The 72,089-nt window shown below is 39.9% G+C and overlaps 1 protein-coding gene across 1 annotated transcript; it reads left to right on the top strand.

Annotated features, from left to right (window-relative positions):
• The first annotated feature begins 23,141 nt into the window (after positions 1-23,141).
• On the top strand, positions 23,142-35,629 carry LOC119897952 (basic helix-loop-helix transcription factor scleraxis-like). The gene is made up of 3 exons (XM_038712010.1): positions 23,142-24,409; positions 24,668-24,884; positions 34,810-35,629. Exons 1-3 carry the CDS (start codon positions 24,009-24,011, stop codon positions 34,846-34,848), a joined length of 657 nt encoding a protein of 218 aa, XP_038567938.1. The 5' UTR covers positions 23,142-24,008; the 3' UTR covers positions 34,849-35,629.
• Positions 35,630-72,089: the final 36,460 nt, after the last annotated feature.

Raw genomic sequence — 72,089 nt, 5'->3', positions numbered from 1 at the left:
TTGCTGGTTAATTATCTGATCAAGAAGTCAGTTACTTAGTCTATTCAGCTTTATGCAAAATGTGCCTTATTTTGTGTCTGTTAAATTTAGAGATGACAGAAGATGTTTAAAGTTTTGATACTGTTTTGATACTTTGATGTTTAATAAAGGGAATTTGAATTGTAATAATGGAGTTGTATTTGTATTTTTGAGGACTACTATCTGAAAATTGGCATTTTGTAAATTTTAAGTTGACTAGTAATCATTTTGTTGAGTGAGTTTTCATTAGTATTTGAGTCTAAAACAATTCATTTTTCTGAGTAGATTTCACTGGTATAACTGCATAACTGCAGCAAGTCTCTTTGCCTTGTGATCTAACTGCAAGTGTTTCTGTAAATCTGTATTCCTTTAAAGCAATGTTCAAAAACAAAAAAGCTGTAATCTCAACAGTAACATATATATTGCGTGTATGTGAATAACGCGTAAAGTATTATTACAAATCATGCTAGTTGCTAGTTGTAGTTTGATTCTGGGCAGTATACAGTTGGTTAATCAGAGCTTTTTTTCGGAAAACAGCTGCCTGCTGTGACTGGAAAAGACACTGATGAGAGCGGTGAGAGTAACTCAAAACAGTAAAGTTGGAGGGCCGTAAAACCAAAACAACGAGCTGAAAGACAGGTGAAAAGTCTTGACTGTACTCTTGACATGGTCACAATATTGGTGCAAACTTTGACCATCATGATTGACTGTTTGTTAAAAAGGCAGACATGTATGGTTCATTTGTAAAATGAATTCAAGCCTGTTGGCGTCCATTAATATACATAAGTCAAGCAGACATAGACTCGGCAGCCCAGATGTCCTCTCATCCACTGCTTTAATTGAGAATTGTTGGCACAGAAAACTACCCACAACCAGACGTGGGGAGGTTCAAGACCTCTCAGTCAACTGTGTCCACTTAGCCTGATGAGTCTAAATGACTTTAACATCCTACCCTGCCACAACTTGGCCAATAGATGTCAGTTTAGCATCACGACTTGGCCAATTGGCTACTTACCCTAGCTTTGACCCAAGAGTAATGATGATGTACAGTTTAACATTTCAGTCAATCTCTATTCAAAGTCCTCCAAGTCAGGAAAAGAAGGGGGAGTTAACTGTAAGGTTTCAGAGATGATATCCTGATCTACATCTGGAAATGAACACTGATGTTTTACTTATTAGCCAGCTGATCTACAATGATGGAGGGGGCAATATAAGAGATCAATGCTGATGTTAAGGAAACATGGATTTACATCCGATTTATATCCTGCCAGATTTTAGGATCCGTAGGCATCTTTTCTGCTGGTCTTCACATAAAAAAAACAGAAATAGTAGTGTTTTAGGTAAGACACAACATTTTTCTAATGCAGTTCCTAAAGAAATCATGATATTCGCCTTCATTAGATAGGACAATATAGGGGTAGACAGGAAGCAAGGCACGAAAGAGGTGTAATACATGCAACCTGGTTGAAACTGTGGACTTTGCAGTAATGCGTTATGTGCCTTAACCATCAGGACATCCTGTAAAAACGCATAATTGTTCAAGGGGTCTGCACTCTTTAGTTTGGAATCTGAACTTGACTTTTAACAGCAACCCTAATAAGGAACAGAAATTCTTTGGGTGGGAAAGTTACCTTGAAAATATAATCAAAAATCCTCAGGATATGAGGTTAAATGAACAATATATTCCAGTTCACAGATTGCTAGGTTGGATTATGGGTTGGGACCAAAATGGGTCGCAGGCCCTTCTCCAGTGGGTCTCCACATGACAAGAACGCTCGTATGATTTAATGATCCTGAAGGGGGAAAAAGTGATTTTGGTCCCAGGCTGAAAGGTTTTAAGAACCTTCCCCCTCCAAATACTGTCTGTATTATGTTGAGTTAGAAGAGTGGTGGGCTTTGAGCTTAACCTGTAACCACAGAATGACTTCAAAAGGATCACGGCACACTAATAGGTCAAAGCCTGATGTAATCTTAATCCAAAACAGACCGGACTAAACGAATGAAGAGAAACAGATGGATGGAGCTAGATTAAGTGTGACTGACCACAAACAGAGAGAGAGAAAGAGGGTGAGAGGGAGGAAGTTTGAAGGGGAAGGTAGGAGAAGGAGGGGGGTGAAGGAGACAAAAGCACGATGAGGTAAGGTTGCTATGGAAGAAAGAAAGAAAAGACAGACATGAGATGAATCAAGAGAAGCATAGAAAGTTGAGAGGGAAAGACAGAATAAAAAGGGGAGAAAGGTTTAAACGAAGGTAAGTGTTAGGTTGGTCAGAGGAGAAAGAAAGAGCAAGAGAAACGGAAAAAAAGTGTGAGAGGGGCAACAGACAAATGGATGACAGCTTATCCAACCCGTACGGCAGGGAAGGTATCCATCCACTGACCGCAGCCTCCAGGCCAGATGAAGTGTGACCGTCTGGTGGTCAGACTGGACCTGAAGATTTTCCGCTGTTGCAAAACACTTCCTGCCTGCTGTTTTCATGTAATGTGACCGCTCACAGTTTGCTCCCCTGCCATACTTTAAATTGTACAATATGTTATTTCTATGTTATGCCCACAGATTACACTCATGGCTCTCCAGGCCCTCCAGCCTTGGACGGACTCCACTTATAAGCAAATAATGATCCAACTGTCCAACATGTGTTAGTCTTCAAATTGAGTGGTGCTCTCCACGGGGGAAGTCTGGGCAAGAATGACGATGATCAGAGCTACAATCATATCTGACAAGGTGAAATGTTGTTCCTGTGTTGTCCTTTAGGAGCTCTACATGAAGATTTGATGAGCGAGAGTTTTGCCAAGAGAATCATTGAACCAACGGGGAATTAAAGAACAGAAAAAAAAAGAAACTGTGAAGGAGAAAGGAGTTTCTTCTTTGTTAAACTGATACATCTGATCAATAAAACACAGTATTTAGCCACTTGACTTTCGTAAATGAGCCAAACCAAACACTTGATGAATTTTTATAACTCTTAAATCTTTGAAACCTATTGGAGCTCTATTAAATCTACCCTGGTTTAGCTCATTTCAGTCTCATTCACAAACTCTGCTACAGGGTCCGATTTCTACTCCTTGTCTGCCAGAGACCTGTCTGTGGCTGCTGTGGTATTCCACGCTGAATGAGTCATGTCTGGTGGTTATTATGGGCAGGCAAATGGACCCCCCTCCCCCCGCCTCTCACCCCGTCTAGTGGCAGTAGACAAAATTACATCTTTTTTTTGAGCCTTGTCCAACCAACCAAGCTGACTAAGATCAGGTTCTCAGTTAACCAGGCTGATGAGTTAAGGACACATTTTTGGTTAGTGGTGTAAGGAGGCTGCTACTGAGGCCAAAACAAGAAGAAAGCTGAATACCTTTAACTCTGAAAATCAAGAGAATAGCAGAAAGTTAAATCTGCTATTTAAACCTTGAAGCTTTAAACTAATAATGGCTCAGGTGTTTGGTGGTCCAAAACCAGCAGGTGTTTGTACTGTATGCCAAAGTCTAACAAAATGTGTTTTTGTTGTTTTTGCAGTTGATTGAACTTTTTATAGTTATACTTTTCAAGTTAAAACAACTTAACCACATTTAAACTACTTTCCATTTCAAGTTAAGAGGATTTAAATGCCAAATTTGTTTCAATTTACATGTATATGGTCGTTCCCCCTCCACTGGTGGCACTAGTCCTTCCTAGTTTACCAACAAAGTGTTGTATGTTTTAGCTGGAATTTAAAGACATGACTTATCAGCAGTTTATAATTAAAATCACAGTTGATTGTGTCCTTGGTTTACAGTTTATCTCAGTTGCTTTGGTACAGTTCTCAAACCATCTTTAACAATTGCAAAACAGTAAGTGCATTTCTCGAAACAGATCGTACAAACAGCTCTACATAGTGGATTACCTGTAAAAGCCCTTAACTTTCTCAAAATCCTTACTCTCTCAAAAGTAAATGTTTTTGTCATTGAACATGTCAGTGGCATCAGAATAACAAGTCCTTGTGTCATTGTTTACAAACAAGATAGTTAAAATACTTGTTGTCAATATAACAGCATACTCTGTTTTCAGATGTAAACTATGGCAAAGGTTTGAATGATAATGATTGAAAAAGCACAAGACTGCTCTTTTTCTGTGTGGCATGTATCAATTTCAACAGTACAAAGATACATTGCAAGAGACTGGACAGGATTCACAGTTACATTTTCACTGTTTGTATTGTACAGTTTTTCTCATTCAATTTGGCACATTTATTCTATATTCAGACCTTTTTATATACAGTCTATGGTTGCGACCCGCGGAGACTATACCCTATAACAGAGAGACATGAGTGATATTGATCTTCTCATCCAACTCTCTTCAAAAAAAGAGAATTTGCCCAAATGTCAAACAATTCTAGTAAAGTAGAGTAAAACACAAATTGTATCCCAGAGCAGTGAAGGATGTCAGTGTTTGTGATCACAGCCTGAACGTGTTCCTAAATATGAATCCATGTGCCGTTTACAGACCTAAACTCACGTTGTCTCTGTTCTCTGGGACAGTTGCAACTTTAAAATACAAACACCAGGACACAAGAAAAAACTGAAGTAAATGCTACTTGTTCTAACATATTCAGAAGCATTTTACACTATTCAGTTACATTTGAGTTTTTAAAACTACAGTGACATTTAACCTGAATTAATACTTATTTCCAAGCACAAACACGTATAAGGTATAAAGGACACCTTTCATGCTCCACTTGTAGCAGACATGCGTTTTATAATTTTAACGTACTACATATTTACTAGTGACATTATTTGCTAACCAAGTCAATGTACTCAACACTGAGTAACAAGCTAAATCTCTTTGTCAGTGCTGACAGATTTCCAGTGCACCGGTTTTCAGAAGTCTCTTTCAATGTCACATATTTTCCAAACATTTTACTTTGGAAAAGTGGAGTGGAGGTTTAATACAAATAAATATAAAAGTGTTATGTATATATATATATATATAAAACTGTTTTATTGTCGGGTCAAGTCCAAACATTTCATATTTCATACTGCATTTTATGACTGTACTACTGTGGTGCAGCACTGAAGCTACTTTCACAGAGCAGAATTTGAAGAGCGAAAAACAATCCTTCTTTAAAAGTATCACTTAAATTATTGGGCAGTAGGCAGGTTGAAGAGACATTTCTTGCTTAGCCTTCTCCAGCAAGTCAAAGGTCAGGGTCACATGCATGAGTAAAACCTGTTGAACTGATACAGTTGTCTTGCTTATCGGATAATATACACTGCACTATTGCACTGTATATGTACAGTATATTTTACAGAATAACAGCCTGTTAACAATTTGTGTAATATGTATTTGTTGTATTGTGTTTCAAAACAAAGGAGAGAGAGTAAAGATCAGTGGCTTGTCAAGTATAGAAGAAGAGAAGCAAAGAGTTCATTTGATTAACTTGTTCAGGGAGGCGGAGGGTTGAGCGAAAGATGTGTGAAGTAAAACCTTTGTGCTAAGTGTGTATCTGTGTGTGTGTGTGTTTGATGTTACAGTCTTGTAAAGCAGCAGCTGGAGAGGGCTGTCCCCTGAGAACCACCACAGGCGGCTAGTAAACCACACACACACACACGCACACACACACACACACGTATACACACACACACACACACACACACAGTCTTTAATAAAGCCATTTCTCGGGAAACAGACCTGGGACAATCTGAGGCTCTTTTTAAGGCGAGAGTGACACGGTCACGCTCACGTTCGTTTGGATTCACATCCTCTCAGCCAGAATATATGACAAAGAACCTCATTATTCTGACTTTTAAACCTACAAAGCAGCAGTTTCATGATCAAACAATAGAAAAAATATGATAAATAAGAGGTAATAAGTATGTTGAAATGACGGTCTATCTGGAACGTCTCCTTACTGATGTGTGCAATTATAAGTAATTTTGTCTGCATATGGTTCTACTGTAAAACTGTAAATGTACTGTAAAACTGCTGGGTCCAGATGTGGAGTTAATAATACAAGCCACAGCGGTGAGTGCTATGAAGTCAGTAACTCAGAGAAACTCATTAGAAAAGTGGAACACCTGGAAGACCCTTTGACCAGACTGAGGTACAGTTTTGTATGAATATATACTTTTTTGGCTCAGTCTATGCAACAGTGTTGATATAGCAAAAGAAACCTGTGTATAGACCTAATAAGTTTTGCATAGTAAAACAAGCCTTTTCTCTTTTTTTTGTAGCTGTTCCACTTGAGAAAACAGGTGCAAGGGCTCAGGCAACAAGTTTTTCTGTTTATGGCAAGTCTCTGTTTAGACAAACATTAGCTGCAGACAGACCTCCGAATTAGTCTGCACCGCAAGAATGTCATATTTAAGGAAACCACTGTTTGTTGCACATTTACATGTCATCAAATATCTTTTTTCTCCCCTTGATTGTATGAATTATATTGGATGACATCATGCTGCAGCTGACCAGGAGCACACACTCCTATTTTAGAGCTGTGGATTGTTTCCAGGGGGATGATATAACACAGTCCAGATGAGTCCCTCTAAGGATTGTCCCATTATCACACGCGCTGCAGCTGCGCGACCACTGTGTATATGAGTAACCGTGTAACTGTGTATTTCTGTGTGTGTGTGTGTGTGCATGCATGCGTGACGGCTGCATGTGTGTGTGTGTGACCATTTAAACTCTACTTGCAGTCAATTACCAGAAAATGACTTGTGTGGACAATTTTCCCTCCAAAAAAACTAATTATAGGGTTTGGGTTAAGGTTAGGGTTGGGACTGCAGGAAAGTCCTGGACTGAGCTTGTTCCATATGGAACTAGGGGCGTAGCCAGAGGGCTGCCAGGATGGGACTGGACACCATCCAAATATGATTGTTGCCCCTCTGTACCAGCCCAAAGTTAATGTATCTTTAGATATTTAGACTTCCACATTAAAAGATTGCATTCTTTTAAATCACTAAGATCACGTCTCTGACACAAACTGATTCCAAACGTTTATAAATATAACAGTCCAGACTTCAGTGGATTTTTCAGCACCAGCAATATACTAAAATGTTACTATAGAGTTGAGTCTACTCTTCTTTGACACAATCTCAAAATAATGGAACTTTAATAAGCTTCACAAAGGTGTGACTCTATACCCTTGTGACAAAAAGCTTGTTTCAGGCCTCACACTGTTAACACACTGTTTGTGTTACGTATTAATTTGTCCCCATAGCTACAAAAGAAACAAAGGGTTATCAAAGCTGTGGTAGTATACTGTGTGTATAAAGCTTGACATTGACAGTATGCTCCAGAAAATAAACATGGCATCAAAAAAAACTCAGGAGAATTAGTTATTGAAGAATTAAGTGAATGTTTTGGTTCAAATGAAGAATGTAAATAGTTAAAAAGCCTTTTGGTAATTCAACAAAAAGAACTGTTTTTCAACCACATTGATCATAAGATATTACTCACTGGCTACACTGATGAGGAATCTTTCTTTAACCGAAATGACAGGAAGGCCAAACAGTTTTTTGTCCTTTAACCTGTTCCAACAGTAGTTCATTCAAGACTACAAGACTGGTTTGTTGTGATCCCCTTTGAGAAATTGCAGCATTGTAACTCACTTTCTTCATCCTTTATTTATCTTTCAGCTGCATCTGTAAAACTGGATATGTCGGTAACTTCAAAAGCAAAGCATCACTTTTTTTCATATCCCAGATCCTGCAGCTGAAGGAAAGACTTTCTTAAAAAAAACAATAGATGATATGATTAATATTGTATTGAACAGACAGTGCTTTTAAAAGTGTTGGGTTTGTAAAGACAAACCGTCTGATGTTTATTTTATTAAAGTGTTCAGTGTTGTTTCTGTTCTCAACACTTTCAACGGTAATCGGTCTTCTATCCATCCATTTCACTGGGGGGGCTGGAGTCAATCCCAGCTGACATGATACGTTGTAACTTTAAAATTATATATAACATACTAACTTAACAACAATGTGTATAACCTGTATGTCTTGTACAATCTTCAGATGTAAAACGTAGGATGGAGAGGAAGAGGAAGAGGAAGAGGTAATAGAAGAGGGTTTCCGACAGTAGCCCAGACCTGACAGGTTCCCTCATATCCGACTTCATTCAGTCCAATACAGGGACTTGCACATGGTAAAACCATCACAGGCCCACACGCACACACACACAGACTCCCACATGTTGTCTCTTTCTCTCTCTCCCACATACAGAAAACACACATGTTCTCTCTTTGTCTCAACCAGGAAATGGCTTTTACTCATATTTAAAAACACAAGAATTACAGAGAGAGAAAAAGAGAAAGAGGCAGACAGAAAGAGAGTCATCTGGCTTTCAGCTGAAAGTTTGTGCCACTGAAGGCTGAGATCAAGATTCCCAGATGGGAACATGCGGACAGAAGACATGAACAAGGTGTGCCCCCCTTTTACCGTCTTTGAACCCCTCAGCAATGACTCTATAGCTCCACAGGAGCTGCTCGAATTGTTTATTAGCGTGTGTAGCAGCTGTTTTAGGTGTATTATCCTTTCCAATGTTCAAAGAACATAAAAAAATGTTCATATTTGATGATTTTGCAAAATAAATGGATTATACAATATGAATATTTACTGCCAGTGTTAAAGTATGTGGTCATAGTAAGATAGATAAAACCCTTGGTTAGCAGTAGGAATGGAAAGATGTCAACATAATAGTTGACAACAAATAATCTTATTCACTTTGGCTTATTCACTGGCTTGCTTAGTTTCGCATAAAGACTAAAATTGGGGAAACAGCTAGTCTGGCTCTGTCCAAAAGTAACAAAATCCCAGCACCTCTAAAGCTCACTTCTTAACATGTTATGTCTCCTTTGTTTAATCTTTACAAAAGACAAGCATGAAAACGACACAGTGGTTTACCATCTGGGCTGGATTGGTAATCTGGCCCACCAACGCGCCTTTGGGGCGAGTGTAATTAAATTATTTATTTATATAACTGTTTTAAAAATGGGCCAATGACCGGCCCATAAAGCATGAACAGCGGCCCATTGGGTGATTTTCTATACTGACACTGGGCCGGCCCAATCACATGTCTTACTATCCCACACCCCCTCTGCTCTCTGTTTCCTGCATGAGTAGCTCTACCTGTAGGGAGGGAGCAGGGAGGGAGGCTCATTTACACTGGGGACGCTGGGGATATGTAGGGTACCCAACTAACGGCGTCGCCAGGTAATTGTTCCGGGGTTTTAGCCGGAGTTTAATGTAACTCAACAACATAAGAAATATTTTCCACATTAGGCTAATATGCAATAATTTTTATGACGCAGCCTGTCTCGCAGCTCTTCAAAGAGCGGAGGCTACTCGCAATACTAGCTACTACATTTAGAGAGAGAGAGAGAGGATGTGTGGAGATATTTCTGTCTGATCACAAGTGTTTTCAGTTTTGGTTTTCTGCCTCTGATGAAGAGCAGTGAGCTTGTCTCATCCAGTACAGTCCCAGATGGGCTCTGTGTCTGTCAGACGGTCTAAAGGGGGTAGCAGCCTACCACCATATCAGCAGAGCAATAACGCAGGGTAATGCACAGCAGTGGGGCAGGTAGATTTTGTTAAAATATAATGATTATAATCATTATATCTCGTAATATTATATCTTAAATTATTATTCTGCAAATGGGAGAGATTTTTAATGTGCAGAAAGTTTTAAACATGAGCAGAAAAGCTTCTGAAACAAACGAGCTATTAAGGTGCACGGGTTTATAACTGAATTAAAATGAATTCATTTATCATTGTGAAAAGGTGAAAACGTGCACATTTAAAGACTTTAGGTTACTTCAGTCATGTCTGCATGTGTGTTGACTCAGCAGGGATGAAATAAAATGAGAAACAGGAGAAACATTTGACAGCAATACGGAATGCCCAGAGCCTTACAGCAAATTACACTATATTTTTATTTTTTGAATTGTCACCTGAATTCTGTGTTTCCTTTTATATAAATAAAGACATTTCCTCAATGAATTGGAGCAGAAAAATTCACCAGAATGCAGGAAATGAAGTGTTTAAAGCCTACATTTTTCAGGGGCAGGACCCCCAGACCCCCCTCTTAAATGTTTTCTTTTTAAATTATTATCAGTAGTAATTATAAAAATCATAATAAATGTATTTAATGGCCTATGATATTTAATAATTAAAATGCAGCTCAATGATTTATAGGGTTCAGTTTGACAAATGGCTTAACAAGGTAGCAGTTTTTGAGGGTTGATACAAGTATGTCTCCAGAATGCAGGAAATTAAGTGTTTAATGTTTAAAATCTTCTTCCCCAGACCCCCTATCAACTATTTGCTCAATACATTTTTTTCTCAAATACTAAGCCTATTAAAATATATTGTTGTCTTGTTGTCATGGCCCGACAGTGTCAAGTCTCACAGTTTTGTCAAACCCCTAATCTAAGCCCTTAAAAGCAAGGACGGTGTATTGGTGAGGGGTTTCCAACCGATTTTGGTGGGCCACCTGGGCCAAAAATCCCAGGGCCGATTTTTTGTCCCAGTCTAGCCCTGTTTACCAGGGACTATTTCACTAGTTGCCTAGCAACCTCACGGTGACGGCAAGAAGTTAGTGTGAGACATAACGAGATATAATGTGTTGCAGTTTTTCTCTGTCACTTTGGTACATTTCTCACATCAGAAGTGAAATTCAAAAAACTACTTGTTTAACCTCCAAATCATCTGGGGTCTCATTTATAAATGGTGTGTACTTACAAAACAAGGCTGGAAAATGTGCGTACCCTAAGTAAACTCTGAACCATGCATACGCACATAAAGAAGAGAAATGAGAAACGGCGACTCACATGGCAGAAGGATGAAACTGCTTGAAATGAATAGGCCTACTACTGTGCAAAATATATCGAAATATTACCTCTGAGTAGTATAGGCTTAAAGCCTTTCTAAATAATCATACACTCGTTTGATTGATAAGGTGAACAGGAGGACAAATTATATTTAAATTGATGCCGTTTTCAATGCCTCACTTGAGCAAATACGAGTGCATAGTTTCATGTATTGTCCGTTGCCTTATGGACGCTGTGCGCCAGCGTGTGGATGTGATGCGCTGCTTGTAAAAACACATTATGGAAAAATAACACTATTCTATTGTTTACAACAAGTCACAGGCTATTTCTTTTAACTCATTGCCAGCCTCGTTAAGTGAGTGGAGTGTTTGTGTAGCCTAAATACATGTTTAAACACAGGTGGAATGGTTTACTCTCTTTTCAAACGGGGGAATCCAAATTTGTACCTGGGTCATCCTGTCTTCAGTGTGTGTGTCCCCCTCCGATCAGTGACGTCACTACTCAAGAGGGATGCCCCTTCCTGCAGATCGGTTATAAAGGGGTGGAGCTCCGGTGGCCCCTTTCCTCCGGTGGACAAGCCTTGCGTGAAAGTGCGTTTTTTACCCACCAAACATGCTTCAGCTTCACCAAAGGGAACGTCAGTGTCACACTGAGTTAAATCTCGTTTTGTAGCTTCTCTGTCAGAATTTGCCTCCTTTTCTTCCTGCAGTCAGGACCTATTAATATTAATGAGGGGCGTTTCACTGACCATTTATAGGCAACTATGGGTGTTTGAAGGGTTAGCCATGGAGCTTCCTCACATATGCCGCATTTCAAGTTGATTGTGATTTATAAAGGGAACTTGCTTACAAGTGGTTTTATAAGTCTGAATATTTTTTGGCGTATGCCATTTTTGGCTTTTGGGCGCACAATTTTATAAACGAGACCCCTGGTCACTTCATAATCATAAAAGCAATTTCTCATTCTCTTGAAAATCAGTGCACATTTCTAATTTAGTATTTTTTCCGTTGTGCTATGCAGTGCTCTAAGACAGTCTTGTCTTTTCCTTTTACACAATGACATGCTCTGTCAACAAATTACAGTACAAACAGTAAACTTGTAACTGTGAATCCTGTCCAATATCTTGCAATGTATAGTATATCTTTGTATTGTTGAAATTGATATAAGCCATATTACAGTTTTTCTCATTCGCTTTGGCACAATTGTCGAATTAAACTTTGTCAAACTATTTAACTATAATTATGTCTATAGTCATTTATGATTGCTTTGGCACCGAGTAAGCCATTTGGATCAAAATACTTTGCTTTTGTTTGCTATTGAATCATATTTTTCTCAAATGCAATTATACACATGTTCATTGTGTAAATGCTACAGGCTGGTTGCAACCTCATGGTGACGACAAGACTGGAGGAAGTCACTGCGGTGGGCAAAGAAATAGTCCGGCACAGAATCCCCAAACTTCAATTTTGGTATGGTTTAAACAAGCAATATGTGATGTGGTAGTTAGTTAGCTTTAGAGGTACTGGTAGACTGCTTTTGTGTTTCCCCCTTTTCCCCCCTTTTTCCAGTCTTCATGCTAAGCTAAGCTAAATGTCCAACTATTCCTTCATGCTTCAGCTTACAGGACCATTGTTGGTTGAAACAAGTTGTCAGTAGGATATTCTTCTGTATTGGTGACCCACTTTGTGATTTCAGTGGGCATGTTCTTACATACAAACCTTGCCATCAGCTGTTTTCATGTTTCGCCTCCCATTTTAATGTGTGGTAATTATTCTTATTTTCTTTCATTTGTATATATATGAAACAATACATTTTTATACATCTCTCAGTATCTTTCTTTCTCAACGGGCAATTGTAAGAACAATTTGTAGATTTCAGACTTGGTGGCAAGTTTCTGCCAGTAGGCTCTTTACCACCTCCTACCCCTGCCTCTTTCTGTCATGCTCTCTGCTCCCCCCTCTTTGTTCCCCTCTCTCTCTCTCTCTCTGTGATGTGAGCTCCCTGGCATTTGAGGCAGCCAGTCATTACACCATGGAACGTAGCAGGGCCAACCAGAGCCTTAAGAGTTTGGAAAACCATAGTGTTAACCATTTTATTTTGTGTTACCCTTTAGAAGATTTTTATTTATTTTGACCAACAGTGTTGGCCAGATTGTTGGTTAAACGTTTAGATACTAAAAACGTGAACTGCATTCAAGCAACTTTTGTTTTTAGTTTTGTGCTGTAAGCTCAAACTGCTCCATTTAAGTGTGACTCTGGAAATGATTGCAGTCAAGCAGCCAGGGCACAACAGAGCAGCACAGCCTGGATAAGCTCATACAACCAGTCAGAAAAAACACATAGCCCCAGGGTTAAAAACACATGAGTGGTGGGAAGAGATGGTGGCAGATAGAGGGGAGAAGAAAAAGCGATTGGGAGAGTTTAAGAGAAAGTTAAACATACAGAGAGAGAGGTGAGTCAGGTGGTCAAATTTGTTCCTGCCACCTCATTAGTGGCGATGACATCACAGCTGATTTCTCTTTTAGTCTGCTACTACCACTCTGCCACTCCTCTTTTACAGGAGAGCTAGAGCTGCTACTGGCCTTTAACGGCAGAGTCTGGGGAGCGGCTTTTACGCCGCCAATAACTCAGAGCGAGTAAAAAGGAGGCTGGATTGGATCTGCCCTGATTTCAGGAGCCTTTCCTGAGCTGAGTGATTTTGAGCAGCTCAAATTTTTTAATATTAGTTACTCCCCATCATGAAGGGACTGTAGGCCAGCTGCAGCTGCCTGTATTGAACTGATTTAGTTGTAACAAAGCCTTTAGCAGTTTCCCTTGAGGATATGGCTCACGATAATATCTATAGAGCTTTCAAAATTGTTTATACTGCAACAAAGCCAATATCTCACAGGTGACCAGCAGTGCTTCTAAACTGGCACTCAGTCAACTCCAGCCAATCCGTATACCTTTGTTAAGTGTCTCTCCATTCATTTTCTGCATCCAAAATTCATTCAACAGGAAACAGAGACTAATAGTCATGGGAAAGGAGTTTTTAGCGCTGCTCTGGATCTGATTGGCTGCGGAAAAGCTAATGGTGTCTTGTTTTTTTTTCTTCCTTTTTATATCCACTGACATGAAGCAGACATTTCACCTACACTTGAATAAAATGCTGAGGGTAACAGAGTGCGGAGAGTGGTCTGGCTAGGTGAGGTGTTATGGTGTAGTTACGGAGCCTATGCACTGAGGAGCCATACTGTAGCTACACAATAGATTACACCACAGCTGACATGCACCTCTTCCAAAATGCTACTACATGTTGGGGCTATGTTGGCAAAGGAGATACCACGTCGAGGCTACAAGAGCTGTGATTGGTCTGTTTTGGGCTGTATATGCTGTGTATAATAACTGATTATAATCATCATTAAAGAAGTGACGATAATAAAACGTGAAAGCTTTATTTCATTGGTCATAATTTTGTACTCTTAAAAACTTTACCTAAAAACATTTGCCCTAGATCCAATCTGACTGCAGTTTTTTTGCAGTACATTTAGAAGTACTTTACAAAGTGACGAAATACTCTGGCTTATTGTTGCACCCGCACATTCCAACAACACGGGAAAACAGACTGTTGATAAACCATATTACTGTAGGTTTGTGTTAGCCAAGTGTCCTGCCAATTTGAATCCCCAGACAAAGTGTAGTGGAGGTGAGATGGCCTTAAGTAATGCTCTTCACCTTCCCAGTGGAGCAGGTCAGTGGCCGGTAGCTGTTTGTGGAAATACTAACTGTGTGTGTGAATGCGGGTAATTGTGTATTATTCTAAAGCAGGGATCGTTTGAGACAAAAACCCTTCAAGGTGAAACGGCAACTCAAGCTGCAGTGGAAAAGAAGCAAATTGCAATTGAACACCAGATAATGGATTGGAAACAGACGTCCATCCCTCAACGTTTCTTTTATTGCCCCAGTGTGTTCACAAATACTGCAAGATTCAAACAAACTAGAAGAGACACCCTCATGCAGCGCGGCTCAGATGTATGACGACAGACTCAGACAAACGAGATAAAAGTCACACAGACTTTAATTTCCCAGCATTTGTTTCATTGCTTTACAGCGTTCTGAGGGATGTCAAATCAAACAATAGCTTTTTTTACTATGTGTTTGAACCCAGTGCACTGCGAGCGTGTTTGTGAGAAACTCTATCATAAAACGGGATATGAACGGAAAAAACTGCCTGAAAAAAAGAGAGCGAGCACGGTTTCAACTGATGTCTTCCAGTTGTGTGACCTCTCTTTCCTTCGCCGTCTTTTTTTCTGTCTCTGCCTCTCGGTTTAATAAGGCCAGCTGTAGAGTCTGGCTCTCTTGGGAAACGCAGTAGAGTGTGGCTGGAGCTGTGGCTGAATGAAGCTGAAATTGGGGCTGCTGGTGGTGGTGGTGGTGCTGGTGGGGGGGGGGGGGGGGGGGGGGGGGGCAAGTCGGGGGCGAGCACTTCCGACCATGTTCCTCCTGTTGTACAGCGTGCAGTCTGGAGCTTTTGCAGGCCGCCGCCAACTCTTTCCCCTTCGTCTTCTTTCCCTCCCTCCTTCATTTCCTTCATTTCCATCCATCCTAGTTTTCTTCCTCTGTCTTACAACCACCGTTTCCATCTCTTTTTCCCTCCTACTTTCAACCCTACCACCTTTATGTCTTCCTTTTCCTATTCTTCTTCTTCCTGCTGTCCTTCTTTCTGTGCTCACTGTCGTGGCAAGCGGACACTTAGTTTTTGTAATGACCCTCTCCAGACGTCTGCTCAGTGGCACCATAACAAGTCTAGAAACTCTTCCCCTCTCCCCTCCTTCTCTCACTTTCAGCGTAGGCTCAAAACGACTACCAAGGACTACGATAAACAGCTCAGTTCCTTGGAGTCTCTCTCCCCCTCTAGACGCCTGGTCTGTGGTACCGTATCGGGTCCAGACCTGCTTCCGAGTTTTGACAGGTCCCTGACCCACGCCAGAGCGGTTCAGCTGGGTTGGGACTGTGTGTATGTAAGTGTATATGTGTCTTTGTGCTAGTGTGTCTGTGTGTGAGGGAGGTTGGGTGTTTTTCATCAGTGTAATGAATAATACGTCTGAGCTGAGAGAAGAGTATCAAGCGAGAGGAGGAGGAGAAAGCAGGGGGGAGGGGAGGAGGGGGGGGGGGGGGGGGGGGGGGGGGAGGGGTAATGATTATCAGATGGCGTTCTACTACTGTGCTGCTGCCGCCACCGCTGCTGCTGCTGCTTCTGCTGCTGCTGCTGCTGCTGCTGCTGCTGCTGCTGCTGCTGCTGCTGCGTCCTTAAAGGAGAACATTGCTCAATTTAGAAAATCACTATGTGATTGTTAGTCTCTGGAAGTGCGCAACCATCATCATGAAAAGGTACAACTCTCCCAAAGAAAAAGAAAGACTTTAAAGTCAAATGTGTAATTTCTATAGTACAATGACTGCAGACCTTCAGGACCAACAGATTTACTCTTTGATCGAACCTGTGTTAGGAAAGTTACTTTTAAAGCGACTATAAATTATTTTTTATTTATTATCAAATGAGGAGGGGTCTGGTATAGTTGAACATACAGACAATTATCAACTGAATCTGCAGCTCCCCTAGACTTTCTTGTGCTTGATTGACATTAGCCTTAATTAATTACTTAATTAGTTACTTTACTTATTTCAGTATTTTTCCTTAGTATTCCCAGCTCTGTCAAGGTGCCTTTAATTATATCCAAAGCCTCCCTCATGTCATTATCTGTAAGAGTAGACATTATGAAGCATTACGAAAGCTGTTCACTTTGGAGGTTTAATGACTATCGACAGCTAGCTTAACATTATCCCTAATCCTCACAGAGATGTCATAGGTTTGTTTTTTACTTAAGAGCATATTTTGTCAAACACGGACGTGTAGGCCTATACACACAAGAATAGCTGCAAACTGTCCTCTTCATTTTGTATGTATTTACGTATATAATATTTTTTTCTATGATTTTAAAAAGATATTTTACATTTTATTTCAATATTATGAATGTGAGACTTAAATTCAAAAGTTTCCTGCAGCTAATCAAATTATGCTTTATAACACAGACACAGCAATGCCTAAACATTAACCTATACTAAACCATCTCAAAAACTTGTAATGTAAAAAATGGAAGTGGTGGGGATGGCCCATAGTTTAATAAAAATGAATCCTACATATTACTGATGATTACAGCTTAGCTGTTACTGACACTTTGGTTCTTATTTAAAAAGCATCTGGTCACTTAATTCCCTTATGGGGGGCATTTGTGATGCCTGATAAAATGACAATGATCACAAATCAGCCAACACCTTAAACCTGAAATGTATATATAATATCAGTTGACTGGTGTTGTTTATGTTAAGCAAATATTTTTTTAATTCTGCAGTCATTTAAATGTTTAAAGTACAGCTGATACTAACTGCTCTAAACCACCATTCACACAATACTCTGTCAGTGCTGCAGCTAGCTGACAATGTGTAGTACAGAACGTTGACAGGTCATCAGGTCAGGTACCCACCACATCTCGATTTTTCACTCTACGTCAAAATTTTGCAGAAAACACACAAACCTAGCAATTCTGACACATTGTTTTTCAACTTTTTTACTGACAACGGCTGCCGGCTCTGGCTGCTAAAGCTTGGAGACTTCATTGTTGATCAGTAGCACGACAAGAAAACAAAATAGAGCAGAAAGAGATGCACATTTTCACCTCGAATTGATGTGCAAATGTCCTTTGCAAAAAAACTCACAAAAAACTCACAATAACCTATAAGAAAAGCAGAGGATTTCAGAAAATCACTTTAGTAACTTTCAGTTGAACAACAAGGGCTGAATGAAAAAGCTGACAGCATCCTCATAATCAACACATTGCCCATGGCCTCATGCGATGTCTAAATTTTATAAAAGGCTGCATAGTAATTTCTGAAATAACCTGTAGCTGACAGCCTATGCTCTCTATTTGAGGCACAGTCAGAATGATTATGTAAAATCCAGAGTCTGTGAAGTGGACTTAGGTCAACACTTTGTGTAGTTTTATGTAAATGTCACCATTACTGAGTTGTAATGTAGCTATTTCCTTTTCATACAACATTCTTCTGGCAAATGCAGCCACGTGTGATTATGAAAAGATGTCTACTATTATACCCAGTCCAATGTTTTCTGCCCTGCAGGCAACAATTGAGAGAGAAATGGATACTGTGTTAGACCAGCCACACACTCCTGGGAGATGCAAATCAGAGGAAGATCATGCTAATGCATGTAATGACGGACCACAGTGAGTGAAGCTGGTTTGGAAAGATATACTGCTCAAAAAAAATAAGGGAACACTTAAATCACACATCAGATCTCGATAAATGAAATAGTTCAAAGTTCAAACCTTTACTGTACAAAATGACGTAACAGTGGTCAACGAAAATCAAAATAACCAACCGATTGAGGGCTATATTCAAAATCATGCCAAAAATCAAAGTAAAAACAAATCGCTGACTCAATAGTGTGTTCGGCTCTCAACAACGTCTGAACATGCTCCTGATGAGATGGTGGATTGTGTCCTGGGACATCTCCTTCCTGACCTGGATCAGGGCATCAGTGAGCTCCTGGACAGTCTTTGGCGCTACTTGGCAGTGTTGGATTCAGCGATATATAACATCCCAGAGGTTCTCAATTGGGTTTCAGGTCTGGGGAATGTGAGGGCCAGTCAACGACAGCAATGCCTTTTGTCATCTACAGCCTACACACTCTGGCCATATTGGGCCAGGCAATGTCCTGCACCAGGAGAAACCCAGGACCCACTAAGGTCTGACACTGGCTCTGAGAATTTAATTCTGGTACCTAGAAGTCATGGTACCGTTGGACAGCAGGTAGAGATCTGTGCGACCCTCCAAGGAAATGCCTCCCCAGAGATACATCACTGACCCACTGCCAAACCGGTCATGCTCGATGATGTTGCAGGCAGCATACTGTTCACCACGGCGTCTCCAGACTATTTCATGTCTGTCAAGTGGGCTCAGTGTGAACCTGCTCTCATTTGTGACCAGGTGACACTGATTCACAATCGCTTATGCTTCCTAACTGGACAGATTGATATCCCTGAAGTTCAGCTGACAAGATGTTATACTGTGCTGAAGTATTCCCTTATTTTTGAGCAGTTTAGTTGAACATAGTAGGAAATCACATATATACATACTGTCAGTTTAAACACTGTCTGTCAGGCATTAATCTAGGTATTTGGGCGTGGATCTACTTGCTGTTGCTACTTTTACCATGTCAATATTTTAGGTTTACCTACCTATATATATTGCAATATACTGTATGTCTTCTCTAGACTTACCTTACATCTGAACAAAGGGTAGCAAAAAACAAATCAATCAACTCTCTACGCTCAATATCATCAGAGGATGTCTCAGATTTTTTTGCCAAACTTGAACCATTTCCAGAATCGCCCTGATTTTGTCAGTTAAAAACAACAAATTAAAAGCATGCTCACAACTTGAGTATTCTGCCTATTACACTTAGAAACAGATCCAAAAGGGAATCAGACCCAAACCCCACTGTTTGCCACATGTTGTCATGATTTTCCCACTTGCAAAAGCAATGAGCTGCTGGATTGCATTTGCAGTGTTGGCTTTCGAAAGACAAAGTTTGTTTTTGTCGTGTGATTTTAGTTTTTTTTTCTGTCCAGTTTCATATAGGCCTTTTTGTTATTTCCAAAACTAACGTAATTATAACAGCAATAACATTGGCTGTTGAATCTGGGACACCAACTGAGGTGAAGCCCAGGTGTGGGAATCTGATCTGCAGGAAAGGTCACTGCGGAGGACCTGGGGCACTGGTTGCATGAAGGCAGGGTGCCGCTTTCATGAGTTGACATGATGTAATGTAGATCCAGTCTGTGTCTCATATGTTCAAAGCTGACAGCCAGGCAACTGTTTTTAAACACATCTGATATCCAGCGACCGGATGTGACCAATGAGAAGTGGAAAAAGCACAAACTATAAAATCGAAGACTTTTTTCTTGCTTGTTTCTATTACATTCTTGGTCCATTCAAGTTATGAAATTGCTGTTGTTCAGTGCCAGTGAAGGCATTTTATTGTGAATGCGTATGTCTGGCATGAGCAAAAACTCGACAGCGATTGCAAGGCCTCAGCTCACACTCACTCGGCCATCTACCTTATAAAGTGCCAAGCCATTCATTTCTGAACCAGATCCTTGGAGGAAATTCAGATTTTGTTCGTGCTGTTTTTTTTATTACAGTGTTTAGATTGTTGTTTGATTCCCACCTATAGCCTACCTATCGGCCTGCTTCTTCCAGCCTGGCTGCTCCAACCACTTCCTGTATGTACTTAAATCCACCACTGCAACCAGCACTGGCTTCAGCTCATACAGTCAATACCACAGCATAAACACTATGACTGTGATTGAAGGGTAGAGATAGAACCAGAGGGGAGGGAAGGAGAGAGAAATATGAACAGAAGAGGGGAAAGACATAGCAATAAAGAGAGAGAGAATGATGAATGCTGACTGTAACATTGTGTAACTCACGGCAGATGACAGATTATTCATTGTGCTATTAGTTTTCAGCAGCGGCTTACGGTTGCCAATCTACACAGAAGAAGCATACCAGCAAAGGCAGTTGGGTTTAGAGTTTTTAATAATGTACTTCTGAGGATTGTAGACCTCATAGTTGAGTTTTACATAGGTTGTCAACCTTTAACCACTGCACAGTTGAAGCAGGAAACAAAATTTAAAGGTCAGTCAGTTCCTTGGAAATAAGAGTTAAGTTGCATGATTGTGGCTGATAAAATCCCAAAGACCTTAAGAAGGAAAAGCAGATTAGAGTTTGATGAAGCCTGTATAAACGTTTTAGTAAAATTGGAGGGAAAACTTGATTTTCCAAAGTGCTAGAACACCTCTAATACAGATAGCTGATTTGCATCTGTAGCTAGATAGCTTGATAGATAGATCTCTTTCCTTCTGTTCTGTCTTTCATTATTTTTCTCCCACTCTTGTCTTTATTCCCTCCTCTGTATTTGCTCCCTTTGCTGTCTCTTCTCATCTTTTGGAGGAAGACAGATTGTTGAAGGGAGTGTAAGCGAGTAAAGTAGCAGCTCCCCTACTACAAACCCCTGAGCCTCCCCTTCATCACTAAAACACTCCACCCAAAAATCTGAATCCCTTGAGGGCAAACTGCTTGCAGGCCCTCTACCGTCACAGCTTGTACAGATAAAAGGCTTCAACCACGAGCCCAGCCTGAACCATCCAGCACTGCAGCTGCCCGCCTCCCAGCCTGCTGTCCAGGGACAAACACAGCACGGACAGGGAGGCAGAGGGAAGAAAAGAAGACACGGGGAGAAAGGCAAACTTGTACTTCACCACTCAAGCTTCTTGCTGTCAAGAATGTGGTTGAATAAAACATCAGGCTTTGCAAAACTAAGTCCCAGTCCTACCTCTCGCCGGTAGCAAGCTCTTTTATGGAAGTATGTTGACGACAAAAGATTTGAGAGAGCACAAAACAAATCTGAGCGCTACTCAGTCTGCAAGTCAACCTCTTGAGAACGAAAAGGCAATGATTTGTAAGAGCAGAATTAGATTTATGTGTAAGGGAGGACAGAATCGTGAGCCTAACAGATGATGTGAGCATGCTAGAGGAATTGTGTAACTACATTTGAGCCAGCAATAAGGATTCTCACGCTCGTAATGATCAAAGCTACCCGTTCTCACTTTTGGCAGTCTGCATCCGTTTAGCTCCAACTGAGAAGGGTCAAGCTGTTTCTTCAACTTTCAAACTAAAACCTGGGACAGTAGTGTTTTTAACCACCAGATGGAGACAAAGAGGAGTCTTTTGTGTATTACCTTACACTCAAAACGCGTTAACTAGATGATTAAAATCTCATTCAAATTGTTGGCAGATTTGACCTGGCTAGGGTGTACCCCGCCTTACACCTGACGTCAGCTGGGATTGGCTCTACCCCCCCCCGCGACCGTGTAAACAGGATAAGCGGTTGACGATGGATGGATGGATGGTATAGTTTTTACACCATTATGGCAGAGTAATCTTGAGAGTCAAATTAATTTAAATGCAGTTTCTAGCTGTCATAGTTGTTGTGTTTACTTTTAGTGTGACTTTCTGAACCAGATGTAGCATTTTCTTATTTCTTGTTTTTTATGAATAATTTTACGGGATAAAATAATTAAACCATTATCAACAAAAACCTTTATGAACGTGTCTCATTGTCACTTCTTAGCTGAATGTTGTCCTCGGAAATCTAATGAGCCTGATATGAGGGTTGGGTTTACTATGATTTGAACTCCACGGGAAATTTAACCAGTGGTTCGAAGAAAGAAAAGAAAAAAACAATTATTCAAAATAATTCAAAATGTCAGCATTTTCGGAATATGCATGGTTCAAATCTGACACAGCAGTATGAATAAACTAATGAAGGAATCATTTAGATCGCCCGAATTTGGCTAAATTTCAAACAGCGCAGATCCACATGCCCACATTAACTAAAATTATATGCTAAATGATAAGGCATAAAACAAAACACATGTTGTCCAAAAATATCATATGGTCGCTTTCTTACAAAGAAGCAATATATTCAAAAGCTTGAATTCCTTGACTTTTAACTTTAAAAAAGACGTGACCCTGGTGTCCACATATGGGTGTGTACAGTTGCAGCTTGCTAATCAAAAACCCCATGTAATCTCAAGTGTTCAGAAGCTGCTAAATCAACCGGAAAAAATTAAGAAAATAGTCTCAGAAACGAGCAGATGATCGGGATGAAACACTTATGTCAGATTTGCTCTCACAAAACTGTGTGTGCGCTCTCAAATGTTTACTGTGTAGCAGAATTAGTTTTGCACTCTCTTAAATCTTTTGTCATCAACATACTTCCGTACTCCATACTTCGTGGAAAAGTCACCCATCTTGGAAAAACAGGAAAACTGGAGCAGACATTGCTTTTTTGTCTGCAGAACTGATCCATGTCAAAACCTGAAAACAAATTATTACAGAAGATTGTGAAACTGTGTTAAATAATCTGATCAAGTTCTTTGTTACGTGAAGATTTGGCCTCTGGCAAAGTTAAATAACTTTGGGTTCACAGAGTTTGGTCGTGTCTTTGAAGCAACAATGTAAAAATGTAATCTTAAACAGATTTAGAATATGTTTTGTCTCAGACATTTGATATTTGATTGCACTGTCCAAGATCTTTATTACTCCTGTTAGATGACAACAAGTTATCTCTGTTTCATTTCCACCATCCAAGAAATTAAATATGTACAGAGTATTTATATTGAAAGGAATGTGTTTCAGAGGCCTTTGTGGTCTCTAAGGTCACCAAACCCACCCAGCAAATGAGGGTGATGCAGGTTCTGTTTTAGGGTGGATTTCCCCCCTAAACGCACTAGCGTGCAGCCAAAACAAACTCTCGCTGATGGTTTGCCTCTTGCCTCCGGTCTCTCTGGCCTGCTTCTAGACAGCAGCCCAGGGACCTTCGCCGCTCAGAGGGTGGAGCAGAGGAGTCCTCCGGCCCTCCCACAGGCTATAAGACCAGAGGCAGACGGAAACATTCAGACAGCAGGCACACGTGGAGCAAAGAGGCAGAGAAAGAGGGACATAAAGAGAAGCTGAGAGAGAGACCGCTAGAGAGGAAGAGTGAGTTAAACTGCTGTCACAGACTGGGAGTAGTTTTTGCTATTGGGATTGAAACAGACAAATATAGAAACAAAGGACCAAGAAAGAGATTTAGAGTAGAAAAAGGGAGGAGGATAAATCAACAGCAATTTGACTTCAACATGTCATTTTAAATTTGGCTTTCATCCAAAGGATTAACTGCAAGAAGAACTGACCTTTGGGATGTGAAGTGTTTTTGTAAAAACCAAGAGAGAACAACTTTAGGGGCCTGGAACCTGCATCCACCTGTGACACAGCAGCTCTGACGTCAAGTTGCTCTTGACCACTAAGGATCAACTTAGCATCATAAGGGCTACATCTGACTGACCTGCTTTAACAAACTTCAAGAGAAGTTGGGCATGAAGTAACAGTTCAAGGGGCGGACGCCTTTAATCAGCAGCATCACCAGAAAATTTGCAACTTGCTATAACAAGCTTGCAAAGGTTACAAGTTGAACCACAGCAAGTGGAAATCTCACGAGGATTGACCAGTAGCTGTCAGAGCGTTGTTGCTCAGAAGATGACATTCGCCATGCTGCGCACGGGGCCTCCCGCAGGCCGCTTCTTGTACGGCGACATCGCCCTGCTCTCCGAAGACGATGATGAGAACGGAAGCGAGGGCTCGGGCTCCGACGAGCGCACCACCAACTCCACCAGCTCTGCTGCCTTCCGCCTGTCCTCCTCATCGCCATCTGCCTTTCACATCAAGGTGAACAGGAAGAGGAAGCTGTGCGGGGGAGGAGGGTGCGGAGGGGTAGATATAGGGGCCATGACGGGAAGGCTTGGCCCCCCGGAGTCTTCTCCTTCTGGGGAGGGTCGTCAGAGGACCGCAGCCAACGCACGGGAGCGAGATCGCACCAATTCTGTCAACACAGCATTCACAGCCCTGCGCACGCTCATCCCCACTGAGCCAGCAGACAGGTACAGAGCAACATGATTCAAATTGGGTCATGACATTTAGTCACAAATGAACAAATAGGTTCCTAAAAATATAATGGACTACATTTTTTAGTTATGAGTAGATATTTCCTATAACTGATGTGTCAAAGAGTTAGTGCCCAGGAAGTGGACAAGTTTTGATAGGGGTTAAATGCATGAACAATACATTCTCTAAAATTATTGTACAGTTTTTAAATGTTTTGATTGATACCATAAATCTCGCTCTGACTTGATGATTAGGAAGCTGTCGAAGATCGAGACGCTACGTTTGGCCAGCAGCTACATCAGTCACCTGGGGAACGTCTTGCTCCTGGGAGAGGGGCTTCATGACGGACAGCCGTGCCACACTCCCTCGCCACCGTTCTTCCACGTTAACTCCTCCCCCACTCGAGGATCTGACCAATCAGCTCAGCCAAAGCACATCTGTACTTTCTGCCTCAGCAACCAGAGGAAATTGGTGAGCAGACAGAAATTATAAATCGACAAGCAAGAAAGTCCAAGTCAACTGAAACAAAAATGCTTTACATAGTAAGTTCTCCAACAAAACAGTGTTATTAGCTATTTTACGCTAAAAGTACTTAAATAACTACTACTTTTCAAATATAACCAGAGCATTTAAAATTTCCAGAATTAAAAATATAATAAAAGTTGCATGTTTATATTTAGAAAAAAATGATCAAACTATAGAGTGAGGCTTCTTTGGGGAAACTGTGAAGTTTTAGGGTCAGTTTGGTGTTTAAAGCTGACCTGAGATCAGTGACTGTGCCTATAAACCTGATTGGCCCTGAGGGACATTAAAAGCTGAACCTCTTTAAAATCCTCTTTTAGGGTAAAGGACTGTGTATTATTGTTCTGTTGGGGGTTAGTTTTACTCAAGCAGGTGGCTCAGAAGTTCAAGGTGCTTTCTGAAACTCACTGGACGTTACAGTGAATAGAAGTGGTTGTTTTTGTGTCAGAGGAACTGAGAGAGGGCTGAGAAAAGTTATGGGTCAAACGGCACGTAGCCCTTTTTTTACCATAACACAGACAAGACGTGCACAACCGTTGCGTAAAAACCGTCTAACCCCAACTGTGGTGGTTTCTTCTTTCTTTTAAAAAAAATATATATTTGAAGTTTACAAGGGTATTTATGAAGCGAGTGAGATTTATGACCAGGAGCCCATGAAATCCATCCAAAACCATGTGTATAATTAAAAGAATGTATTGACGTCAGCCTGAATATGAGACGGTTTGAAGAACTGACCTGAGATACAAAGATTGGTGACTCTTATACACAACTTTTATACATTTAACTCACTCACACAAGTGTTAAAAACATTTTATTCACAGTTTATACAGAGCTTAACAACTCGGGAAAAACATACATTCAGAACAAAACAAACAAACAACAAATCTAAAATACATGACAAAAGCTAAAGTCAAATTTCTCTTTGTTTCGGTCGACACACCTTAATAGAGATACAGAAAAGGAGAACGTCATCCGGTGCGAAGTTCAACTCACATTTGATTGATTCAATACAGGAAACACAAATAATCAAGAACACTCTCAGCATGAGAAAGTCGTCAGTCCGATGAGAAATAACAGGGAATGAAGAAATCCTATCAGCTGACTGATACCAAATTTATGAGTCCAGCTCCGACTTCAACAAACACCACCAGCCTGTACAGAAGATGATAGAGGGGTGACGTCCACTCAACTTTTCTCCCTCTATCCTAGCCGTTGCCCATTTAGCAGGATTTATGGGTAAGGAGCTGACATCTGGCAGACTCCCCCGTTACCCCAGCAGTATGTGAAAGCTAATACCCTCCTCAGTGTCTAAACCCAGAGACCCTTTAGCTGGGGGATAACCGGAGTCTCAGCAGTGTGTGTCTCCCCCCTACCTCCTGCCTCCCCTCTGAACCTTTGTGAGTGAAAGCTTAGACGTCCTCTGTGTCTGAAACCCAGACACCCTCGGCTGGGAGATAACTAGCCATTCTGTCTCCTCTGTCGCCTTTGCTTTTTTGCTTGAGTGCTCCCACCATGAGTTCTTCATTTTTATTCTCCTTCCTCATTTACTCTCACACTCATCTCATTCTGTTTCACTTTTTCCTCTTCAGACCTTTCCCCTAAGCTTCCCTCATACCCCCCAGCTCTCTGCATATCGATCAGCTTGGTGGAGGTCAGAGCTGTCAGTAGGAGCTGTGTAATACTATCTGCTGCTGTCAACTCTTTGCTGCAGACACATGACTGACCTGTAAATGCATGCTGGGTAGAAAACAATTTTAAAACTTTCTCATGTCAAACCCTTCAAATGTGGACACTTTGACTAAGCCTCTCCTAATTGATGTCAGTCACATTCTGCTGTTTCCCATTAGCTCCATAACAGTTCACACTCTGTTGTGTATGATGTATGCTGAACTTTACTGTTTTCATCTGATTAGGTGTACCCAGCTGAAAGCGATTATCTCTAAATTATCCCTTGATTGATTTCCATATTGACGGGATCTCTACACTCTACACCAATCACACATGAGGAAAAAGAAGATGAGCTAGGGAAAGATTTTAAAGTTTTAACTTAGATGTGGTTTGCACAAAAGAAGGATAAAGTCCTCATAAAGAAGATGTCCCATATGTACTTCTTTCAAATTCTGTATCACACAAAACAATCCTCCCTTCTAGGTTCCAGTTAAAGTAAAAGTCAAATTGTTAACAGCTTACAAATATGTAGTTTCATTTTGAAATGGCTCAATAAATTGCTAAACAGCTGGGCACTGTAGTTTTTAGCTAAACAGGAGCAGTATAAGGATTAATACACATTTGCCCATGTACAATGGCATTGAAGAAACATGTCGCCCAGTACAACGGTGTTGTATCAGGTTTTCAATATACAGGTAATATTTGTTAGTGGAATCATATGTGTATATATCAGGGATACCTCAGGCTCACCTGGCGTAAACGTGGTTAACCCTGATTGGCAGAACCTGAGAGAATTTCATTTTCCCCGGAAAAGTGGCTATACAGTGCGTATAAGTGGGCTAAAGGGCAGAGTTAGTGCTGGTGATTACAGAGAGGAAACAATTGTGAAGGTAAAATGATACTTGTGTCCCGAGTGCTCTCTTTGTATGTTTTTATGGTCATTGAGGTTCATCACAGCTGTCAGGTCTGCTGAGAGCGGCCACTTCAATTACGCTTATTTCCAATGTGGGAGAGGGTGAAAGTGAGAAAAGTATACGCTCATTTCCTCTTATTATGTGTGTATACAGTATAACTGTTTCAAAACAAACAGTCTTGTTAGTAATGACTACTGCACAGAGAGGGCTAAACTGTTACATATTCAGTGGAATACTGATGTGATTTCATTATCCATGTGACTTTATGCACTCGATTCAGAAAGATTTAAGATGAATTTTATACAGGTGAAGGATGATTTATTCTTTATAACTTCTTGTTATGGTGGGGTGATTTCCCAGAAAGTGACAGTGAGATTGAAATTGATTAAAAAACGATTCTCATTGCTGTCCTGTGAAAACCGTGTATCTGTTGTCAGCTTTGTGACGATGCATTTTTCAGCTAATGAAATGGCTTTTTAATGGTTTATTTATCTTTCAGAAGTTGGGGAAAAACATTCAGCCCACATACGAATAAACAAAAATTAAAAACTAACATTTTGAGTTATGTGGTTTGCTTTGGACAGCAACACTTTGTTTTACTTGAGGAGAATGTGTGAGCCTGAAATTGTTGTTTTTCTTTCCTAGTGAGAGCTTATTGAATAGCTCTGTTGCTCAGATTCGTAGTGCAAATCTGTTCTTCTGCAATACTTCTAGATATTCTTTCCCCACTCAAGTTGTCAGGTACAGAGCCACATACTGTGGGTCATTTCTACTCAGCATCTTTTGATCAGAAGCCAAGATATTTCCTGTCAACATACATTACTGACAAATTTTGACTTTTAAAAAATCTGTTCTGAGGTGAAGCACCAGCAGTTTGGCATGGACAAAAACCGGAGCGCAACTGATGTCTTTGATACATTCAGCAAAAAAAATGGGACGCTCTTGATAGCTACATCTGTGAATGAGATGTACAGGGCTGAGGATAGAGGATTGAGGTGAGCAAAGGGCTGCTTAAATCCCTGCGCTGTCTGGTTGATTGATGCAGATATCCTGTGCTAGGCCTCTGTGCTTCTGCTGATCAGTGAAACTGTCAGGTGCCTGGACTCAACCTACAGCACGGTCGCAGCTTTTTTAATCACTGTGGTGTTAATATCTCCAGTAATATCTCCAGTGTCACACCAGGTGAGCATCTGCAAAAAAAATATTTTCTTTGTGCTATAGGTGAAGGCAAACAGAAAACGTTTTAAAAATGTGCTAATCTGTTTACTTCGTTGTCTTTAAGGTTTTAGCGCTTGAAGGATTTTTACAGCTTCCTCCGCAACTGTGGCTTATTTCTTTTGGCCCGAAACAGGGAGCGGGTCAATTCAATTCAATGGCAAACGTAAACAGAAATGGCGATTCATATGCCAGTAACAACAATCATGCTCAGCTTTTTCCTTTTATGCTGGATATGACGAGGTCAAACATTTTCCAATATTTAAAATTTAAAGAAGATCAATTGACGAATTAAAATACAATTTATATGTTTGGAAACAAAATAAAAATCTGGTGAAAATATCAATACTATAATACTTATGGTGTGGTTGCTGTAAACAGACCATTGTTCCTTTGTGATGGTGAAAGAGTTTACAAGCGTTTTAAGGCGCAACTCTGATTTAATTCCAACTTGAAGGAATCTCATTTATTTGGAATTTCTTTGGAATTAAAAAGAAGTGTTTAAATTTTGTGTAACAACAAACATAACAAATGATGTATACGGCTCCCAATATCACACACAGTACTAATTTACATCTGGGCTGCTGTAAAACTTTTATTTGTGATGATTTTTGTGGGTGGCTGGAAAGCAGGGCGTATGGAAAGACAGTGGCACTAAATCTGCACCATGCAATTGGAAACCAACTTATCTGTGCTTGTGTGTGAGAGAGTAAACGTGAAAGAGCATGTTTGTGTGTGAGAGAGAGATAAAGACCGGGTGTGATAAAGAGCTATGTGTGTTTGTTACTCTAAGATGGATGTGAATGACAGACAATACGTCCATATATCCAAATATACAGCACACACACACACCTATACACACACACACACCTACACACACACATTGGCTGGCTCTCTGTGTCTGGAAGTCATTGGCAGTGCAGAGCAGAGCAACAAATGAGCTAATTGTTCTGTAAATGATTTATCCTCTGCTGAGGCCTGTACAGCCAGTGTTTAATTCAGCTGCTGCTATTAGAAACACATTGACGTTGGGCTTTGATGGTGATGTTTAAGAAGCCTGGAAACCGCTCTCTGCAAAACGCCCTTGCCGCTTACACACACACACACACACACCCGCGCCCACACGTATGACACATACACGCACACACATGCAGGCATTCACTCGCACACACGACACAGGCGTACAGTGCACCACACTCAGAGACTTTATCAAAAGCATTCAATTCTGCTTCTGCCTTTATTTTTTTTCAAGTCTTTTCAGCGGGCCGGCAGTTCATTGCTTCTTTCTCGACACCAAAAAAAAAAAAACCTCACATATATGATTACTCAGTTAAGGAGCCCTGGATCACGACTGTGCTTTCAACACTTTCTAAACTAATGGTGTGCAGGAAGTGTGGAAACAGAGAAGGAGAAAGAGAGTAAGAGAGGCAGAGAAATAGCCAACGACTCAGTGGGATAATCAACTTAGCTATTTATCCTCCGGTTTGGACAGTTGGTTTTCGACTGCGCCGAAACTACACTTTGCTTCTTTATAGAGATCAAATGAAGCGTGCACCTTAAGAGGGCTTAAATGCATGGATAGGACGGGTGTAAGAGCAGACTAATGACTGCGGTTTTTACAGTCATCTGGTTATTAGTCTGTTTTCACTGGAAAAAAAGCATTACATCACTTGTGTGCATGAGGTAGACGTTTCAAGGCCATAGATGAAAACTAAATTACCCTCATTTACTGATAATGCTGGTGTCAACTTGGAGTTAATGTTTTGTGTCTCACGAGCGAGAGCTTTGCCTGTTTGCTTCTCATTTCAAGCTATGCTAATGAGGTGCATTGAAGGTAGCTAATATACTGCAGGCAATTTTCAAATATATTCTTGCTCACGTTCAGTGTGTGTCTGTGTGTGAGCATGGCTGTATGTATGACGTGTGTCTTCATGCATGGACGTGTCTTTATATTTTCAGCACAGATGGAAGCAGTTAAACCCTAATCTAACACCAACAAAAGAAGTCGGGTCAGATGACTAACAAAATCTATTAGCAAAACTATCATTCTGTTGTCATTTGGTCTTCAGGGAAAGGGTTGCTCACGTAGCAAATTAAAACCAAACTACACAAAACTGAGCCAGGCAAAGAACAAATCTTCAAAAGATCCAGGACCCAGAGAAAAGCAGACATTGGGCCATTTAAATTGTGCATTTTCTTAAAACAGTGTCTACTGAAGCTAATGGCATATTGGCTGTTGTTGGGTGCACATCTTAGCGCTGATGATGAAGTGCTGGTTGATGATTAATGTAGCAGAATTAAGTCATCTGAGACTCGTGAAAATTAAGTCGGCCTTGTTCTGGAGTCATTATAACAGATTATTAAAATGTGGGAATAATTAAATGCATGTGTGGCCGGCTGGTGCGAATTACATCTGATTAGGCAATCTACAGTAGGATAAATCAAGTGTTTTTCAGAAGCCATCAAGATTCTTGTTAGCAAACCACAGTGAACACAGAGTACATGTCTGATGTATCCAAGCCACATAATGGCAAACTGTGGCTTATTCGGTGTTAGTTAGCTTAATTTAAGAGTCTGATGCGTTATTCATTGCACTATTTCAACGCAAGTCTGTGATCCTCTAATAGATGACCATTTATGAGGGTAATTACTGCTTCTGTTAGACACATGAGGGAACTGACGCATATTCACATATTTTCACTCGATAAACTAAAGGAATATTACCAGTTTTCATTTCATGGTTGAATACCAATCTCCTTATACGATTGTCGGGCCAGTGCCCAGGTGGAATTATTTTTTCCAACCAGTCATTCCTCTCTTCATGCAGCCAGAAACTAAATTAGATGTTTGTATTTGACAGAACGTCTTAACACAGGAAAAGAGAGAGAGTGAGAGAGTGCACGGAAAATCCACAGTTATAGGTAAAGTACCGGCTCTTATTGAGTTTCGGAAAAACTATTTTAAAGTTTGAATTTGTAGAGTTGATAAGATGCCGTGAAGAGAGTGTTTACTATCTTCACATTGAAGTTAAAACCGGCTCCTTTCACCTTGATTAAACAATAATATTGTTCCACCGTAGTAATATCATCACATTGCATCTAAAAGTAAACATCATCAGGTAATCATATTAGCGTTGGACAAATCACCCCCCTGGGAAGTCAGTGGTATGTCTTTGTGTGTGTGTGGGTGTTTGGAGAAAGAAAGAGAGAGAGAGAGAGAGGGAGAGAGGGCAGATATGCCATCTGATCATGCCCTATTAGTCTTCAGGAGATTGTTTTGACTACCAGGCCAGCCTTAAAGCCCCGCTCCTCCTGTTTTGACTGAACCAGTTAGACTTCAGCTGAACCGCCTTCGCCAGCTACAGCTGTGCTTCCTAAACCAGCGCTGAACACTCACAGTGAGACGTGGGCTGATTCCTGGTGATTTCACAGTCATTTAATGTAATTTAGTAAATCATCCAATTGTCACGCACGGTTTTTGAGTGATACTTCTCGTGGACCCACTTCCTCTTTATTTCCACTGAGAAATACAGACAATTTTTCCACAGTGTCTTCCAAGAAACACCAGAGCGCATCGCTGCACTTGTCTCATCCAGCTGTTGGTATTATAGTTTGTGTTGTGTCTGTGAGGAGTATATATGAGTCAGATGGCAAAATTGAAAAACATATTAAGGAAACTACCCTTCTCTAAGTTGACCTTTCCTTTCCTCTACTGTGATTGGTGGTTTGAAGCTCTTGTGTTGTCTTGTGGTATAAATTGAGTATGCTATATGCAATCCAGTCCCCTACAAATTACACTTACATGCTACTTGTTTATTTTGTCAATTCTTAATAACAAACATACAGTAATTGCTGCCTGGATTATGTTCCCTGGTAATGTTTCTTCCGGTGAAGAAAGAGCAACAGTTTTGTGCATGTAGGAATTCAAAAGCGAGGGTGGAAGGACGGGTGTCCTGGACCTCAGAGACCGGGGGTTTGCATCCTGAGTCCTACGCTTGGTAAAGTACAGGCCACAAAGCACATTTGTTAATGTTAGGAAAGGATTTTGGTTTTGATTAAATGTTATTGGAGTAAACATGTTTTATCTTGTGCCTTAAGTCACTTTTGGCTTTTTTCAGTATTTAACCACCATCTTTCTGGAACTTTGTGGAATGTGACGATAAAAAAGATGAATCATGCTTCATTTGCTATGAGCAGATATTGTAGGAAAACTAATGAACTACATTGTCACTGAACGCTCTGTATCAGAGGCAGATATGTTGATACACAATTTAAATCCCCAGCATCATATTTCTCTTAAACTTCATTTGCTATTGCATTAATATTTAATGAATGTAATTTCTAGGAGACAGGCTCCCACTTGACATTTGTACAACACTAGTGTAAACACACTATAGTGGACAACATTAATTAATTATTACTAGTAGTAGTGAACTACTACGGTTGAAAAATGTTGACTTTTAGAGTGTAGATAAACATCTAATGACCTACACTACACTACCAATATCTAACATTCAACTTTAGATGTTGTTGTTTCTGCCACAGTCACGGTGCTAGACATATTTAAACCAAGGGCCACATCTCATCTACATTTGGCACCCAGGAAAAAAACACACCACTAAACAACGAAAATGGAACAAGAAATGAGATCTTCCTAACAAGAAGGTGGTTATAAACACTGCTAAAAGACGTCTACCTGCACACGCAGCCAACAACATAATGGTAATGGTTCATGTCTAGATAATAGCAATCTAATAATGATCCTTTGCTCTCAGTCCAGCTGGAAGATGTATTGACAATAATAGCTCCTGTGTCTCCTCACACTCGCCTCAATCAGCCGGAGGACCGATTCCTGTCCAGATCCTATGATCTCACTCTCTAATTACCGCCTGATACCCTTCCAAACACCTACCCACCTTTGTTGATGTCAGTCAAATGGATTTTTCCAAACACCTACACCTTGTGCACAGTCTGAGAGGAAATGTGTAACAGGTGTTCGGCTGATGAGAGGAAGGCGGGGGGGCAGAGGGTTAGCTGAGACGATATGAGAAGGTGAAAGAAAAGTCAGGAGAGGACAGGAGTGCAGATGAGTTGACCTACACTCTGGTGAGATTTTCACCCAGTGCTTTTGTGTACCTTTATTACCATTAAGTTTGCCTGTTTTCACTTGCATAAACAATATAAAGATGTTTTTTTTTATATATTTGTTGACCACAAATTAGGTTATAACAGCCTAAGATCGTTCACCAGCTATGAGTTAATCAAACATCAGCCCTGAAAAGAAATGAGAGAGGCAGGGATGACGTTTGTTGCATATCACTCAGTGTTGTGTTCGATAAAGTCCCTTGACTGTAGCTTGGAAAGCAAGCGGTGGATGGCCTGAGAAGTAAGCAGAGCAGAGGTTAGGTGAGGAGGGAAAATGTGATGTTATTTTCCTGGCCAGATAGAGAAAGTCTCCTCACCAGCCAGGAAATCAAGGCTTCTCTTTTCTGATACCACAGATAAATGAGAAGCACATCATCATGCCGGGCTGTCACACACCAGCTCATGAGGTCACTCTTCAGGCCGTAATAAAATGAGCTACCCCTACCACGAGTAATGTACAGTGTGGCATGCTAGTGTACAGAATGTGTTTGTGTGAGTTTACTGCATGCAGTCAAGGGTAATCAAATTTTTCCACCCTGGTAAAATACATACAGTACGAAACCAAATTCATGACTGTGCCAGTGATTGCAGTAAAACAGTATCTGTTTCCACAATATGAACTATATTTTCCTGGACTGTCATGACACTATAATGAAGGGCTGATCATCGACAGTCCTGCTCACCTGTTAAGCATATTTGAAAATTTGAGTAAAGGGTGGAAAATTGTCCCCTACCTGTACTCCCTGACAAAAACTTTGAAATACATTTGTAATGCAAATTGAACTGACCTTCTGTTCTTTGACTTTTCCGCTAGCTTTTCCAACTTGTCCCTAGTTGCGATGCTAAGCTAAGCTGTGCTAAGCCTTTAAAATCATTCCAGTGTTGAATCCTCGATGATGTGAGATGTTGTTTCTCTCTCTCTCTCTCTCGCAGAACAAAGACAGAGACAGGAAGACGGCCATCAGAAGTTAACAGAGAGGATACAAGCCACACGGATAAAATGCGTGTCACTTTGACAGCGCCTTCAGTGAATTACTGCAACTTGAAGACTTGTGATGCATTTCAGAGACTTTTGAAGGACTTCTTTAGCGCTTCCAGGACTTTTCAAGGAACTTTGCTAAGCATTTCCTCTACTTTTTTTTTTAAAACTTTTTATATCACTTTACAAGAACCTTTTTACTTTTTAGGATGTTTTCAAATATGTTTGAAACACTTCTGAAAAGTTTAGCAGTACTTTCAAAGGGCTTTCACATGCTTATCAAGACCATGAAGAACCTTTCTACAACACAAAAAGAGACTTTTTACAGCATTGTTCAAAGACTCTGTGACTTTCCGATCAGAGTCTGAGGAACTTATGGCACATGATCGGAAAACAACACACAGAACCTATGACAGACAAATTTGTATTCATCAAAGCTGTGTGTTATTAATGTGTAAACTGAAATATAAATGTATATTTATGTGATATAACATTATATAATGAAACTATGTTATTTAACCGGCATTGACAATCATGGCAAATAATGAAAGGTATAAAGGTGCAAAACATTGGCTATTGACACAATTTATGCTGGAACTTTTGTGGTACTGGTTATTTCTAATAATCATTTCTGTGTCTTAATGCTGGAAAATAACTCAAGGTGACCAATAAATGTTTTGTATATCTAGGAGTAAATGCAATTTAGATGTTGATATTTTGAGTCTATACTCTCAAATCCTCCCAAGGTCCAACCAATAAACATTATCAAAGTTTCCACTGTGAAACTGTCCTGCGCTGTAGAGATATTTTAATATCAAATGGTGGTTTTATCATACTTTTGGTCATTCAGGCAGCTACGGTGAGATAATTTTGGAAGTTTCCATTAAAGTCTTTCATGAAGGTAGCAGTACAGCGAGCATAAGTGCAAGTTCCACAGTGGCTACACCTGTAGCTTACATCAGCCTAAATCCTAGTTTTACCTCTCTCTCTATCTCACTGCCTCTCTCTTGATTTCTTTCTTCTCCTCTGGGGCACCAAGATCAGAGCAGACAGAGACAGAGAGGGGTTGAAGATGAGGCGGACAAGAGGGGTTTGAGGAGCAGAGGAAAGGCAAGCGGAAGAGAGAGGAAGGAGAAAAAAAGAGAGAGAGAGAGAGAGCAGAATTGAATCTGCAGGTATGGCTGCTTGGACATCTGCCTGTGTCCCCTCGCTGTCCTCTTCTTTACCTTTCCACATGCTCTTTTTCTCTTCTCCTCCTCTGCTCTTCCTCTCTTTTCCCAGGAGTGCCACTGGCCAGAGTCTGGTTGGTGATGGCTTTCCAGTGTGTTTAGCCACACACTATTTATCCTCTCCTTACTCTATCTATCTATCTATCTATCTATCTACTTCCTTCTCCCTTTTTCTTGTCTTCTTCCCGTTTTCTGGATAGCCTTTCCACTGTCTCAATCCCTTGCTCTCTCTGTCCCACTCTTTCTACTCTGTTTTTCTGTCCTCTGCCTTTATGGAAAATTATCAGGGCATTAGCGATGTGGAATGTTGCCTTTCCTTTTTTAAATTTGTCACATTTTTCATTGCTTCTCTCTCCGTCTGCCTCCCATACCCTTCTCTCAGTCAGCTGTTATATTACCATCTATGAGGCCAACTTGCCCTGTTTTCTAAAGTTCATAATCACTCGTCTAAGGAGAGCAAAGTAGTTGAAGCATTGTTCCTATGTCCTTCTGGTTCTGCAGCAAAACTTACAAATCCATTTTCAGAAAAAGCCAAAGTTGTGGCTACCTGAAAATGGCTGATTTGAGAGAGATGCTGGTAATTTTCTAGGAATTATTTTCATAGTAATACTTGTTTTTATTACAAAAAATGCTTTAGAGAGTTAGAATCTATTAATACAGTATACACCCAGCCTTTGGTATCTGAGCTCAGCATTATAAAACCACATAACAGCAGTATTTGTCAAGCCATTTTCCACCATTAGGCGAAATGTAAATGAGCCGTTCTTTTAATGGAGGCTAACCCCTGTGCTGCACCGGCTTGGTGTTTCCAAATTATTTTTTTAACAATGCTAACAAGCTGTTTCTGCAACTGAGGTGCCAATTATGGAATTTTTCCTACAATGTGACAAGTGCTCGGTGAAGAAAAACAACCAACAAAAATTCAAACGTCACTTGATGGCACTGCCAACACACAGTTTTTAGTGGAAGCTGCCATGAAAGACAAAGCTGATTTATTGTGTGCGTAATCTCCCAAACACCCCAAAACTATTAACAGTGCTGAACACTTGCAGTCGGTTTTAGAGTTAATGTGTCTGACTTTCCCTCAGAGTGATGTCATGTTACGGACACTCACTTTAATGAAATAACTCACAAAGGTGATGAAGGGGGAAAAAGGTGTAGATTTAAATTTGGGACTAGTTTCACCGTTGATAGCATGCTTTATGAACTCTGGCAAAAAGCAGGAATGGCAGCAAAATAACGAGCTATAGATAGTTGCGAAATCCTTCCTGGTGAATCGCTTATACCAAAGACAAAATTCAGCTCTGGCATATTTTGCTTGAAATGCCCTTTAAATGCAAGTGCCAGAGCAGGTTTTTCCTCCCCAAACGTAACACAGGCAAACAAAGACTAAATCCCAGGGCACAGTTTCAGTGTAAGTGGTCCCTGCTGCTCGCTGGTTCCTGAGACAAAGGTTTGAAAAGCGCCATGCGTCTTGTTTAAAAGATCTTAGTTCTGTTATGAGCCGATGAGACGTAGATAATCTTACTGCAGAGGATTTTTTAAAAGGAAGCAATAGCTTTGAAAAAAAGCGCTGTGTGTCTAGTGTGTCCTAATGACTTCTGGTCCAGTTAGTCTGAGAGTCTGATCTCTCTAGCAGGCCGTCTGTCTGCGCAGCAGAGAGTGGGGGGAAAAAGGAACTGGTTCCTCCCACACAGACCAGATCAGGTTCCCCCCAACGCCTACACACACAATTTAGCACACACACAGATGACCATTTACATACTCATACGCCAATGAACTTACATATGCACAAATAGATGGACATATGCTTGCGTGTGCAGTCGCACACTTGCATGCGTGCACGCACGCTAAGCAGAAAGATCTGTGATATAGCTTAGTTGTCTAATGATCTCTGTATTTTACATTGATGAAAACAGATCAGCTGAGAGGGCAGACTGCTGCGGTGTATTTAAGTGGGCGGTTTTGGACCAAGGTGAACCGGAGGTTGGATGATCGACTGGCTCTGATTATCAATATAATGGTCTCTGACGAAGATGCCCCCATGGAAATCTGGCATGTGAATACTGATAGCTGAAGTAATAAAAAGCAGCCTTTATCCTGGCATTCGCAGAGTTGGTGGTAGCAGTGCCAGAGGGGCTGGCGGGTGTAGTCTGAAGACGATTCTGATCAATATAACATATTTGGAATATAACAGAAAACTGGCAGAAGGTAGTGAAGGCCTAAATATGGAAAACATATGCATCTATTTTAATCACTAATAAAAGAAAAACATATCACATAAAGGCTTCATGCTCTCTAGTGAGCTCAACAATAGCAATAATTATCCAGTCAACTGATTTTCCTGTTGCACATGTGAAACTTAGTAGTAGGACTTTGACTCATACCTAAGGTAATTAAAGTTATTGTAAGCTGCTGGCAGAGTCAAGCGTCTTGTCACAAAAACTTGCTCATCAAATTTATCAGCACGTAATACAAAATACTGGTATGAGAAAATGTTTTTAATTAAAACATTGTAAACATGTAATTTGAAATTCTATACAAACTTGTCACATTTTAGGGATTAAGTGGTGTCAATATGAATATATTAAAGGTAGAATGTGTAAGATATGGCCAGATATTTTGTTTAAAACATTAAAAAGACTAAATAAATATATAAAATAAGTAACAGCTCTGTTAAATCAAAGGTTTCTATGTATTGTGTTGCAGAGTTATCTTCTGAAGTTAGCATGCTATCCAGCTAGCCCCAGCCCGAACTGTCACGTAATACCACTTTTTTTATCCACATTTTATTACAAACTACATCTTATTTTTTTCTGCCCAGCAAAATACTAATTACAAAATACTCAAAAATAATTAAATACATGTACATTTTAATAAGTAGTTTATCATTTTGATGGCATATTGAGTGTTGTTTCAGCACCTCGTTTCTTTGCTAACATTAGCTGCTAGTCGCATGCATGCTTCAAAAGACACATTTGTGAGGTAATGGACAATTAAAATTTGTTGCTTGTCTTCAAAGCAATATATTAATTGATGTATTGGCCACTACTGACTAATTCAAATGAAATTTGTTTTTAGTAATCACCATAGTTTTTACAAATAAGTATTAATTTGTTAGTGTCTAGACAGGCTCTTGGACTTAACTCTCAAAAGCATAAACAATTCATTTCAACATTTTTCATAATGTCATAACATGAGAATCAGTGGAGGAGACAGGAGCACTTCCTGTTTTTTTTCCAACTCATCCATGTTTTTGCGCTCAGATGGTACCCAGCTGAATAAGGTCTATTAATTAAAGATGGATAGGCAGCAGTGCTTTTCCTGAAGCATGACCTCCTGTTGACATTGGAGCAGAGGTTTCCTCTGGTGTCCTCTCCTGCTCTGTAGGCCTGTTGGCCAACTTCCTGCCTCCACTCGAACTGTCTCAATAAAACATAAAGAACAAAGATATAAAAATGTGGAGGAAAGAGCGAAATGCACCTTTAGGAACATTAGTCTTTCTAACCCAATAGGGACATGAGCTACGCAAACACACACACACACACACGCGCGCGCTCGCAGTCACACGGCAGGAGGCTAACTGCTCCAAGTGGGAGCTGTGCTGCTGAAGGCCGGATGAAAGGAAACACTAAAACTACAACGAGGGAAAGACAGGTGGCCAGTTTGGCAGCTCCACACACTCATGCACACACTCTGACACACACCAACACACACACACACACACATACACACGTACACAAACTCCTTCCTCCTCAAACCCCCTGTTGTGCACACCTGTGAAAGTGCCAAATCCTGGAAGTTGAGCTTTCCAGCTTTCTTCCTACCTCCTCTCTCTTTCTGTCCCTCGCTTCTCTCCCCCACGATGAATCTTTCTCCCCCTTTCTCTCTTTCAGAAAGCTCCTCTGTGTAAACATTCCTCTTGTAAGTTAGCAGCCTGGCTCACCTTTAATTGGTTGTTAAAAAGACATTTCCTGCTCATGAGGATACCACCATGGAAGCTTCTGTGATTGTACATGTGTGTGTTTTTCCCGGACAAGTACATACAATATAAGGCCCACATGTGTGTTCATGTGCGTGTTTATTCCTGTGAAATCACGAAGTGCTCATCGCTCATGTAATCACCAATTATATTCAGTCACCTGATATCACATGATCACGAAAATACAACAGCAGGGAAGTGGATTAAAGCAGAAGAGGCACTGTTAACATTAGAAAACAATGAGTAGAAACACTCCTGTGGCTCAGCAAAACACCAGAATTTCTCATCATCTGAAATGCTGTAAGTCTTGCATAATTTTTTGTCTCCAGAACACATCTTGAATTCAAAAGGAAAGTTATTTATCCTTGTCAGGCATCCTTTCATGCAGTGAAACTTGTGGTTGTGGTTGATCTGGCCAGGTAACGAAAGCTGATGTTCAGTCTAGAGACAGCGATTGTTTCCCTGTTGTGCTCTTCCATTGTTAGTCCTCTGGTTTTCCCCATTTTTTAAAGTAGAATTCTCGCTGGTTGCTTACAGCGACTGTCTAGACTCAGTATTAATGTCTGTCTGGAAAAAATAGCCTTATGTGCAAAGTATAAATGACCAAGAGACCAAAGCTATAAAGGATCAAAGTGCAGCTGGTGTCCTGTCCTTTCTTTTAGAAATGAATAATTAATTAAACCTTTCAGGGTCACATCTGATGATTATTATCATTGTCAATTAATCATTTGATGTTTTCCTGATTAAGTGATTAACCATTAAGCCATTTAAGAATAAAATGATTCAATAGGATAGGGCAGGATCACATTTGAATGTACTGTAACACATAGTTCATGCATGAATTGATTATTATGTGAATTACAGAATATGAACAGCATTGATATAGGCTCTGACCTTGTCACTACCCACAAGTAAACATCAAGCTCAGCACAGCAGCATAAGCGTACTGGCAGGAAAAGTGCTAAAGAAACAGGAAATGGTAGAAAAATAAGCTCTAATCACATTAAGGGCCAATGATTAATTGCATAAATGTTCATACTCAGAGCGCTGATGTTGACACTGGCTGCTATGCAGTTGTCATAGTTTCACAGGTGCAATCTGGACAGGGTTCCCATATGTTCATAATTACAAAGGAAAGCCAAAGGGCACCAAACCAGAGCCAGGCTAGCCACAGGTACAGCCGAACAATTGTGCAGTTTGAAGAAGTATAATTAACATTTTCTCACCTAAACCTTGAGAAACACAATTTTCCAAACACTAACCAAACTAACCCACTGCAAAGTGGAAGGCACCAAAGCTATTTGGAGAAAAATGAATTCATATTCTACGTACACTGGAACATTATACTGTGCTAAAGAGATTTGCATTTGACATAACAGCTCTGGCCAGGCCTTAACCAAGTACAGGCTCTGACCAGCCAGCTGACAATCATTGGAGACATATGAAACATTAGCAACCAAAAGAAAACAGAATATCTGGTAACTGCAGGTGATGCTGGGCTCTTCCTTCATTCCTGCATTAAGTTGTCAACTATGAGAAACACTGGGTGACCTATGCAGACTTTTCTACTTGATCTGGGCTGCTGATAGATGGATATTGAGATAGATGGAGGGTGAGACACACCCTGAGGTGCCTAAGGTGCATGTATAAAGGCACACGCACGCATGGGCTGCAAGTGTTTCATCCTTTTACTGGCGCTGTGAATCAGGAGGCACTTTAGGTTTTATTAGCCTCTAAGCAGGCGTGTACAGATCCAACAAATGAACATGTGCTGCCCTCCCCAGAGTGAAAACTCCAAGCACCCTAGACACAGTTATTAGGCACAAGGCAGAGAGCTGAAAACAGGAAAAGGGGAAATAACGAACTAGAAGTGAGTGACTGAGAGGAGGTTTGGGTGGGGCAGGAGGAGGAGCATGTACATGCTGCAGCAATCTTTTCCTCAGTCATAGATAGAGAGAAAGAAGTAGATGGTAAGAAAGAGAGAATAGAAAGAGAAGCCAAGCCTTCAGTCAGTAGCTGCTTGCCAGAGCGTTGCATTGCTTTGCCAGGTCCCTATGCTCTCTGCTCTGTCCTCTCCAATAAGACCCCCGGTTTAATGCTGGAAAATTCCCTCCTAGCTGTCAATCACCCCCTTTAATAAAAACAAAGTATAACATTGCGGTCTCGCTCGCTCTCTGTTCCCCCTCGAGAATTAGAATGCTGGGTTTTGTCTGCGGAACTGTGAAAATCTCCTCGGCTTTTATTAGCAAAGCCCTGGTTCGACCGAAACTCTGGAAAAATCTGGCCACTCTCCGCTCTGCGTCTCCCATCTGGACTACATTAAAACCAACCACCTGGACCCAAACCAAACCTGAAATGAAACTGGGGGTATTACAGAAAATAACTCTGGGATCTGCCTTCACATGCACACACACAGACACACATACTTAGACACTGTCACACACAGATACATATCTCCCTTCATTCACTCACATTTGCGTGCGTGTATGCTCATGGTTCATGCAGCCTCCTGTTTCTCCCGCTTTCTATTTCGTGCTTAATCAGATTTCCTTGAGGAAAACTAGTCTTAACTGGCATGATGGGATCTGATTTGACTGACTGGCTGGTTGGTTGGCTGTTTTTTTTCTCAATTTTTTGCTTTACTGAGTAGCTGATGGGCTAGTTGGGTGCTGACAAGCTGGCTAACGTGGCTGACAGAATGAAGGATTGACTGGCTGACTGATGAGCGACAATTACTGACTGACTGAGTGGCAGCTGGCAGGGTACAGTATGTGTGAGATTAATGAACTCCTTCTTTTACCTGTTGAACCAAGGAAAAGTCCTTCAAATTATGGGTTTTGGCCCTGAGAGGACTGCAGGTCTGTCAGCAGCCATGTCTTCTTTACATCTTTACAGTACTTGCTCATCACAGGATATGAAGAACAACCTTTCAGCCATTAATCATTATGCCACCTACATATATTTTCCTTGTCTTTTCACTTCAAATCTGATAATCTTCAATATTTTTCTTATTGTCAACAAATTGCATTAAGATGGAAAACCAACAATGAGTTGATTTGAACAACAACAACAAATATTTTCTGTGTAGCCCCAAAGCCTGACATAGTTTATTCATCTGTGCCTCAGAGCTCTGTTGTTGTTCAAAAACTATTAAAAGCACAATAATGAGCCACACAGTTTAACTGGCTGACATGTGCCTTCATTATAATGAACATGTAGGACACCGTAGTTAATTTTGAGTCAATCCAACATACAGCACACTGCCCTGCTGCTGTCATTAGAGCACCAAATGTGTCTTATCATCCGCCAAAATAAAATAGTCCCCTAAAAAACACAATTACCTCTTGTTTGAGTTTTTTTTTTTTTTAAACACAGTGCCCAGCTGAGCCTTTTGTAAAGATGAAACTAAATATTTGTGAGCAGTTTTTAAGGATTCACATCTTCAGTAGGAATGATTGATTTACTTCTTTCACTTTCACATCATAGAAGCATAATTTAACATAATTGTAGACATACACAAATGCACAAATCAGCTTTTGATGAAATATATATTTTAGGTTGTATGTATGGAATTTCTTAAAAAGAGACAAAAAAATGACAACACACAAAATGCAAATTAGCTTAGTATATAAAAAGAAATGGTCTAGTGGATTTACTCTTCATAGAGTTGACGTCTTAAGAGCTGCAAATTATGTTGCATAATTGTAATTAACCATGCAAGAACATTCACTAATTATATTTATATTAAACTAAGCTAATGTGACAGGTGTAAAACAGGTGAAGCTGTTCCAGCCTACTTTAATACAAACAAACTGCAGAATAGAGTAAAGAAGTAGAACAGAAGAGGATTCAGTAGTTTAATACTTTAGAGGACATGCACACGCTCACACATACACACAGGCTGCCAGCTGGTTGGATTCCAAAACCACTCTTAGCCTCCTTAAATCACCAAGGTAAAGTGTTAGTAGAGGCAGAACAAAATGAAATGAAAATAAACATGGCAGAGTAACATTTACAGGCCAGAACCCGGTATCATTCCCCTCAGTGGAAAACACACCGTAAATTACTGCAGATCATTTTGTGGAATTTTGGGGGGAAAAATTGGTCTGCGCTCCAGCAGAAAATTGGGCAGTTGATTTATATCAGCATTAATTGTGCATGCATGTGAGCGAATGTGGGTGATTTGTGTGTGTGCCTGCTGGGTGTCCTTGTGTGCATCCATTTGTTTATGTGCGAGATTTGTCTCGTGTGTGTGTGAGTACGAAAGAGAGAGAGAGAGAGGGAGACATGGGGTTTTAGCTGTGGAGAGTAACGACGCTGTGGTTTTTGACCATATGATCTCGTACATTTCTTGCTCTGTAGGCAGCTGGACAGTCTCCACCGCTCATAACAACGACAATATGTTCCATATGAATCCCACTCCTCACCACTGTCAACGTTTGGCTACAAATGCAACCCCAGCTGCACAGATCTGTAAAATATGTATCCTTTGACTGGTACTGGTCTGGAGCCAGTATAAAAAAGGGAGAAGACAAAATTAACTACGTCAAGGCAATACACTTTTCTGGTAGCATCACTCAGGAAGCATTCTTCCGGGAGACATTACAAGGCAGGTCAGCGACTAAACTTCAATCAGAAGTAAGCTACTGGTTAGAATACTAGTGATATACCGTGTTGTATGTCAACAAAGAGAGTTGTCAAATTACCTAAAATGATTCATCGTTACAATCCTTAACCAAGCTGACATCTTACATTTTACCTCATCATTAGGTACACATATGAATAAATGTAAGTCCGATATTCTCTCTCCTTTTAGCTCTGTTTTGGTCACCACCAAATCCTAAGGGAAATAACTGGTTGTGTGGCTGAGGCTTTCTGTGTCTGTGGTTAGGCAAGTAGCGTTGAAAACAGCTGCCTGTTGTCAGAAATGAGATCGCTGATAAGGGATTTGTGTTTAGGAAAACCAAACCAATGAGCAAAAGATGCTAAAAGGCTTTGAAGAGCTAAGGGAATTGGTGATAACCTTCTGTGGGATTACCACTATGAGAAATCCTCTGACAGTACTTTAATCCATTGTTAATATAAGAAATATTGATCAGTGCAGCTAACTAAAGACTTGCATTTGGCAAGCATAAATCACAAGGTGTGATAGTTGTTGAACTCTGACAGCTGAAGGCTTGATTGCATTTCGATGTTATGGACAATGAGATGCAGAGTAAAGTAGTAGCATAAACACTTCAACCTAAATATTCTTCTATCAGAATATGATGAGAAAATTGGTAGCAATTATAGCTGTGAGACTATGTTGAATTACATCAGCATTGCACATCTGGACACAGCTATTTTTCCCCAATCTTTTCTAACTTCACTAAATTGCTCCATATCTGAATGGGAAAAAAATTTGCAAAAGTTTCAAGGCCTTGTCTACATTCTCACTTCAGCTGAGGTTTGGGCTCTGCTTTGTCTTCGGCTCTGTGTTTGGGGTCAGTGCCCTATTGGAAGATTGATTCTCTGCAACAGGTTTTATACCAGAATCCCCAGCTTCATTCCTGCATTCATTTTGTTCTTTAACCCTTCAAGTCTTTGTTCATTCACTATTCAAACAAAATGGTAGTGCGCTGTCTGTTCTTCGCTGTAAGGGCGGTGTGTGGGAGGTAGAACTCTGCATTAAAATGAGCAGAGATGAGCATTAAGGCCACAAATCTTATTTAACTTCTCATTAGACAGTGTAACTTTCAGCTAGTAGCAAAAGTTAGCATGCTAACATGCTAAACAAAGAACACAGAGCTGCTGTGCCACAAGTGTTGCTGCAGACTCTTAGTCTTGTTTTACACTTCACCATACACACGCTCTTAATGCTTATCCTCCAGAGCTATGACATATTAAAAATAAATGTTATTGTAGCATATATAGTCTGCACTTCAACCATAGACTGTAAATAAAGATGGATGACATGACAGCCAAAAGTGAAGCCAAAACATCCTCCATGTTGGATTTGACATGTGGGTGTGGACACATTTTTCCCAGAGATGGTTTCTGTCATTTTCTTATCACGGCAATTTTTCTTTAAGTGTCAATTTTTAAATTGGTTTTAATTAGTTATTTATCCAGAATTTTTGAGTGGGAGGAAATGTCATTGTCCATCTGTCCATCAACTTTAAGAGTCCAGGTCCTTCCTTATAAGACATTTAAATGATGTGTGTCTAAGCTACACATCATCTTGGACAATGTCTCCCACCCACTCCATGACATGCTGCTCAAACATAGGACTGAAAGTGCAAGACTTCCCCCAAAATGCACTACACACAGGAAGTCATTTTTGCCTGTGGTCATCAAACTTTATAACTCCTTCCTCTAAGTGTCTGACACACAGACACTTAGTTAGTCTTAAACTGGACATTATTATCTGTTTTGTGCAATAACACATGCTTAATTACTTAATGTGCAATACTATCTGCTGCAGTTCTGCTGCTACTATTTATTCATTATTACTGTTCACCATAACAATTCCTTTAACTATGTAAATACTGTACCATAACAATTCCTTTAACTATGTAAATACTGTACCATAACAATTCCTTTAATTATGTAAATATTGTACATACCTACACTCCTTAATATTTTCCTTATTTTGTATTTTTACTTTGATATTTATATTTCTTTATATACCTTCATTTATATTCCTTTTGCGCAATGTGTGCAACTGTGACACAGAATTTCCCCTCAGGGATCAATAAAGTATTTCTGATTTGCTAAAGCTTTTTCAAAACCTACATGGTTTCCATCATTTTCTTCTTGATGGCACTTTACGATCCACTGCACTTAGCAGACATGTATCACTCGTCACGTACTTGTGCCTTCTTGTGTTTGCTGGTGGAGCAGCTGGTTGCAGCAAAGTTAGTAATAGTGTCAGTAAAGGACAGGAATATTTACGGTTTGTCCCAAAAGACTGTAGTGTGTGAGTTTTATTACTCTATTTATTTTAAGCATGACAATACCAAATTGCCTCCTAGCATGAGAACATTTGCATTATTTAGGCTTAAACAAGCCAAATTATTAATGAAATCTCCTGAAGACCTGTACATATTGTATAGCTTAAAAGCATGAGGTCTGTGTCTCAGAGTTTATATGCAAAACACTTGTGGCATGGGAAGCAAATGAGAATCTCCCATTTTAAGTATAGAATTGAACTGAATTACTATGGGCTTCTCAGTCTAACATTTTTTTTAATAATAAGAGCAGGATTGTGCGCTGGCAGTGGCTCAAATGGAAAAAGGGGCATCAGTCACTGGCGTGTGGTTGGAAATTTAACATACAGGACAGTCTGCACATTCTGCTGTATTGGTCATTTTACAGGATGGACAACACTTGAAGCTAAGTAGTCATGGACAAGTTTTCCCTGTGGCCAGGTGACATTTCTTTGGTATCATAGTTTTAACCTGATTTCCAGCCTTTTACTTTTTAGCCAGTCCATATTCATGTGTGTGAGATAAGTTTCTTATGGACACAACCTGAAGGGATTTGTTTGGTCTAGATAGTGGGCCAACGGGTAAGAAAAGTCTGGCTTAGTATTTGATTTCAGAGTTGGTGATTTAAAGGGAAATTAGTGGGTGTGAGTGATGTAGATGTAAAAACACTAAATCACTAAATGTTATGAGAACCTTCTACAAATAAAACATAGTATGTCACAAGGTTACAGCCAGGCTGTGATTGTCCAAAACATAAAACAGGATTTGTGATTTCCAAGTAGCTGAGCCTATATCGTTTCCTTTTCTTATACAATATCTTAATTGCTTCTTGTTGTGAAATGCAACATTAATTTCTGGAAAAATCTGGATAGTATAATTCCAAAGTTACTAGCAAGAAGACAAATGTTAAAATGTTTACAGATTCATACACTTTCAGTGTTCCTCTAGATATGCTGTATGTTACCCTCTGGCATCAAAAAGGTAATACAGAAGCTGGTACAAAAGATACACTGAAAGGATATCACAGTATTATCTGTCAACATGAAAAATAATGACAAGATGATAAGATACAAGGAAAGACAATTGTCCCAAGAATGACTCCAGATAACCCATAATTCAAGGAGCCAGAGTCAGATTCATGCAACAGCTCACCAAAGCAGAGAAGGTGCAACATACACACAGTCTGAGCACAAGTCAAGGACATACAAAATTGGAAAATCAAGACAATCAACTATTTATGATGCTGTGTAGAGAAATTTAGCAGCTGCCAAAGATTTGTCCAGTTGTTCTTGTCCATTACTCAGCAGTCTGTTTTCTGTGCAAAAGCCACTATACTCTGGGAAGACATAGTAGAGAACACTAGAGAACACATATTGTATGTGAGGAACAAGCTAAATACCAAACTAGCAGCAGTGAGCTGGAAGTGCAGGACACGCCCTGGGGAATTTGGGTGCCACGGATTTGTAGCCACTTCTACGAGCAGTTTACCCCGGCAGCTACTGCAGGGTTTTGTGGTCAGGGCGGAGGTCAGAGCACACTTGGCTTCCCTGTAGAGGAGTAACTCTGGCCAGTAAAAGAAAGTACAACTCTAGGGTGACCATAGTTTGGTTTTCAATAAAGAGGACACAGTAGGAGCATTATTACATTAAATAAAAAATAAAAAATGGTAGTATAATACTAATATATTAAATTTACTAAATTACTTACTTATGGTTTATAGTAGGCCTATTTGTGACATTTATTAATAGTCAACAATTCAACTGATTCACAAATAAAACCACTTTCTGTCGTTAAGGTTTGATTAGGGCCAATATTAGTGTATCCATTATAATTTCAGATAATAGTATCACAGACACGATACCACTCACAATATTAATACAGTTACAGCAGTTTAATTATGGTACATTGTTCTCATTCATTAAATACTTATAAGAAAAATGGTCTACAAGGTGATTAGTCTCTGATTTGTTAATGCTAAGTGCCAACTTGTCAATAATCATAACCATTCACGTAGAACAAGTTAAACATTTTGAAAGTTTGCTGTAGCACCACGTCAACCTTTTTTTAATGTCCCATCCAGGCTGTGATTGGTCGGTTCACGATAAGTGACATTGATGAGCAACTTCGTGCGCCTGGATAAAAAAAATAAAGCGGTACAGTGTTCACATTGCAACCAGGTGTGGGCTCGTACGCGTGCTTGAACTCATGAGCGAGTAAATTTGTCACACCTGACATGCTTACCGGAAGACAGCTTACTGGAAACTCAGGTAAAGTCCCATTGCAAAGTTACAGTAATATTCTGATCAGCTTGAGGTTGAATTAATCCATGCTTGCTGCCTGCTATTCAGTAACAAACGTTGTTATTTGTGTATCTTTCACCAGAGAGGCGGAGCACGGTATTGGATGATTACAAAAACGGTTTGTTGCCACACTTTATAACAGTTAACAAACCACAGAAAGTAATGTTACTGTAGTGGATGGCTCTTCCACTGTGGTGTTGTCCTGCACTGTTATGGTGCATTATTGTATATTATGTGGGTCACGAAAGAAGCTGTGTACCTGAGTATCAGTAAAACAACACTAAATCTAAATTTAAAGTTAAAAAGCAAACAGCTGCAGGTTTCGTGCAACGTTAGCTAGCTGCCCCTGTCTTGCATCACTAGGTTAGTTTAAACAAATCACACCACATTTGTTTTGTACCATTACATCATTTCTTGCAGTCTAAAATCAACACTTTGACACAATAACTGTGGTACACAGGATAGTAATGTGGGTCGTGTTAGCTTCTAAAGCTATGTGGAAAGCTGTAGTATTTTGCACCAGATAATGTTAGAAACTGCTCGCCATTTCCGGCAAGATAATGTTATCAAACTTGAGCCAACTAAAACACAACATCACAATAAATTTCACATGCTTTGCAGTAATGTGTGTTTACCTTTCCAACAAAGCAGAGGTTCTGATAGAATAATGTTGCTCGTATATTTCAGCACTGCGTCAACATCAACCTCACACAAGGTGGATGAGTTTCACCAGAAGCTAGAAGCATATTGTGTGCATTTACTTGACATATGATTTCATTTATTTTACAGGGCTTTATTGCTTTTCTATTTTTATCATAGTAGGCCATGAAACATTTTCATGGAGTCACTACACCAGCACACACGCAGGAACATACAAAACAAAGCTGCGGTTTAAGTGGAAAGGATTTGAGCACTCAGGACTATATTTCCCAGAAGGCCTACTGACTCAGAAGAACTTCAGACTCAAATGACAAAACAGACAAGACAGGAGGAGAAACAGAGGGAAAGCCAGATGAACAGAGAGTAAAGCCAGAACCACACAGACATAATGAATGGAAGATGCTTCCAGGAAAGACAGAAAATAAACCATTGATGAGATTGACAACCAAACATGTCTTTTTACTTTCATTTCATTTTCGGAAGTGCTTTCAGTACCTGGCTTCAGCACAATAGAAATGGTTGCCACGGTTGCAGAGTTTATGTTGTTATTACAAGAATGTGATTATGTTTAGAAATATGAGAATACAGCGAAAACATCCAGAGAACAGAAAGCTTCTGTTTACACTTTGTACACACCGGATTTAAAGTGAATTGACCCCAGCAGTCAAATAGTGCAAACATGCCCTCGCAGATGTGGAGTGATGGGATTTCGGGTCCAAATAAGTCATGGAATGGGCTTCTGCCACTTGTCTCTGTATGGACCATAAACCGACCTTCTCCCCTATAGACAATGAGCCTCCTTGTGAGACAGGAAAGATGTTCAGGGAGAACGAGACGAGCCTGCCAACAGAAATAAAGATGGAGGAGATGGAGCACCATGTAGCAATGTGGAAGCTTTCAAATGAAAGAATGAATAAGATCTCCGCTCCTCTGTGAGCCATCAATCAGTTCAGAAGCCTCTTTCTTTTTGCTACCAGAACAAATGATAATATTTTGATCAGCATAAATTAGATGCTGTACAATACAGAATGTACTATTTCTTCTCCATGATAAATGTGTTAAGTGGTTGTTCTTAAGTTTGTTCTTACATTTGAGATATCTTGTAAAATATTTCTGCATAAAGACACTTAATCTGGCTGCAATCTATCACAACAATTTAAGGGAGTAAAGTGGATTCTTGGCTTTCTACAATTTCTCTGTTGCTTAACTTTGTTTCTTACAGGATTTAAAACATAGGTCATTTGACTTTTTATGTATTATTAAAAAATATTCTACTCATTTCCATAAAAATGATCCTTTAGTATGTTATTTTAGTGTAACTTGGAGCAAGTAGATTGAGTCAACAGAAAAGGAACTGGTGATGACAGTTTTACCGTGTAAAAATGTGAGACACATTTTAAAGAATAAAAGTACCGTAGCTAAGTAATTAAAAGCTACATTATCTTCAGTTATTATTATCAATTATAGTTTGGTGGTCTAGTAACTAATATATAATGAATGCAGAATCTGTACGCAAGATTTTGGTGCATGCAGGTAAACAGTCCATGTGGAGAGCAAAAGAAGCAGAACGCACTGGCCAAAATGCAATCTCAGAACCGGCTATAGTCTGCAAGATAACTTTTATCAATCTTGTGAACCAGAGATTAGCTTTTTATTAGCTTCTTAAATGTATCTACATTCCCTGGTGGTCTAGAGGTTAGGATTCAGCACTCTCACCACTGCAGCTGGGGTTTGATTCCTGGTCAGGAAATTAGCGATTAAGCTAGCCGCGCCTAATTTGGAGTCCACCCATATTCAAGCCTTAATGGTAACATTAGATCAACTGAAAGGACCAGTGCCAGCTGACAGGCAGGTTAGTGACTTTATCCTGTCATTATCTCTCTTTACAAAGACAAGTGTTGCAGTATGAAAGTCCTACCTGAAGAAAGGCTGTAAGTCATCACGTGATACTAGAACCACAAACAACATTATTTATCAAATTAGGTCGGACTTGATGAATTTAGTAGGAGGATACACATGTGACAACGTCCAGTTTTCAAACTAAGGTGCCTATACAGTATGGAAATACGATTAATTGGATTATATTCACAGAGAATATAAAACATATTACATGTGTCCATTAAAAGTAAATAGACAAATGTAGTTTACTTTACCGGACCCTCTCGGGCCTCGGATCCACCCACCATAGTCTCTCCAAATTCTGTGGGAAACACTGAGTAAAAAGCATATTTTGACTATTTAATTTTTGCCATGGTAAAAAAGGCAAAATAAATGGAAAAAATGTGAATGTACTTGTTTAGAATTGGGCAATTTTTTTTACATTCGGTTTTGGCTTTGGCCAAGAATTTTCATTTCGGTGCATCCCTACAAGAAAGTTATTACAGGTTTTCCCAAAAAAGTCAAACTTTTCCTTTTACAGCAATCATAGAAAACCAAGATGCATATGTAGTCCTTTAAGAATTTTGTCGGTGCCCTACCAGTTAGAACTGACATTTTTGATAATGTAAAATTGTTTGAGTTGTCCAAATTTAACCATGACTTATAAAAGCAATTTGTAGCACAAAAGTCAGTTTTACTGTTGTTTTTTATGGGGGGATTTTGCAGGATTATCACAAAGGTTTAAAAATACAGGCTGCAATGAGTTTAAAACAACAACAAGCTGAAAGTGGTAAACGCAGTGGAGGGAAGTTTGTAGTGGGACCCTTATGGGAACAAACTGGCTGCGTTAGGGGAGTTTCTGCTAAGTGTTTGAGAATTAAATATACTGTTTAGTAGCAACTGCAGTCTACCGTTTGTTGTGGAAACCAAGTGAGCAATGCATGACAAGCTTATTTATCAGCACAAAATATGGTTGAGGTAGCACTTTTTCCATAACAAAAATGGCACACGAGAGCATGCCCAGACTGCACAGTTAGGTCAGCAATCATTTCAGGGAAACTGCTGCTACTTGGTGAGGTTCTTAGTGAGGTCAGTGGATATTTTTTTGTCTTGGAGCACATGTGACTCATGGCATTTAACCACATACAACACACTACCTGTGTGGCATTTGTCAGGAAAGATATCCACGTTTGATTTAAAGCCATTTGATGCCAACAGCAAGATGTTATTGAGGATATTGTTGTTGTAGCAGGATTTTTAAGGATTATTATTGTTATTCTTTATACACAACTTTGTCATGTCTTTTGATGTTTAAACCTCCTCTAAATCACCAATGCCATGCAGGGAAATGGTGCAAAGGGATCTTGAGGAGGAGCTCTGGAGTCCTGCTGGTTTGTTATGGTGCTCCTCCCATATGACTGTGAGTCCGAGCAATGGGACCAGTGCCAAACCTCCACCGGGCTGTTTCCTATTATGCTTTTTTATTAGTTCTTGTCACGTCTGATCAAATGTGTCTCTCCTGATTGAATCAAACATTAGGTAATTGGTTGCCACCTTTATAGGTGAATAGACATACAGCATAGCGCCATGTTATGATTACACGTATGGACAGGTACAATGCTTATGCCACATTCAATTTAATTACAGTTACTGTGGCAATTGATTGCATCTGTTTAAAATAAAAATGGTTGCCACATTTAGGAAAATTCTTTTCTTTGACTGATTGAATGTGATGATTGTTTCCACTCAGTACAAAACTGTAGGACAGAGGTAATGTAACTTTTACTTTCTACTTCTCCCCATGCGAGGTGCCATGCCTTTACTGTTTTCAGCCTTCCAATCCAAAGCCATTTTGTTGTTTTTCCAGTTATCACCAATTATCTCCCTACCCGTCAATCCACAAATCTCCCCGCTACATTAAACAGTGACGTCTAATAGCTTAAACTAACTGCAACAAACTATCCATTTCTCCCTTTGAGGTTGGTTTCAAACTTGAAATATGAAGTTGGAGCATATTTAGTGATGGAAACCACCAGAAGTGCTAAAAATACCTCTGCCAGTCTGGTAGCCACGAGGCTCCATCACACACTCATTACCACACGACCTGAGGTTGGGAGGAGAGGAGAGAGGAGGGGATGTGGTCCGGAGAGAGAGGCATATAGTGTGTGTGTGTGTGTGTGTGTGTGTGTTGAAAGAGTTAGCAGCAAAGGGGAAGGGAGAGAGAAAGTAAGGGATGTGGTAAAAAGAGGAAAAGTGGAGAGTGAAAGAAAGGAAGAGGGAGAGAGGCATATGAGGTGTGTGTGTCTGTGTCTGTGTCTGCACAGAGTCAAGAATGGTTGTGGTCAGATACATTAGTATTATATGATATTTCCTATGGTCTCCTGGCATTTCTGAATGACGGCACATATTGCAGCCTACTGGGCTATTTTTGAAATCTTGCATCACATCATTTCTGAAGAATTTGCTGTTTGTCTTGACAAATCCATTTTTCTATGATCCCCCTCCTCCTCATCTCCTTTACTCTACTGTCCTCTCCCCTTCTCTCCGTCCTCCATACTTCCAGACACCTACCTTTTCTCCTCTCTTTCTCTGATTTATTCCCCTGTTTCTCTCCATCCGTCCGTCTGTCTGTCTGGTGTGCTCTGTTCCAGCTGCCGAGTCCCTCCAGGACCATCAATCCTTCCCCTCAACCCATACCTGGACCTCATTCAGCACACACACACACACACGCACAAGCAAGTACACACATACATCGACACGCGCGCCGACACACACATACACACACTAGATATCTACACACATGTACAAATACAAAGTCATGTGCATGCATGCAGACATATATAATATGTATGCACGAACAAGCACTAAAAAGCGACACATGTACACACACACACACACACACACACACAAACACACATCAGGAAGCCAGAGGGGCAACATGATCCTTCAGTCAACCTTGGAGTGAATCACACAGATGGAACTTCCAGGTTTGGGTCAGAATCTGAAATCAAGACTAACAAGGTGATCTGTTGCTCAGAGGGCTGAGGCCGTGTGCTGGCAACAACGTGGGTTTGAGCTTGACTGTAGATATGCAGATGTCAACATTTAGATTTGAAAACAATAGATTTGAGGGATAGAACCTCCAAAGTTCACAAAGTTGTGTGAATGAGTTTCAGTGTTTTTACATTCAGAATTCATTCATTCAATGTGAATGTATATACAGCAAATCGGTTTGCTGGCAAAATTCCTCCATCACCTCCACGTGGTGCCAGTCAGTAACAAGGAGCCACCGGGAACCTCCGCGAACGATGGGAGTAGATTTTTCTCGACACGTCATATGAGCAATGGCGTCGCCAAGTTGGGTTCAAGCAAGGTGAGTGACGTGGGAGGTGGGAGGTGGGCAAGGGCTACGTGCCCAAGGACAGGGCAGGCCAAAGAAGCTAGTCCAGCATCTCCGACTGGCCGCTCAACAGTCGCTCAACAGTCTGAGCTGAGAACATTGGAGATGGATACAAGTTGATCTACTATGGTACGAGCTCAACACCAAATGGAGTAGCAGTGGCACTGAGTGAGCACTACCACGACAAGGTCCCCGAAAATGATCGGATCATCTCCCTGAAGATCGAATCAGGGTCCACATTGGCCCGTATCATATCCTGCTACGCGCCCCACATCGGATGCCCTGACAACGAGAAGGACGAGTTCTGGGAGGGCTTGGACCCACACTTACGGGCACTATCCCCGGAAGAACACATCATCCTTGGAGGAGATTTGAATGGACATGTTGGATCAGAGAGGCATGGACACGCGCAGTGCCATGGCGGGCACGGGCTCGGCGTGCGAAACATCGACGGATGCCAAATACTGGCAGTGACGAATGCCTACTTCAAGAAAAGATCATTGCACCTAGCCACCTACACCAGCGGCGGTCGTGCGACTATTGACTATTAGATGATTCGAAGGGGAGACTTGAAGCTGGTGAGAAACGCCAAAATGATCCCGCATGACAGCGTCGCCCCTCAGCACCGTCTCCTCATACTAGACATCCGCCTGGATGGTCTGTGCTGGACAAGGACACCGCGCCATGGGCCTGAAAGGATCAAGTGGTGGAAGATTTCCAAAAGTAAAGACGATTTGCTGGCCAAGCTAGCTGACTTTGAGGTTAGCACTGACCAGTCAGTGGAGGCAATGTGGAACACGGTGGTGAGGCAAATCCACAGCGCTGCTGAAGCGACAGTGGGAAAGACAAAACCAGGACGAAAATACATTGACAAGCAATCATGGTGGCAGATAGCGATCAAGGTGAAGAAGTAGGCCTTCAAGACATGGTGGAACACGCGGCTAAATGCCAACTTGAACCGCTACCGATCTCTTAAGTCTGCAGCAAAGCGGGCAGTGGCTGCCGTAAAGAGGACCTGTACGACGTGCCAGAAGGAGCTAACAAGATCTACTGCCATGCAAAGTCACAACACCGATCCACTCAGGTCAAGTGTTAGAAGTGTAGAGTATACATTAGGGTCCAAAGTGTTGGGACCCACTTATTACCGTCCCTTCAACCACAAATGACGCAGGGACCAAACCATATTTTTCAGTGTTATATGTTTTAGATTTATCGTTGGTGGTTCGGTGATAGGAATCTACACAGACGGTCAGTATCTAATTCCTTTCTGACACAACAACCTTGTTGACCTCCATTAAAGGAGATTGGTGTGTTTGATGAAGGAGGGAAGGTGCGTGTGGCTGAATATGACGGAGCGGAGGCCCTGTGACAAATATGATACGCCACTGTATTTGCCCATGAAAATCACTCTCTTTGATGAACATATAAGCAACTGCAGTGAGGAAGCATCCCACAGTGTGTGAATTCAAAACCCTTTGCTGCTCATGTGCACCTCTGTAGGACACAACCACAGAGAGACATACAGGAGAGGCACGGGAGACACATCTCTTCCCCATCTTCAGGGATTCAGAAAGAGAGAATTATTGTATTTGGACATCGAAACAGACAATTAAGGGAGTTGTCTGGGTAAACATCATCACATGTGTTGGTCCATATACATGTCAAAGAGTGCAGAGCAGCCCAATGCAAACACATGACATCAGCATACAGAGAAAGAGAGACACACACACACACACACACACACACACACACAGAAAGTGGTGTTGAGAGAGACTGAGAGATGAAGTGTGATCCAAGCATGCAGAGAGGCAGTAACAATAAATAGGCCAAATTACGTGAAAGAAAAGGAGTAGGAACAGAGGCTGGGAGACAGTGAGAAATAATGAGAAATAGAATGAAAAAAAAAACAATTGGAAAACAGAGGGAAAGTAAATGCATATGTTTCTTGGGTGGCCAACTGCTGGACGATGTGTTCAGTACACTTTACAGTCCCTGATTTACTAACTGGCAGATGTGATAGTGACGAGAGACAGGGAAAGATGAGGAGTGAAACAAAGGAGAGAGGTCACATGCAGGACTGGGTGTTGATACATGAAGGCGCGAGGAGAAGAGAGAGGAGGAGAAGATGAGCAAAGTCAAGGTGTTAATATGCGTTATGGCTGATACCAACACTGAAATATGAGAAGAGACAAAAAAAAAGGCAAACATACAGCAGAGGGAAATGAAAAGTAGAAGAAAGGAAAGAGGACAGGAGTTGACTTAGCAGCTGTTTAAACATCATAGTAGTTTGTAGTTTTTTGTGTTTATTTATGTACTTTATTATTAATTACTGAGCATGTTAAGAAATATTCAACATTAAGATGGTTTAAATTTCATCTTCGTAAAAAATATCTGAAGACAGAAAGCTTCATTGGTCGTCCGAGATGAAGATTAAAACAGGTACATTCCTTCCTTCAGATAGTTGTTGTGCAAGTGATTGATTCAACAATGGGAGGGGGCAGTTGATATTAGAGAAACCAGTTCAATCCTATTTCAAATGGAAAACAGTCTCAAATCTGTAATACTGTCAAATACAGTCAGAGCTTGTTTGAGCAGGTCACAGCACAGCAGGACAAAACTTAACTGTGTTATTTTAGAGAATGTGGTCTTGCTAGTAACCATTATCATGCAGTGTACAGTTCTTGCTCCTATATGTATTTTAGTTCTGTAACATGTAATTTTGTTTTTACAATATTTTATATTACATTTCTATATGCCTTTTACTGTTTAAAGCTAAAACAAATCTCATAAATCAAACAAGAATTCTTCAGAAGAAACTTGTACAGAAGTGCACTCTTTAGGATATTTCCATACAGAATTTATCTTCCTGTGGCAGTTTCTTTTTATGGAAAAATACAGTAATAGATTTCATGCACAACATGTTATTGCATGCAATATTCTTAGAATAAAAAAATGCATAAGGATAAAAACAGTGCATGAAGTAGTTTGGTTGAAACAGCTTTTTCTATGAAAAAACTGTATCTTTAAAGAAAATCTTCTAGATATGTGAAGGCCTAAAAAGGCCAAGACAAATAACCTTTTAACTACCTCAAAGTCCCAAACTGTAGTTTTTTGACCATACAAATTCATTGTTAACATACATTGTTATATATAGTTTGAAAAGGAAAATGCCTCACATTATATAGAAGTATATGCCTGTTTGACTGCCATGTTTACAAACATTCTGACTATACAGTAATGAAAATATGAATACCGTAATATTAATAACTTTATAATAAATTCTGTGGTGAGGAGCAGATGTGTTTTTCCAGCTGTTCAAAAACAGTTAGTAGTGTGTTAGTGTTGGTCCGTGTTATTATGACAAAAAGCCTGTCTGCTGAATTGATTCCATTACTGTGGATTTGTAAGCTACTGGTTACTTTCAGTCTAAACGTATCTGTTCTACAGAAACAGAGTCACTATCTATTCTGGTAAGAGTTTGCTCATCTCTCTCTCTCTCTGACTCCCCCTCTGCCTCTCTCTCTACCTCACTCTCTGTTCCTCCAACAAAGTTTGCTCATCTCTCCAGGGACCCACCTGATGTTTTTGACAGAAGGTGAGCAAAAGAGACACGTTGTACTTTCAAGAATGTCGTCTTAACCTTGCCATACCACGTCTTACACACACACACGCGCGCGCGCGAGGACATTCCACTGTCTTGCTTTGTTCTTATAACCTTAAACGCTGACATTCTCCCAAACCACTAGATGACTGAACTCAAACCGCAACAAGTGGTTGAACACTCACATAGAAATGCAAAACATTAACTTTGGGGATGCTCATCACCACATCAACTGGAAAACTAGTTAGATGTTGAACATGCACTGAAATGCACACCACGTGTCTCACACACACACACATTTTACCTATGCAAACACACGTGCTAGGTAAATGACCGCAAGAGTCAAATATTGTCATCTACTGGGAGGTGATACTGTGGACTACCTGACTCAAGCTACGTTCACACTGCAGCCCTTAATGCTCAATTTTGATTTATTGCCCAGATGTGACTGTTCTTATTATTTGTTCAAATTATTTTTTAAATATGCCCCATACAACATTCTTAGATAGCATATTCAAAATAAAATCAATACATGTAAAAAGAAATGGCAGCAAAATTGGAGGAATTGCAGCTCCATTGTTAAAGCAGAATTATTTTGCAATAAATTTTAATGAACAGTAGAATTTCTGTCTTAGACGTACATATTGTGTTTTTGACAGTGAGAGTGGACCTCCTGATTTGATTTCTTATACTGTACACCTTTATCTATCCAGTTACTGACATGCAGCTACTATAGAATAAAGATTCTTTGCCCACTGTATATAACTGATAAATTTGTTCAAGTGTTTTTAATCAGAATGTCAAATACATGTGTAATTTGAGAGCAGTTTATTGCACAATGTGTTGTTTGCTTCCACAGTGAAACCCGGCCAAAGTAGGGAAAGGTTAAAAACTGGCAAAGTCCCACACCCTGCTGAGGCTGATTGCAGAGTTATTACAGGCAGTCTATCTCTCAGATAGACATCCCTGTAAGAAGGGCTTCATAGAGTCGTTTCAGAGCCAACAGTGTTTGTAGGAAGCTGCCAAATCCAGGTTGAGGATTTCAGATCAGATTAACAGACATCCTACTGCAGCCTCCAAGGGAAACAAAACTCTGCTGTGATGAGGTGACACTTCCAGTCCCTCAGTGTCAGGCCAAAGAAAACACAGTGGAATGGGAGAGGCTGGAGAGGAAGTGGAAGAGATATATACAGTAGAAAGACAGGTAGGAAGGTAGGAATGTAGGTGGACGGAGAGATTGATTGATAAGTCTCTCAGCTCCCCACACTACTGGAAAGCATTTCACAAAACTTTTATTATATAATGTACAAATCATTTTAGTATTTGACATTACATTTGTCTTATTTATAGAGCACTTTCCAAGATACTACAAATTAAATGTCATTTAATTAAAAAAAAACAAAAACAACTATAAACAATAGACACTTGTGTGTGGATGTAAAATCAAACATTTAAAAATGGGAGTGATTGCTGCAGTTGCACTACTGTACCGTTACTACTGCTTTCTTTTTCACATGATATGACAAAATAGTATATGTGTCCACTTGACAGGTGAGTTTTTTGTTGTTACTATATGTTTTACACAAGTGCAGCCAAACCAATCACAAATCTCATGTAATTAAAATAATTACACTAAAAATGTGGATGACTACATGTTTTTTCTTTTACTTCTCATTAATCGTTTTCCAGCGAGAATTGTCCACAAGCAACAGTATAAACATAGACAAACCTGGAGAGTTTAACAGAAATATTAACACAATAGACATTAGTTACAAGTGATTTAAAATGCTTGAAAATGTTTCATTGCCCCACCCCCAAAGCTTTGATCTGACAGTTGACTGTTTTTCATTTTGGCATCAATGATGTGTCTTCCTCTTAAAAGAAAATAAACTCCCTATCACCTCCTCATAAAAATGACAGTGCTTTGCATTTAGTACTGGCAGGTCTATGCTGCTCTCTGCTGGACAACTCTGAAATGCAAATTCACTTTCTTTTCTGAGTTGTGATTTTATTTTAATGGAAAGACATTAATACATACATAACAAGCAAAATCATGTATTTCTGTGTGTGATTTGTTTTCATTCAGGCATTTAAAATCTTCCATTTAGTGGAGATTGAACACTGTCGTCCCAAGAATCTTTATGTTAGCCGTTCAGAGGGGAGAATCATTCACTTTTCCCCTGCAGATTTACTCAGCCAGCCCAAAAGACTGAACCCTTACCTTCTCATCGTTGCGTTTTCGTGCTCAGCCAGAACGTTTGGAAAATTCTGGAAATGCTGCAGCCCCAGGCACATGCTATATTTAAGTGGTGTCAAGGGTTTAAACCTGACTAAAGATGGCTTTGCTGTATTTCATCCCTTATCCTTTCCATCTTTCCTTTTATTTTCCACTCTATGCTTTCTTAAAAGGCAGATACACCATAAAAAATAATTGTTATAATGAATGTTTTAACTTTGGCTAAAACATGGCCCTCTAGGCTCTCTATCCAGACGTTGTGGTTTACTGATGCTAAGCAGCTCTTGGCATGAGTGTAATTCTGCGATTAGTGCCACTTTAAACACTTATAATTCACAGCCTATGAAAATATTATCAGAGAGGGCCAGCTCTCTGCCTGAGGGTCAGGAGGTTGTTTTAATGGTACCATGGGCTCAGTGTGTTGAACTGTTCGAGCTCACAGCATTAGGGTTGTCTTAAATCACTTTCAGTGAGAATGTGAAGAAAAACTCTGCGAAATGTAATCATATGTGTATGGAGTAATGTAAACGTGAAAATGAGGCATAATGTTCGGGCTACTAAAACCATGACATAACTGGAACGTGTGGAAATTATTTGAAAAGTTTGACTTATAATGACAAATGGTTTGTTTTCCCAATGTTGTGAGTAAGGGAAAGCCTGAATTCTCATGTGTTCACATCTGCACACACCTCCGCTCAGACTTAAATTTCCTGTTAAGTAGTGGTGGGAGGTGTATATGAAAGATTTGTCATTTGGCTAGTGGCTCATTTCAGCTGACAGTTTATATAAGGAAGTTTAAATATCAATAAACACTTTGTTCTGCTATCCGTTTCCAAGACCTAATCTATGATGTTTGGAGGAAAGAAAGAATGTCAAATAACCAGTAAATGTTGACTTTATCAATGGCAAACAAAGCCATTTTTTTAATATTGAGAATATTGTTTCTCATATCAGATAAATAAATGCAAAACTATATAATATATAAGTTACAATATTGTTATCTGTTAAGTTTTTTTTTAGATCCCCTGACAAACAGGTGAAATGACTCGTTCTTTTTTATGGCAGTAATTCACAGATAAATCCATAGAAAGCGCCCCTGACCGTTCATTTAAAAGGTTAAGTGTGTAAGTTTTAGTGGCATCTAGTGGTGAGGGTTGCAAATTGCAACCAGTGGTTCACCGTACATTCACATGCTCCTCAGATGGTCCCATTTCCCGAGTTGTGAAGTCGTTCTTCCGACTTCAGTGTGTTTTCATGTGCTCTTACATCAGAATGTGGAATCAACATGGACGCTACTACAAACATGTGTTGGATCAGCAATATGAGACAGAGCATATAAACACGCAGACATCTAATTCACTCTACAAGGAGAGCAAACTAACTGTTATAACCATATTACACATTACATGTTTGTAAAATATGTATTTGCCAAAGGTACCTTTGCATGAATCACAGTTCTTTAGCCTATACTTTATGTCCCATCATTTTTCTTTTTGCAATAAAGATTTAAGCAGAAAAAAAAGATTCTGATTATTCCGACACCACATGAATGCACCAGCTCTTGTGCTAAATAATATGTGTGGTCCTCCATTTGTCTTTTCTTACTTATAAACCAATCGACGACGACTACTACTACTACTACTACTACTACTACTACTACTACTACTACTGTTACTTGTTCTTGTTGGTGTTGTACGTATTCAATGTAGTGACGAAATGTAGAGCAGTTTGTCCGTTTCGGCTACTGTAGAAACATGGCGACGCAACATGGAGACGTTCACGTAAGTGGACCTGTGGTCTATGTGGATAGAAATGGCTCATTCTAAGGGCATGTTTCCCAAACTTAGGGTCGAGAGCCAAATAGGCTCGCCAATTGAGTAAAATTCATAACAATGTTACAATATGCAAATAAAAATAAAATCAAATAAAAAATAAATGTGAATAAGTGTTCTTTCATGCTGTGTGAGGTTTCCTCTTTCTCTTCTCCATAACCTGATCTTCTGCCCACATTCATACAGAATTTCTATGTCTGTAGTCTGATCTGTCACTGTCAATCCTCTAATGTCTAGACTAAAGTAAAAGGACGAGTTTAATGTGTGATATGTGGGGAAGTGCTCAGTAATGAGGATTTTAAAATGAATAAATTGGACAGGTATCTCCAAACGAAACAGTTGCTGTATCTGGGAAAGTCCAAACATTTTTTTCTTTGCAAAGAAGAATCCTTCAAGATGTGTTGATTCATTATGGCACTACATACTTGTGTGAATCTGGCTTTCTGACTCTAGCATACCTGAAAAACCAATTCAGAAACAGACTAAATGCTTTGCATTACCTCAGAATGGCTGTTTCTGACTGTGCCCAATGGTGAGATTGTTGATGATGGGAGAGGGTAAGGAAATTAAATTAGAGAAAGTGGTTAGACACACAAAGGAGAAAAGAACTTTGTTGTTTTTGTTCACTTCAACAAAATTAATACATTTTATATTCATGGTTGATTTCGCCCTTTATCTGTAGTTTGTAAATGTAGATGTATTTTTGTAAATTTTGGTCCCAGGGAGACACCAGATTTCTCTTACGGGTTTTGAGCTGAAAAAGTTTGGGAACCACTGTTCTAAGGTAATAAAAACATAATGGTTCATTATATAAGGTTTTATACACCACTGAAAACATAGTTATGGATATTATATCCTCCTGAGAACCAAGGAAAATATTTTTTTTCCTAATCATATTTTTTTGTGATTCCATACCTGTTCAGGGTTAAAAAAAGACGACAGGATCATTTGAGTACGAAAACAGACACATTTGGTAGATACAAATTTTACCAGATTATAGAGTTTTTTTAAACTAAGAATACATACATTTTGGGCTGTAAATTGACTATTATACAAGAATGCAGACATTTTGATTATAAAATAGACACATTTATCATTCTTGAAGACTTTTCCTTACATTTTGCAAATATATCTTTACTATTCAATCCTTTTATTGGTCCCCTTTAATCCTTGAGTTATTTGAACAATGAACATAGAACTAATGTGAAACTGATTTTTAGGGGATTTATTTCTTCTGTCAAACTGAATCCAATCTAGTTTTTCTTCACTCTTCATTTTGTTCTTAGTATGTTCTTTGTTAGTGGTGATAGTCCTGGAAGCAATTTCTCTTTTTGGTAATGCAGAGGAACATCTTGCATTTGGTACATCTCATGTACGTCTTGCTCTTGCAGCCCTTATTTCTGCATCTTTCTGCATGCTTGGTATCCATCATCTCAGGCATGTGCATGGCTCCTAGTCTGCGCACAGATGGCTCTGGTTGTGGGATCCTCATTTTAGATGGTGGCTCATACTCATCCTCACTCTCTTCACAGCTGTTATCCAGTTCTGGACTCTCCAACAGCTCTTCAGCTAGGACTAATTTGAAGTCCAGGTACTGATGTGTGTTCTTGGATGCTCTGTGCAGAGCTTTGCTGTCAGACTTGTATTGTATCCAGGAGTTTGTGATGGCAACATCAAAGAAGTCACACGCGATGTCCATTTCTTGGTCCTGCTTGACATACGATAGAAGCTAAGCATGCGATCACAAAGATCCACGCCACCCATGTTGTCATTATACTGCTTAATTACTGCTGGTCTTTTAACCTGGACCATGTGCTTTTCTTTCTTGGATGTCTTCTGGGTCTTTCCCATGTACAGTGGATGCCATGAGCACTGGTTTGTTGTCAAACCATTTTGTGATGGCCAGCTCAGGACTCTTTCTGGCCACTGACACTGATGTTCCTCTCCCCTCTTTTTTCAACTGTTTGTCTTCTGGCAGCTGGCACAGCTTTGGGACACGGTTCTTCATTATAGTTCCAGTTGCAGGAAGGCCCTTTGCCAGCAATGCATCCAATAGATCTATGGTTGTGAAGTACCTGTCGAAGAATATGTGGCTTCCTTTTGGAACAGATTCAACCATGCGTAGAACTGCTGCAGCTCCAACTCCTAACCTTTGGACTGTAAAGGTATTCTTCCCTTGGTAGACTTCAAAATCAACCATCAGACCATTTGGGGATGCGAGGACAAAGACCTTTAGGCCAGTAGGGTTTGGCTTGCCGGGAACATATTGCCTGACTGGACAACGGCCTGTGAATGGGATGATTTGCTCATCAATGCAGACCCTCTCTGAGACAGCCTTGCCGTACACGATCGAGTATTGGCCTAACTTTCCAAAGAATATCTGCCTTCTTTGTTTCCTCTGTTACAGCCAGGTCATTGACAATCTTGAGGGAGTTTCTTATCCTGAAGAATCTATCCCTAGACATTTTGCTACTTATGACTGGCACTTTAGTTTTTTTGGCCCAAAACATTTTAATTCTGGGATAGCCAAGGCAGGCCATGTGGACTGAAATGCCAAAGAAGATTTTTATTTCTTGTGGCGTAGTGTTCATACACACTCCTCTGCTTTGCAGCTCTCTTTGATTTGTGTATGTTGCCAAATCTTCAAAGACCTTGTTGTCAATGTACTGTGAAAAGTATTCAATTGGACTCCAGTCTGCACGTGTTGTAGGGTCATCTTGACACACAGGAAGCCCAAATCTGCAAATCTGATATGAAGGGAAAAAAAGATTAATAAATGAAAAATAAAAACAGTTTACATACTCAATGCAGCTAAATTTAAAATTGTGGAACTGCATCAAACATACATATTACTCCTGGCCCACAGGGGGCGTCGAGTTTCCTGCTCATCCCTGTCTGTGTCTGTGTCTGACTCTGTGTCTGCATCTGTCCCTTCAACTGAGCCTTCTGCATCATCTTCATCTTCTTCATCACCGTCTTCTCTCACTGGTTGAAACTCATGCTCATCTCTCTCATCATCTGACAACTCTAAATCTGAATCTCCCTTGACTATTTTGTAAAGAATTCTTTCTGCTTCAGTTCTGTTTCCTATAAAAATGTGGAGTCATTATTTACATGAACATAGTCCTGATGTCCACTATAGTTGACATTCATAAAATGGCAAATTTTTCAAAGGATACATAATGTATTTGCTATCAGAACAAAATATATGATTCCTAACACCTTAATGAACAAGAAAATATGATTATCATAGTAACAAAACCATCGACAAACAATATTTGACTCACCTCTTATCTTTCCATAAAATGTGCTTGTTCCTATGCCGTCCATTTTGGATTGAAAGATAGAGGGGGTTCCCGGCCTCCCAGCCAATCAAATAACATATCATTGAAAAGCCCAGGATGTCCTCTGTACAGTACAGCAGGAATTAAGAGACTAGCACAAAAGATTTAAAGGAGAGGGATGAAACTCAAATGTCCACTAAGGTGGACATAAGTCAATGGGCTGGGTCTCAGGAGGATGCATTTCTGTCAACAGATCCTCCTAAATATTACATACTGAACCTTTAAATTCATATATAAAAGCAATATGGCAGTTAATAAATTGATAACTAGATAGTTTTGTGCATTGATTAGACATTGTTTTTTTGTTTATTTATTCTAATATTTATCCTTATATTTCAATAACACATCAGATTCAACTGAAAGTGAACAAACACCAACACTTGACTCTTGATTGACACTACCTCATCCAACAGTATTACTGTAAAGGCAAGTTTGCCACCTGTTGCATAAAAACAAAATTGCATGTGAGCATACTGAGTTCACTTTTTCTCTGTACTGACATGCAGCTCAGCACAACAGTTAGTCTAACATCTAAAATGCACCAATGCAACCAAAACATTTGATACACAGCTCAGGATCAACTCTGACAACAAGCCTCTGAAAAGAAACATTTTGTCACTCATTACGCATTGACTATAACAATAGTAACATTACAATGTGTATCATTGTTGTCTTTGAGGTATTTATCATGGACCAGAATCCCATTAATACAAAAATAAGGTTTCTTTATTGCATATATTGGGCTGCCTTATAGTATATGTGACAGATGAATCAGAAATTCTGCAACATACTTCAAGCTTTACTGAATGAAGTTTTCCATATTGACTAAAGCACTGTTGTGCTGGCTGGGTTTTGAAAAACTAAACTTTACGTCAGGACTTCCTCTGAAGCTGCTTCACTTTAATCAAGGAAAATAGGTACTAAGCACGCTTCAATTTTGTTTGACGGCAAAGGGACAATATGCTTGTTCTAACTCATAGGACATATCCACATCTGTGCCAGACATATTAACCAACAGTTTCTCTCCTATTGCCTTTCCATGCTTTCATGAGCCGCTTGTTGCATCTAGCTCTTTCACCCCCTCATCTTGTATTACAATAGGGCCTCTTTGTAGCTGTGAGTGCAAGGTCAGACCCAACACAATGATAGGGTCAACGTTTACTGCCCTGTTATTGCAAGTGTTTTCGCTGCACTGAGCACCACAAATATAGGAGTTCCACTTTAAAAATAAACCGAGGTCCTCCAGAAAGCACTGACATGCTGCCTTTAGTTCATTGTCCAAACTATGCTGAAATAGTGGTGTCAGAGTCTTGTAAGGGCAAGACACAAGTGCCTTCCTTTAAAATACATCTGCACAACTTATTCTCGATTGCTAAACACATCTGTCCACTCTGACTTCACATTTTCAATACAGTTCACATACAGGCCTATACCGATTGTTGCTTAAACACTCACAAATATTAAAAACACACATAAGTTGCTCAATCAGAACTGCCACCCCATGTGGAAGTGAAAAGTGTGAGTGAACAGGAGTGCAGTCCTTAAATAGTGTGAACAGGCGAATTCAATCAAGTCAATTAGGAGGAATGAAAGGTGAAAGCGGGAGCCAATCAGTAATGAGAAAAAAGGAACTGAAGGAAGTGAGGTAGGTGAAAGGAAGTGAATAAAAATAAAGCTAAATTGAGGATCTTTACTACAATTATGAACCAGTTTAACCTTAATTTCATACATAGTTATAGTATGTTTCAAAAAGGCAAGTAAGCGTCACAAAATTAATTGTTTTCTTTAAGAGATAACAAACCCTGCTGCACTTTCTTGAGATGTCCTGTTGAAATACTGTCAAATGCAAAAAGCATGTCAAAATTGACATCCTGAAAGTCACTGTTATGGCCCTCGGGCCGTGTGTCTTGTGGTGTTCAGTGTGCTGCTCCCTCTCTCCCCAGTGCTTCTTCAGATGCTGCCCTTCCCCCTCTGCAGCAAGGTGATTTTACATGGCTGTCCCCACTCTGTAATAGTGAAAAGTGCAGCCAGTGGACCAGTTAGAAGTGGTGTGTGAATAAGTTAACAACTTGAATATATGTGGGGTGCTACATATGGAATGGTTGTATTGAACTGAACACAAGATTGTTGGACAGTCTTGTGTGCAGTCTACTGGTTCATTATTTAATTGATTCACTTTATCTTTAAAGAAAGTAGTTTTTAGTTATTTGACTTGAGTTTCCTTGGTGAGTGTTTGATTATTTAATTGTTAATAAAACATTTTAATTTGTTGCACAGAATTTGTTTCTTGTTTCTTTTGGCCTGGTTTCTTTTTATATTGTTACTCCTTCCTCTGGGCTGGAGCCATCTGAGGGCGTAACAGCCTACTAAATTATCAAGGCTCGCACACTCAGTGGAAAAGGACTCACAAGGCACGACTCCCGATAACTCACAAAAATAGGTTTATTGCTTAGTCCAAAAACACAAGTGAACTAATGAGCCCCATTCATGTGTTACGGCTACATAAGGGAGTTAGGTCCTGTTATTTAGTACAAAAGACACTATGCAGGAATCTATATCTAAAAAGGTCAAACACACTCACAGGGAAAACACTGGAAAACGCTAGAACTCTGTCACTGGGGAACAAGATGATCTGGCACAGACAACAGGGAGGAGTGGGTTTAAATACAGGAGGGCTACGGTCGAAAAGTCCTCTTTGTTTAGGAAGGTTCCTAACAGAGAGAAATGACTCAGGAGTATTGAAGTAGCAGCTATGATAATTTTAATTTAATAATTTAAATAATTAATTCATTTAGATCATTTAAAGCGTCGCACATTCTCAGACCAAACTCAAAGATAAAATCCATTGACCACATTAGCATAATCCTTGCAATACAGATGCACATTATGATACTTAAATAAGACTCACAATTTCCTTCTTTCTTTTGGTTTGTTTTCTTCTACTTTGCTGTAATCTAATGCTGTTTCAGTCGAATTTTCTACAAAAAAAAAAGAAATCACCGACCATGACGGATAGAGTATGTTGATCAAGTTACCATAGCCTTTTCTCTCTCATGCCTTAACTTGCTAATATGCATATGTCTTGAACTGTCAACAATAACCCATGCGAGCTGTGTTACTGGTCTTGTAAAATGATCAAAGTAAGGATAATGTTGCAGCGTGTAGGTTATGTATTGCTAGCCTTCAACAATATCATTAATTAATTTTACTTAAGTCAAAGATGCCGACACCCTCGCCTTAATAAAGGCAGTGGTCAAGCTGCAGTTGACCGCCACATAATGATTTTCGTTTTTTTTTTTACTGGGCTATGGGTAAAATTGTAATTGACCATATTTGCTCAGCACCTTCAGTCACTCTCTCTCTCTCGCCACAGTTACTCTGTCAATCTGTGGGAAACACTGTGTTTACTGTTTACATACAATAATTGGGATTCATGTTGGCAGGATGTGAGTGTAAGCATTTTCAATGTGACAACCCTTTCCATTATTTGGTGACTGGGAGGCTACCCTATGCATTTTTATATTAATATTCCACCTTGTTGTCCACCTTTAGATGGCATGCATTGAAAGAAAATGGGGCGCAGAGACAAAGATGCGCTTTTGTAGTCCATCTTCTGAACATTGTTTGTGTTTCATCACGGCAGTAACATCCACCTTCGCATAATTATGTCGCCTAGAAAAGGGCAGTCAGATTCTCTGAGCCCAGCGGTCCTCTTTTCCTAAGTCCTTAGAAATTCTCTTTCACATATTTCCTTAGACCTCATGACGTTTTCCATCGAGGTCAAGAAAGGGGGTTAGGAAAGGAATTACTTTTTTACTTTTCGACCGCAGCCAGACACTTTTCCCTCACTTGCGTCTTTTCCTTGCATCTTAGTCCCGCACACCGGGCATGCATGGAGAGACGCAAAGGGTCTTTCTCATTTCCCAAATTTGCGTCTCCTCTCCTCGATCCTCTCCTTCTAGCGGCGCGTTTAGTCCCTCCCACCCGAGATTGCAAGCTCGAGGAGTGGAGGAGACGTGAGGAGAGAGGAGTCGAGGAAACAGGCATGTAACGAAATGACATGCCCTTTCCTTGCAGCCGTCAATTTAAAGCGATGTCAATTAAATATGACATGTTGCACAGCTGCACCATCTGTCCACTGTTTGTGCAGTGATCTCTGTCAGAGCAGCAGACCAGGGCTGAGTTCAGCGCAGACAAAACATAGCAAAACATTTTTTTCTACGGAAACGGTGGCTCCCTGAACACCCTTTCCAACGAGTGCATACTATGGGGCTGAATTTGGGCTGTCAGTGAAAGTTTGGTAGACGTCTAACCATAGCCCAAATATAGTCTAGTCATCAATTAGGCCACCATTGAACGGCTACATATAGACGTGTATTAGATGGTGAAAATGGGTCTAGGCTAAAACAAGGTTGAATTTGGGCTGTCAGTGAAAAGTTAATAGATGTCTAACCACAGCCCAAGAATAGACCAAATACACAGCTTTTAAATGACTACATATCTAATCTCTAATAGAAAACAGAATAGTGGCTAAAGGATTGTTTTTACTCAAACAAAACAGGTTCTCACAAATGGTAATCCGTCCAAAAAAATTAAATATAAAGATTTTATTAAGAAAAAGGATTACAACGTAGACAACTTAAGATAATACAACATGATGAAAATATAAAGGAATTATTGCTTAAATAATATAAATACAAAACAGTTCATATATATATGAAAATACAAACAATTTTAACAACATGCGGTAATAAAAACATAAATAATGATAAAATAAATTGGTTGGCTACATCCAAATCTAGATCTTCATCTAAGCTGCTACTTGATGCAGGAAGAGCATCAGATGGGTCTCTCGGTTGGCGCCAGTCTCTCGGGTAAATGGGATCCATAACTGTTGATGTAAGAATATGAATATAAGTAAACATTATAATTTGATTATGTTGACTGTTTTCCCATAAGACATGACTACTATCATCAAATGTTTTTAAATGAAAACATACAGTATATTTCTAATTATCATTCTAATGAAGGTTATTTTAATTTAAAAGTATTTATTACTGACCCATTTATCTCTATGGAAAATATAAAGATACTTGAACAGGACACGTTTTAGCCATGTTGCATTAGAACAACCAAATAGAGAAAGCTGCTTTTATTCTTTTGAGAGAGCTATCTGCTGTGAAAGTAAGTGTTCTGTTCTGAATATTTATTGTTGTCTTTGCTGACTGTATGCTGGATAATTTGCAATAAATATTTAGTGTCAAAAGTCAAAAACTAATTTTCATATCATAATGATCTAGTGAGTAATATATGTGTGGCTTTCATTACAAATTATAACAGGTACGGTTGCACATGTTTTATGTTCACCCCTTCTGAATTCAGATAATATAATGTAAGAGTTTTTAAGGGCATGAGGAAACCTGTGGGTATCATGGAGTAACGTTAAGTTACACTTGTTGCATGTTAAGCTAACTACAACGTGCTTTACTCTACACTGTTACCTGCTGAAATGTCCCGGTTCCTACACGTTAACATATAATGTAGATAAATAATGAAGACTTTTCAAACAAAGACACAGATACTTACAAGACCAAAGTAAATGTCTTTTCGCTTCCAGTGTTTGCAGTAAACTCTCGCCCCTTGGTCGCTGAAAGGTCGTAGTCGTAACGTATCCCTCGTTTAAAAATAGATAGATATTTTTATCGCGAGATCTGGCCGTCCCTGATGTCTACTAACTTTCAAGTCTCGCATTGCCAGTAGTCATGTGTCAGTAGGGCTACAGCTGCCATCTAGCAGCTGAAAAT

The sequence above is a fragment of the Micropterus salmoides genome, unplaced genomic scaffold (genome assembly GCF_014851395.1).
Source record: "Micropterus salmoides isolate LMB-PRFRI ecotype aquatic unplaced genomic scaffold, ASM1485139v1 Ms_hic_scaffold_11, whole genome shotgun sequence".
NCBI classification, from domain to species: Eukaryota; Metazoa; Chordata; class Actinopteri; order Centrarchiformes; family Centrarchidae; genus Micropterus; species Micropterus salmoides.
Note: the sequence above shows the minus strand (reverse complement) of the source record. Positions and strands in the feature narration are given on the sequence as shown.

Bases quoted from the DNA above. Each gene is read 5' to 3' on its own strand.
- LOC119897952 (XM_038712010.1), top strand. From the start codon at position 24,009: ATGACATTCGCCATGCTGCGCACGGGGCCTCCCGCAGGCCGCTTCTTG. The intron at 24,410-24,667 runs GTACAGAGCAAC...CTTGATGATTAG, and splicing joins CCCACTGAGCCAGCAGACAG to GAAGCTGTCGAAGATCGAGA. The intron at 24,885-34,809 runs GTGAGCAGACAG...TCTCTCTCGCAG, and splicing joins TCAGCAACCAGAGGAAATTG to AACAAAGACAGAGACAGGAA.